We start from the raw sequence: 69,887 nt of genomic DNA on the forward strand, positions 1-69,887 counted from the left end.
AATACTTTGACCACAGATTCAGCAGTACTTTACCAAATAGCCTTGTTTGATACGTGCCTATTCGAGATCGAAGCGCCTTGACCAACTAACACGTAGCGCGCTACGGTTTTTTCAGAAGAATATTGACTCCGCAATCACTTCGGTAATTTCAATATAGTTAATGAGGCGAAAATAGCGTTTTTTTTTTCCAAATCATTCGCTGATCATCTAAATCAATCGGTAGCATAACAACAATGCAACGATTAAAACCGACAATCATCCATGATTTTATTTATATACCTATAGACATTGAAGCCATTACATGAGTAGAGAAATCAACACTTAACTAATTAGCGATTGACAGTGTCCGTAGACATCAAAACGTGAATACTAAAAGTCATGTAAATTAGATCTTAAGCCAAAGTTTTAGATAATAAACTCTTCTATCCAATAATAATAATAAAATATATACGTAAATTATTTTCACCTGATACTGAATTATCTATCAATTCAAACCATTACTCCAGAAATTAGCGAGCTTTGTTTCAATCGTCGGCTGTTGTAATGAGGGGCTTAGTTATACAGCGTTGTAACTTATTTGTTGCACGTTGGACATAACTGTGTATTGAACTAATTCCGCAATATGGATTTTTGCGTATACCTTGCAATGAAAGTGTGTTGAAGGATCTCTCCTCTATATTTAAGTCTTTCTTAATTTGTAAATATCCTTGTAAGATCCGATGAAAGGATGAATTATGTACTATAATTATATATATGTAGCATACTACTACATGTAGCACATAATAATATATGAAGCCTTAACTATCATTTGTCATTACCTTTTTTCGGGTTTTTAAATCAAATATTGTATATTATATAAGCTACTACTATTCTGCTTTTGTTTTTTTTTCAGAGTCGAACTGAGTAAAACCTACTGTCGCTCAACAACCAACGTCCAAACCTCGCATGATGAACTCATGACAAGGCAAAGGGGGGAAAGTGAAGCGTTTATTGCGGAGCACATCTCTCCCATCACCCTCCCCCTCGGGACGCCGGACTGGCGGTCGTCGGCGCCACGACCACCAGCCCTCTCGGCCGGTTAAAGTGGGTTACCCTACGGAATACCCCACTGGGTCAGAACCAGCGTGGGTCGAGGATAGCCGGCCTTCCATCACCCGGATGCTCTTGCGTAAAACGCGTGCAGAGCAGCTTGCACGTCGTCTTCTTAGGCCCCCCTCGCCGGTCCCCAGACTGACATGTGAGGGGGACCCGAAACACTTAGAGGGCCAGGGCTTGGGCGAGATCCGCCTCCCTGGCCCCCGCTCGACGGCGGCGGGATTGTGCGTCTCTCACGCGCCCCGCCGCCTCCTTCTGCGAGATGGTGCACTCGCAGAAGTCGAGCATCGCCTTCCACGACTCGTCGTCGCCGAGCATCGATGCCACAACACTCGGCAACGACAAGTCGGTTCCTATTTTTGCGACGAGGACACGGCGCCACCCCTCCCATGCGGGGCAGGCGACAAGCGTATGCTCTGCCGTGTCCAAGTCGCAACCACAATGGTGGCACTCTGCCGTCGGCTCGGCTGTGATCCGGTGTAGGAACTCACCGAAACAACCATGCCTAGTGAGCACGTGCGTGAGCCGGAAAGTGAGGCGTCCTCTGTCACGATTCACCCAATCCACAAGGACCGGGCGAATCGCCTCGACGGTCCTACGACCAGCCGAAGGATCAGCCAGCCGTCTGGACCATGACTCCAGCACGGACCGCCGAGATTGGGCCCTCCGCGCTCTGACCACACTGGGGCTAGGACGCGCCACGCCCCGGGCACGAAGTTCAGCCCGCCACTTATAGTCAGCGGCCAGCGCCTCCGCTTCCAGAACCCAAGGCGGCGTCCCAGCCAGTACACACGCCGCCTCAAAGGAGATGGTGCGATAACTACGGATGATCCTGACCGCGATGGTGCGTTGCGGCCGTTGCAACAGCTTCGCCACCCCCACGGCCAGGGACTGGCCCCACACGTGCGCCCCGTATAGGGCCATTGATCGCACCACACCCGTATAGAGACGGCGCGTCACCTGGTCAGGCCCCCCGACGTTGGGCAGAAGCCGGCTTAACGCGCCGGCCACCCCCAACAAACGAGGGACCAGGTTCTGAAAGTGAGCACGGAAGGTCCAACGACTGTCCAGAATGAGGTCGAGGTACTTCAACTGCACCCCGACCCCGATACGGACGGCTCCAACCACGATATGAGACTACTATTCTGCTAATGCATATTTTGATAGCTGAGCTGACTGTTTTAATACCCGAAAACAAGGTGTGAAGTTAATAGTTTTGACAGTTCTCTGATGATTTACTCATTTATGCATAAACTAATTTTTAACTAACTAAAAACTAATATAACCTTTAAAATGTGCAAGATAGAAAAGACGAAGAAAAAGAAAAAAAAAGCTAAAATGTGGTGTCGTGGGACGGTGCGGTCGATGGCACTATACGGGGCTCCCGTATGGTGCCACTGACCCGCAAGAACGTCGCGGCGCTGCGACGTCCGCAGCGCGCGATCGCGGTCAGGGCGATCCGAGGATACCGCATCGTCTCCTTCGAGGCGGCGTGCTTGCTCGCCGGGGCGCCACCCTGGGACCTGGAGGCGGAGGCGCTCGCTGCCGATTACCGGTGGCGTAGCGACCTTCGCTCTAGGGGGGAAGGGCGCCCCAGCGAAGGAGTAGTTCGAGCGCGGAGGCTCCAATCTCGGCGGTCCGTGCTGGAGGCGTGGTCTCGCCGCTTGGCGGACCCGTCGGCCGGCCTCCGTACCGTCGAGGCGGTCCGCCCGGTTCTCGCGGACTGGGTGGGCCGCGACCGCGGATGCCTCACCTTCCGGCTGACGCAGATGCTTACCGGCCACGGATGTTTCGGCCGGTACTTGCATAAGATAGCCGGAAGGGAACCGACGGCGCAGTGCCACCACTGCGCTGACCGCGACGAGGAAAACACAGCGGAACACACATTGGCGCGTTGCTCTGGATTTGACGAGCAACGCGCCGCCCTCGTCGCGGTCATTGGAGAGGACCTCTCGCTGCCGCGCGTCGTGGCTACGATGCTCGGCAGCGACGCGTCCTGGAAGGCGATGCTCGACTTCTGCGAGTCCACCATATCGCAGAAGGAGGCGGCGGAGCGAGAGAGGGAGAGCTCTTCCCTTTCCGCACCGATCCGTCGCCGTCGAGCCGGGGGCCGGAGGCGGGAATACGCCCGTACGTCCCGGCCCCTGTAGGTGGCGGCCTCCCCCCGGTGAAGGTCAAGGGGCGACCTGAGGGGGTGAGGTCGCGCGGCGCGCTACCAGCACTCTAGCGCGCTGCCGTGGAGTGATTAGAGCGACCGGTCGACGGTGTATCGCGTCCCGACCCGGCAGGCTGGTTCTGGTCCAGCGGGGTATTCCGGAACACCAGCGGCACCGTCTGGGCGGCCCGACGGGCTGCCGTACCGAGACGGCCGACGTTTCAGAGCCTTCGATTCGCCTCGAAGGCTCCGTCGGCTGGGCGTCCTTGGGGTGAGCCGCGCCGTCTGGTTGTAGTGTTGACCGCGGTAGCCCCCCTACCTCATCCGGGTTCTGACCTCGGAGGGGATCGGACGTCGGGTGTAAGAGTGCAGGGGAGTCGTTTAGTGGGTGGGTCCTAAAATCCTTGGGCCCGCGGTCTGCTCACAACACCATGCAGATCGTTGAGTCTCACATACCCCGCGCGCCCCTTTTGCGCGGGGACCTCGTAGGAGGTTCGGCCCTCTACCAGAAAAAAAAAAAAAAAAAAAAAAATGGTGTCGTGGGACACCAGGTAGGAACGAAGTTCCTTCGGCTAATGTAGAATCGACACAATTTGCAAAAAAAAAATCGTGCTCAATTTTATGTAGGTTTTCTTGATTTTTCTCTTAAATTTTGCTGATTAGTTTTTATTTAAGTATAGGAAAGTATTTAGGAAATTCAGTATCTTAGGAAATAATAAATTACGTAAAATAGAAAGAGAATGGATGAGAGAACGAAAAGAAAGAGGGAGAAAGAGAAAGGTATTATACACTACTCGCTTGTGTATGCGACTGTCGCGCCTGCGCACGTCTCATTTAACGGTTTTATTCCACGCACTTTTTTCCACGGATTTTTTCTTACGGTTTTACTATCACATTTTTTTCAGTTCGGTCGCGTAGCAAAATCCCTATCCCCTCCAAGCCTGCCGTAAGGAACTTCGTTCCAATAAGAAAAAAAGAGGCTAGAATAGAAAAGAGTGTAAAAGATACATGATAAAGGAATGGAAGGGATAGATCTTTAGCGGGTATATAATATTGCACATTTTTTGTTTTTGTTTTATGTAGATTATCTTCAATAGTAGTCATAACCCCGACTGAATTTTTTCTCGATGAGTAGTGGACACTATTGACGGTCAGTGGCCGCAGTGTAGCGCATCAGTAATTTTCGGGTCAAGTTGTTCATGTATTGACTTGGTCTCTCTTTCGTATTCACGGATTTTTTTAATTTGAATTTGAATTTTTTTAATTTTTTAATTAAAATGGGTCGGAATTAAATAATAGTTGATACAATACTCTAGCAAACGAAGCATCGCGTAACGACTGCGCTACTGAAATATCGCTTTCCAACAGCGTGCCCTTCTCAAATGTCCCATAAAACAATAACAATATTTGTTAAGGAATTTTCCGGTGCTCGAGAATACTGTATATTCATTAGAGCCGGATTTTATATATCAATCATACCAAATATTAGCTTAATCCCAAAACACTTGCATTCTTGTCCACGCTATCGTAGACAAGAATGCAAGTATTGGCCTATGCGAAGCCTTCAAAAAATCCTTCAAGATGATTGTTGATTGAAAATTCGATCAAATTTGGGTAACTTAATTATCAATGTCAAAGTCTGGTTTTATATTATGCTGTAGTTATTAATGAAATTGCGTTGTAGATAAAGATTAAATTAACAAAAAAGAGCAGGAAAAGACAAAGTCAATCAAGCCCAATGACTCATACTTGGACCTTGATTTGGTGGTCTTTGGAAGTAATTAGTCTGTATACCTTTCTGTTTCCGTCGAAATATTAGGAAACCTAATAGAGGTTTTATATTGCCGTTAATTACGTAGACATTTAAAATCAAAGCAATAAAATGTTATTGGCTAAAGTTTTACGAATACATTGAACGTAAAATTATGCACTCCATAATCCGATATTATAGATTTTAATCTCATAACATATCAATCATATGACACATTTAAATATATATATTGCAAATTATAATGTTATTGACTGTCTTTGTATACAGAGTATACTTTGTAAACGGGCAGTTATCCGTTTCATACTTTTTTTGCAACATTATGGTTCCTTCCACCTGTACTAAAAATATCATCTAACGCGCAGACCAATAAAATATAACGTGAGAAAATCAGGCTCTAAAATTCCCTCTAATGATTTAATAGACTCATTAAATTTACCTAATGTTTGAGATTCGCAGAAAATTTACCTCAGGTGTGTGAAGTTTTGTTGTTTGACCTTAAACTTGCAAAGCTCTGTACTTGTCTACTTTTAGAACATCATGTTCATAACGACAAATTCATAACAGCGGTTTTCTTATATAACTACTTTGAAGTTTCAAATAATGAAGCAAGTTTAATCTCTATGTGTTTGTTGATATTAAGAATCGTAGGAACAAATCACACACGGTCATATGGTCTCAAACTAGGATTTCCTATGCTATGGGAACCAGAACCTAACATAGGTATTTGATTACTTATATAAACACTTTTATACCTAGATTTTAATTAGGCCTTCGTTGTATTACTCAGTTAAGTAGATTAAAAAGTCAATAGATAAAATATACTAAGTATAAACGATCCTATCCATCGATTACGCTTTGTTACTTCTGTAGAAGTTTGACGCGTGGAATCTAGAAACTTCGCGGTTATCCATTACCTGCCTACCTGCCTGTCTGAGTTGGGGTGATCTAAAATCTAACATTAAACAGTTTACATAATTTCTAAGAATTTCATAACAAACAGGTGTGATGTAGCATTATGCCCTAGTCCTAAACAACTCCGATTAACCGGCTTATTTACGTAACAAACGATAATTACAATGTTAATCATAACAAGAGCCTGGTTCAAACGAGGAAATGTATTTTTATTTTTATTTAGAATCAACAATCCAGAGTGACACAAGTTCGGCCATGATCTTGTCGGCTTGGTCAGTAATAATGGAATTCAAGGCCATTGTCATCGTCTTGGAGAATGTCTTTCTAATTGTGCTTGCTATTTATTTTGCTAAACCTATTTTGCTAATTTGAATATAAGGGTAGAGCTACATATCAAAAGTACATAATTTGGCTGAAATATTTTCATTGAACGAAAAGTCTTGCATAATAAGAAAAGAAAAGAAGAAAAACATCCATTAGCTAAACATTAAAATGGCAATGCTTAATGTAGTTATCAAAAACCTGGTTTATGTCAAAATCAAAGAACAAATCAAATAAGAAGCTAGCATATAACAATTGAAATATAATCTTCATATCACGGGTCAGTGATAAAAAAACAGAAAAATATATGTACATACAGAGCACCTATCGATTCATTAGCAAAAGCCTAATTTACGTCTGAATCAACCTCTAAGCACTAACCGAATTTGTAAATTTTGTTACATTAAATTTATCATGACTTCACATGTCATAGGAGAGTGAACTAAAATATCATTCGCAGCTGGTGGTGCAAGCCTAGTTATAAATACGGAGGTGCACGTCGGCCATGTACCAGTGTCAGTTCTGCTCCTGTCGGTTTAGCTGAAGAGGACGAAAGTGACCAACCAATTCTTGAAAAATGCGTGCCTTCCAAGTAAGTGCTGTTAGCGTTCGTGTTAATTTTCGTGATTACGTCTACGCTTAAAATAATTAGGATCTTCACGTAACTTCGTACAAATGCAATTCTTATACAATATTAACTGATCGAGTTTATTTTATTTCTTAAAAAAAATATTGTGTTATTGTTGTTTTATTCAAACATTGAAATTATTTAGAAGATAGTTTCAATTACAAGTTATTCTTTTTACCAGAATTTTAATTTTTTATTTCAATACTATCAGTTACAATTCATTTCGATCGCTAATTTAAAATTTCGTCAGATTGAAAAGAAATCAAATATTTACTTACCATTTGCTGTTTATGTTGGATAGTGATGAAATTTCGAATTAGATTTTTTAAAATATTCTTGTTTAATTGAATATATTGTTGCTTAATTGAAACATTGAAATTATTAGAAAAAATTGAAATTATTAAAATTAGAAGATAGCTTCAATTAAAAATTATTCTTTTTACCAGAATTTTAATTTTTTATTTCATTACTATCAGTTACAATTAATTTCGATCGTTAATTTAAAATTTCGTCAGATTGAAAAGAAACCAAACATGCACCATTTGCTCTTTATGTTAGATAATGGCGAAATTTCGAATTAGTGAATATCGGTCAAACTTAGCTGTATCAATATGTACTAGTGGTCCCAAAGTAATCGAAATTCGACTATAATTAATGGAAACTAAAAGTTTGAACATTATTATGGTTTTATTGTCAAAGGCTTGTTAAACTTCTATAATCACAGATTACGCCAAGACAAATTACGACAAATAATATTAAAGGCAAACAATATTAATCTATTCTCAATATGATCACAGAAATTAAATGATAAACAAAAAAGTATATAAATTCGTGTGTATGTCAAATACATGATATTGTATGTAATGTTTTTATTGATTTAATGTATTTTTTATGCATAATTTAAGAAAATATTAGCATTCTGCATTTCTCTATATTCTCTGTAAGCTTGGGAAATACTCCTCCGTCTGCGCAATTTCCGAAAAAGGGGTACAAAGTTTTTGCTTCACGTATTAATATATAGATGATATGACTAGTGACGCGCCCTCGCTACACTTCGGGAACATTTAACTTTATAATTTATATATATATATATGAGATTATTAGGTATGTTGTTTTATTTATATGTATTATATGTTTATTAAAATAAAACTTCAATGTGTTGCTTGTTATTTCGGACAAAGAAACGACATTTAAAGTTTATTTATAATCTAGTTAGAAATTATTTTTCATAAAATTTTATACAATGACATAATATTTATCTGTCAAGGCTTCTCCACTTTACAGCACATGCGCGGACGTTCCGGCACATGTCGACAGCGCATGCGTGACATAATTAAAATTAAAGAAAGGAATAACTTTCTTTACATATATTTACTATGAAAATAAGACGGCATATTTTTTCATACTTACTTGACACTTATCGTTATATTTTGAGTAATTAACAATATATCTTAATAAATTATAGCCTATGTGTTATTCTGATGTCTAAGCTATATTATTGTAAAGTTTCACCCAAATCCATTTAGTAGTTTTTGCGTGAAAGAGTAACAAACATACATCCATACATTCTTACAAACTTTCGCATTTATAATATTAGTAAGATGTTTACTGGTAGTAGGACCTCTTGTGAATCCGCACTGGTAGGTACCACCACACCGCCTATTTCTGCTGTGAAGCAGTAATGCGTTTCGGTTTGAAGGGTGGGGTAGCCGTTGTAACTATACTTAAGACCTTAGAACTTATATCTCAAGGTGGGTGGCGCATTTACATTGTGGATGTCTATGGGCTCCAGTAACCACTTAACACCAGGTGGGCTGTGAGCTCGTCCACCCAAATAAGCAATAAAAAAAAAAGATGTAATCCGTCCATTTATTTTAAAAAAAATTGAGAGCTACTTATTTATTGTACGCTGGTGGTTCTTTGTCAAGAATCTACCGTAAAGGTCGAACAATACCTGTACAAATAAAAACTGACAAACGAAAAGAAATAAAGTTTATTCCCAACAAAATTTTATCACTAATCGTTAACAAATAATATAAATTAAGACAGAGTAAATCAGGTTGAATAAAATACGTTACACAAATATTGATACATACACGCATAGTATTACGTGAAATATAATAGTCATTAGACAATCAACTACCATGAATGGAAGTCATTATGTGCCGCAGTAAGAAGCGTTGCGTTACAAAACGAGTCATTATAAAAATGTTTTGCGTACTTTCCGGCTTGCTCCATCAATATTGTCGCAAAACAAAATGCATCGTAATCACGGAAAACGTTTGTTGGGCTCGTGTGTGTATGTTGCCGGGAAAACGTGTACGGTTCAAAGTAAAAGATACAGCGGGTTTTACGGAATGTTATTTTATATTAGCTTAGAAAAAATCTTAGTTTTATTAATTAATATGTGGTATGACAAAGATTCATATATGTTTGCATTAGAAGAATACTCTTTAAAAACTAAATTCGATAGGCAGCGGCTTGGCTCTGTCTCTGGCTTGCTGAAGTCCATGGGCGATGTCTACCACTCACCACCAGGTGAGCCGTAAGCTCGTCTACCTACAAGGGCAATAAAATAAAAAAAATACCATTACAAATATTATTATATAAACTAAGCTTATAGGACTACTATTACTAATTTTCGGTACAGAAAAAGTTTGCTTACTTATTGCATGGATGGGTGATGAGCAAACTCAAATTGGGAACTATACTATTTTATTCGTGATAAGTTTGAAAACGCTTTGAACTTACTTTATAATTATTATTCAGAATTCAGATTACATCTTAAATCCATTGATTTATTCTAATGTCAATAAACTTAACTAAACGTGGCAGAAAATATTGTATTCGCACACAATATTGAAATATGATTAAAATAGTGGAAGAAAAACAATATGCCTATTCCAGTCTGAAGCAATCATGTGCTCCGTTTTGAAGGGTAAAATAGTCGTTAATACAATACAAATTGAGAAATGTCTCAAGGTGAAATTTATGTATTTACATTGCTGATATCTATGGGTTCGTTCGCTCAGCAGTCTAAGCAATATATAAATAAAGCTTCCATCTCGCGTTTTTAGGTGGAGGGCGATGTTTACGTTTTTGTATCTATTTTTTATTATTGCTTAGATGTGTGCACGAGCTCACGGCCCACCTGGTGTTAAATGGTTACCAGAGCCCATAGACATCGACAACGTATATGCGCCACCCACCTCGAGACATGAGTTTGAAGGTCTCAGTTTTTACAGTATGAATTTCAGTAACAACTTTATTTCAGTTAAGAAGTGAGTGCCCGTTTGCAGGATCAAAAGTAAAAAAGCAGCCGATTTTCATTGAGGGTACGGATGAGCGGCAATCGCTTCGGCGAGGAATCGAAAACGCTATGTCATCTTAAACTGAAACTAAACAATTTGCAAACAGTAATTAACTAATTTTACGGTACACGAATCGACTCCGCTATCGTTCTAGATTGTCGTTGTAAATGAGCTGAGCTATGAATGAAGTGACTCATAATACTGACCTTACGTATACGATAAATGAGTTAGACTTTCGTTTGCAAGTTGTGATGTACATATAATAAGAATATTAAGTCTTTTATAAATGTAGCACCAGATAAATTTGAAGGGAACAAGATGCCATGAGCAACTATAGAACTTAGTTATTAAGTTAGGAAAAATATTTTATTGGAGGCGTAGCTGGATAATGAATAAAATTCGATAAATTCTAAATAATGAAGGCTGAAGACTGTTTTGTTTTTATTAATTATTTTTGATTATGTTAGATTGGTAGATGACTTCACAGCCTGGTGTTAAAAGGTTTCGGAATCCCATAGACATTGTAGCATCAAAGCTACTACCCACCTTGAGGGAGACATGAAGTACCTACAAGTCCTATTTTACTGTGCAGCGGCTGCTCGCAAAACTTCACTCTCGTAATAGATAGACTGGCGCTGCGTGTTAGAGAACTTAGTCACAACGAAAATATGTAAATATCAAGGATTTCATTTTATTACTAGTGTCTTGTGAGTCCATACGGGGAGGTATCAAAGCTCCGCCTATTTCTGCCGCAATGCGTTTCGGTTAGAAGGGTGGGGCAAGCGTTGTAGTATAGAACTGAGATTACAACTCATGGTCGGTAGCGGCATTACCTTGTTGATGTCTATAGGCTCCCGCAACCACTTAACATCGGCTAGGTCGGGACATCGTTCACTTGTTTAAGAAAAGAAAATACAGTGAAAATGCTGGCGCCACTTTTAGACCTCTTTACTTTAGTCGTAATTGATAAATCGGGTAAAACAAATATTAAACTAGCATTGATACTTCGGTGTATCAGGTCGTGATCTTCGTCGCGGTGTGCGGTGCAGCCAGCGCCGGGTATATCGCTCCCGGGTACAGTGGCTATTCCGGGTACAGCGGAGGACTGGGTGGCTATAACGCTGGCTACAGCGGTGGCTACGGAGGATACGATGGCGGAAATCACGGAGACTATTACGTAAGTATTCTGTTTATGTTTTTGAGTGAACACTACAGTTGCATAAAAAACATTGCAGTTACTGTATATTTTATATATATAAAGCGTGATTTAGGGCATCTGGTATAAGGCTGTCATAATAATCATCTATCTACTCTAAGCATGTTGTTACAAAATTTATGTATTCAACTGTATTTTAATAACCCTAAGATCATTATAAACGAAAAAAAAATATTCACAACTATGTCATCTGCACTACGTATTCTAACGTTGAAACTAGAATATCGTTAAGAGTAAAATAAATAGTTAAATTAAATTATAAAAATGAAACATAAAACATTGTCACGTGACTTTTAGAATTAAACCCATATAGAAGACATCAACGCGCTATTATCAATTCTAGCTTGCTTGTATTTGATGTATTTTTGCTCTTACAGGCCTACCCCAAGTATGCCTTTGATTACTCAGTGAATGACCCTCATACTGGCGATCACAAAACACAATGGGAGAGCCGGGATGGTGACGTTGTAAAAGGTAGAGACTATTTTTTATTTTACTGTACTTAATAGGTCAACTATGTAGTATATAAGACTAAATAAAGGGATTTAACACAATAGTTGCCTCATGATATCAATAATAACTTAGAGATAATTAGCAATTCGCTTTATGTAAATAAGTGGATTTTAAATAACTGTTAAATGATATGATAAAAGCTAGCGTCATTGTAACAGCGCCATCTATTGTAAAATGATTGTACTATGAACTAGCTGCTTTTGTTGTAGTCCTAATCGATCACTGTAAGAGGTTATCGAACGTTAAAGTTCATTAATTCTAATGTATTAAAGATTGGAACAATGTTAATGAACAGTGCTTAATAAAAGAAATTGTCTGGAGGTCTAGATCGAGTCAAACAGTCAATTAGATGATACATAGTATAACATGATATTTAAAATAAAAACAGAGCTCACTTTCAGCAGTACGATCAATAATTCTTATTTATATAACACGTAAGACTTGTTTATTAATACGTACAAACAAAATTATTTATTTTTTCAGGTGCTTATTCTCTTGCTGAGCCTGATGGCACTACTCGCATTGTTGAATATACTGCTGATAAACACAATGGCTTCAATGCAGTCGTAAAACGCATTGGTCAAGCTCACCATCCCCAGGTCTACGGAGGACACTACGACGGAGCTGGTTACTACGGTTATCACTAGATGGCGCTGTAATAAAAAAATCATAAAATAGTTACAGCTCTGAACGATAGATGACACTGCATTCAGTAATTATTAATTTGAAAGGACGGTGTCAAACTGTGATATTTATGTTTCGATAATAGAATGTTAAAATATAATTTATGTGTATTGTATCTTGACCCTTATTTAACTAATCGTAATTAGTTATTGTTGTTTTGATACAAAAAAAAACACACACACAGAAATAAAGTTTTATACTGGACGAGTGATTTTAATTTCTAAAACTGAGAAAGTGTTAAATGGGAATTCCTCACTTTTCCTAGTGAAATACATCATCGTTATGAAAGGATTTCATGCATGAAGCACTGTTGATCGGTCATTAATAAATAAAGAAACTAATAAACGGATATTCTTCGAATAACTATGAAGACCGCGTATTTAAATTTACATAATCGAGAATTCAATTACACCGTAGCTCTATTTAAGTAAATAAATCAGATTGAATGCTTCAGACGAATTAGTCTCGTATTTTTTTGATCACGTTATAGAGGATATAAATAATCTGATTGTTGTAAATTACTTTGTATGTGACATTGTACATTGTGTTGCAACGATGGATACGGATAATAAGCATTCGTTCATTTCACTTTTTTTTGTAGTGGTCTTCATTTCCAGGAAAACCTTTGTTAATTATACCTGGAAATAACAATAAAAAAAAGTTAAGTAATAGCTTTTTTTTTATGATTGGAGGATTACTGGTGGCCCGGAGGCCTTTCCAGTTTCACCAGGACAGGTGGGCGAGCAAAGGCTCAGCCAGGAGGGGTGGGATTTGCTAACAGCTACCCGAGCGCCTCCGAAGGAGACCTAACAGCTCAAGACTAGCTGCTTCGCGAATGAATCTAATAGCGGATCGGAATCGCGACCCGCTGAGAAGATCCGGCGAGAAACTCAGCGAGCTGATTCATGGGTTAGGTTGCACGGCGAACTCTTTGTCGAGTTCGACGAGTACGGTTACCGAGGTCCCTAAGCCTGCTCCTAGTGTTAGAGCTGAAGGCGTCTAATGCAAAAGTTATTGGATCTGATGGATCCGTAAGGACGTGAAAGTAATAGTATTATCTTGCGAATGTTTGTACATACATATTATTATGTTTCTTATTGGCGATAAATTTATTGTTTATATATAATTGTTTATTTGAAAAGTAATTGAAAAACAAAATTGACGATGTGAAGAGCTAAAACAGATTTATTTGACAAACTATGAATTTAACTGGTTAGATAAGGACAGGAGTTGACAAGAAGAGGCTTTGACTGATGTAAATTCATAATTCGGTACAATTAAAGTGGCTTACAATTGCATCGGGTTTTAATCAAAGTGAGGGATTTATTAGCGACTGGAGCCCATTATAATGTGAATGTCGTAGCCTTCTATGAGACGTGAGGATCAAGATTATTTAATTCTATAAAGTCTATCCCACCCTCAAACGTAAAACTTTATGCTACTTTGACGAAGAAATAGGCAGACGTTGGGCAATAAATTATACCGAATTTTTTTAGACTACTTTTTCCTTTATATTAAGTAATAGGTTAGACTGGTATATTAGCATCGCATAAAAATACGGTACTGATCATTCATTATTTAAACTTCAATGACCTCATAAAGCTGCTTCCTTGTGCTCTGTGACAAAGATAAGGTTTTTATCAATAAATTTTTTAATTTTCATAACACCTTTGTGGTTTACAGTGACCAATTTGAATGGTAAAACTGCTAAACGATACACCAGAATTATAAAAAATAGTCGATCAGAAACGCTAGGAAATGGTATCCGTACGAGACTGTCTAAATATCTTTATGATATATTATTATTGTGTCCATTACTCGATGGCAAACTTCCGCGATTGATTTTATGAATATTTATACCTGTCAAGAGTCCATTACCTGGAACAATAATGGTAGTTCGTGCATTTTTAATACGTTGCTCATTTTCGTTACGACTATTAGATTAAAATAATACGTACTAAAAATTTCTAAGTCTCTTTAACCTCATAAGAATTAGAGTTGAAAAGAAGAGAGATAAATTGTAATGAAACTTGAGGAGTTGATGTCTTGAGTGCGATAGCACCAAGTGTACTCGAGGTCAATGCCATCTAATAAGTCGATCCCGACGACGTCACGACACCGTCAGTGGTGCAGTCTAACCCATGCATCAGCTCGCTGAGTTTCTCGCCGGATCTTCTGAGCGGGTCACGATTCTGATCCGGCGGTAGATTCATCCGTGAAGCAGCTGCTCTTGAGTTGTTAGGCCTCCTTCAGAGACGCTCGGGCAGGTGTTACCAAATCCCACCCCTCCCGGCTGAGGCTTTGCTCTCCCACCTGTCCTGATCAAACTCAAAAGGCCTCTGAACCAAAAAAGAGTAAACCTTCAGTCACAAAAAAACGTATTTTAAAAATAAACCTAAAAATTGTATGAATGATATTGATGGTAACTATAGAATCCACACACTGTAGGCTGTTGTTTCGTAGTATAGATAATCTTTCAACATTTCGATCCTGAAAGAGCTCAACATCAAGGAGAGACTATCGTCAACAGTCCAAATACCAATCCTCAAGTTCTTCGGGCACATCACTCGTAATGATGACTCCATTGAGCGATTGGTGGTGCAAGGGAAAGTCGAGGGCAAAATATCTCGCAGACGATCTCTAACACGATGGACGGACCTCATAAAATCTGTGACTCACTCCAACATAAATGTATGCTCTCACTCTGCGAAACATCGTGCCACATGGCGTCGCATCGCGAGAGCATCGGTATCGCAGGATCTGACAGATGCATGACCACGACCACTCTGTCAAGAGTGTACGAATAGGAAGAAGAATACATAAGCTTAGGTTGTCGATTGTTTACAGTAATCGATCTACAACGATGCCTTTTATTACGAGTCTGGATGTAATTTTTTGGGAACACAAGAGATAATTTTATCTTTGTACCGTTGAATGAAAATCTTTTCATATTCCAATATTTTAAATCATTCATGATATTTGTTGAAACGGAAGTAGTCTTTCGTTCTAATTAAGCTATGAATTGTTTAGGAAGAGCTTACGTAATATAATTGTGAGATTATCCAGTGATGTTCACGCGTGCGCATCCTAGTGAAGCGATCGTCGTGAATGATGCACAGGTGAGCGCCCCTCATATAGCAACTGGGGGTACAACTGTTTATATATAGACAACTGTCAGCTATGTATTCCCGTCTTTACGCAATCCCGACCTTGGATATGTACAAGTTTACTTCTATTTAAGAATTGTATGAAGATTTTCGAGTTTTGATTGTAATTAGTGGCCGTACAATTGCATGGTGCCGACTCTGGGTTTGTTTGATCATGGCCCGGGATATGATCTTGCTGGTATGTTCTTTAGAGAGAATTAAATATGCACAGATCACAATTTACTAGTTACTTTATAGTTTACTTTGCAGTAACCATCTATTTTTAACCTTTAAACGTAAAAAGATCAATAATTTGATTAATTCTTAAAAAAATTATTAATATTTAACAAACTATACAAAAGTATTTGGACTGTTTAATTTTCAGATCCTGTTTGCAAACCTCTTAACGATATTTTGTCAAGAAGAAACCGCTCAAGGATCAACAGAAGATCAACAAAAAGATGACGTGAGTAATACATTAATTTAAAAAACTTGTTCAATTGAAAAACATAATTAAATATATACCTACAGTACTAATTATCGATGAAATTGTAAAAAATATATTTTTATCATTTGTAATTTGTCACCATGTGTATGTATGTTTGTATTTTTTGGCGAATACTTCAGAAAAACGGTTTCATATGTTGTTTTGTAATACATGTCATTTTAATATATTTTTTTGGTTAGTTAAATTTAATTTTATGTATCCATATACGTCGGATTGAAACCAGTCAGTGTGTATTTACATAAATCTACAACACGCGAGTTTCACTATCAACGGTGGCATTGCACGCGAAATGACGCGTTCAATAATTGTCCGCGTTGAAATTATAATTGAAACCTTCATTACCGACTTGTTCAATTTTTTAATTCGAATTTTAAATACAGTAAGTACTGTAAGTGCTACATTCAATTACTAAAGGAAAGCTAAAGTATGTAGTTTGATAATAATAGTTGAATGATATGAGGATAATTGAAGTTTTACATTATTAACATATATACGGTCAGATAAGCTCACGACTTATCTGAGCGTCCCCAAATCCCATAGACACCATTATAGCCGATATTCGCCTTGACTTCAACATTCAAATGCTAATTACAACTTATTGAATATTTATACTCGAAGCGAAAATTACAAGTCCTTTTGCAAAGGGACGTATAACTCCATAAATGTTTTTTAAAAAAGAAATCTCTGATTTACTCGCAACTCCTAAGACAATCTAAGGCACAGATGATCTTCCAAACAATGTTTTGGGTTTATATATTGCTCAGTATTTTCTAGCTTCAAGCAAGTTTAGAAAGTAAATTACTATTCAACTGAAAACACGAGTCATACTGCGCTAGATGACAGCGTAGATAGAGAAATCGATACGAATTAAAGTAATTTTAAAACGTACAGTGCTGATACGAATCAGTTATTAAGCTCTCGGGATTGCGACTTTTTGTTGTTTCGTGATCACTATTACTGGCTCCATAACAACTAGTCTCGCTTCGAAGTTAATATAGTAACCAGACAATCTTTTAACGTAAATAATAAAAATAAAAAAAATCGAACCGATTTTTTTTAGTCTAACTTAGTCAATATTGATTCGTACTTGAGATTTTTTGACTTTTCTATAAAAAAAGATGTGTGGTGTCGTGGAACAGGAACGAAGTTCCTCATTATAAAAATACTAATTTTAAGTTCTATTCGTGGTATAAAGAAGATAATTATTTGGGTATACATATTTAACTATGATTTTTTTATTGTTAAAAAAAAAAACCACTTTACAAAGTTTATTTTGAATTTAAATTCATTTAATAGAACTGCTTAAATGAAAATTTCACATTCACTTTTATCATATACATTTTGATATGTGCATACAGCAACGGGAACATAACGAAAGTGAATCTGTCATTGACATTAAGCAGAGTGCGATGCTCCTTCGTGCATTATTACTCATCTTGAACTTGAAAGAACAAGTTACGTTATAGCAATGCTTGTAGATATGTTGATTTTTCCTGTTTATGTGCAGTCGTGATTGTAATTAACATTACTAATATCTGCTAAATAGAGTACGATTTTTCGAGTCGTTTTATTATTTTAGGATTAACAATCTTCCTCTCTTGATAATCAGCTAATTGGCATATAATATAATAGTTAGTTGTTTTTATCCTTTAAATTGTTAGAGTGAAATTACTTTAAATAGCTCGGCTCGAATAAGACGTTTGCTTGAACAAAGATAACAGAGTAAGCACATGTTTGTATTCAATTCGGTTTCACTCATTTGTATGGTCTTGTTTACAGACAGTAAGTTATTAGATACAACATTGAGCAACTAGTCGTGATAGAGATTGGTGAATTCAGCACGCGTTACATTTGACGGGCAGGCTGACATTTATACACTCACTTTAACCAACCGCAATTACTTTCATACCAACGTTATGGAAACTATTAAAACCTTCGTTACTAATACAGAATAGTAAAATATAATGCACAAGCATGCAACGAACTGTCACAATGTATAAAATACCAAATTACTGCACGCAAGCTATCGCTTCATACATTACACGTTGTCTCATTATTTTACAAAACGTTAAGCTGTAATAAGTGGTTGAATAAAAATTGGATTGATGGATTAATTTTTATCGATAATAACGTTTTCTTGTCCTAGGGAAAACTGAGTTATTCGTTCAGCTACGGCGTGGCAGATGCTCGAACTGGAGACGTGAAAGCAGTGTGGGAGGCCAAAGAAGGTGACACTGTCAAAGGTTCGATTCGAAAAGATTATCGATTTGTATATACATAGGAAATATATCGTCTTTTCACATTAAAACTGTATAATCTCAATACTTCGGATTCCGAACTCAAAACTTACAAATTTTACAGGAGAGTGTTTTAAAGGTTCAACATGTGATATTTTTAATAGTAATCATTTTGCAACGCGTTTTATTTTACCAGTTACATTATCTGTCTTTTAAAGTAAGATAAAATTATGTATTAATTTTGTTAATAGTAGTCAAAACATACGTAAACAAAAAAAAAAATTTAAAACTAAACTACGCTATTTTGACAGTATTTATTAGAAAAATACTGGTGATGCCAAATGATTCCGCATATTAACAAAATTTCGAATACTTTTGGAAATTGTACACTTTTAATGCGAAAAGACGATATAGTGCGTATTGGTTTTCTCGAGATTACAATTAAATATTTTTACCTATCATTGCAGGTCAATACAGCGTCTTAGAAGCAGACGGTTCAACAAGAACAGTCGAGTATTCAGCCGGTCCAAATTCTGGTTTTAATGCAATAGTGAGCAATGATAATGATTTCCTTCCCACAAACGAAATTGAAAGTAAGAAAACCGGGAGAAGCCTTATCGAAGACAAGACTATGAGAGACTATGGCAACTATTATGATTTTCCTGAAGACCCCGATGATGAATATTACGAAAAGAAAAAAACGAAACGTCCTTTGGATTCCCATAGAGAACATTCCAAAAACAAAAAACCTAGGTATCCTTTTGATTTGGAACCCAGTGAATATACACACAGTATTAGCATTAAGCATCCTCGCGATGAAGGTTCAGAAAGCGAAGCCCACAGTCATTTCGGTTACAGTTTCGACCCGAACTGCAAAACCAAACCAAAAAAAGGAAGCCATGATACCAATTCATATTCCAATGTGGTAGATCTAGAGACGAATCCGAAATATCCTTTATATTCTCAAGATTATTTTCGTGATAAACATCCTGACTCTTCAAGTAATTATGACTTTGAAAAATTAAGGCCATTTAGTAGTTACAGGCCCCACAAATACGAGGAAATAACATTGAAACCTCCTTTTTCGACAAGATATACGAGCCCTGTTATTCCTGATTTAGCGTATTCAAGTGAAAAAATGTATCCTGATGATATTCCATTGCGGCCGAAGAAGAAACATAGGCCTCACAAAGTACCAGAATCCCATTTTGGTGATGATTTAGATGACTACGTTTTAGTACCAAAAAAGAAGTACAAGCCCCCAAGGCTGGTAGAGCCACACGAGTTTAGACCAGAGCCTGAAGATGACTACGAACGGCCCCACCGTGGAAGCAGTTTCGATGATATACATGACGATCGACATCGGCATCCACCGAGGGGACCTCAAACGGAAATCGTTCGGAAAATCGTGAAGAAACGACGTCCGGTTATTAATTTATTAGATGTTTTTGACATTTAAATAGCTTGCTAAATTATTAAATTAGAAGAAAAAAAATCAGCTATTTGCCTAAGCGAAAAAATAGTGTTTGCCAGTAATCCTTCAACAATGATTTTTAATGACCGCCAAAGCCCAATTCTAAATTCTCATTTTTTTTAACGTGTATACAGTTATTAATTATGTTTTAGAAAATAGAATAAATAATTTATAATTCCAAATGCATCTTATGTTATGATGAACTGTCCATATACTTATTAGTTTTATATAATATGATAAATTCATTAATTTTCATCTAACATGGAAAGTGATCTGATGTTGCTTGATGTAACCCCTTCATATTTTTTTAATTATAAAATCTGAGATCGTAGTAGGATTCCCCCACAGTGCTAGAAGCACTGCGTTATTCATAGTAATTTTACCTCCCCGAATCCTGATCACGCAGGAGCAAGTCACCGTCGTCGCCCTAGACACGTCCTTACGGATCCATCAGATCCAATAACTCTTGCATTAGATACCTTCAGCTCTAACACTAGGAGCAGGCTGAGGAACCCCGGTAACCGTACTCGTCGAACTCGACAAAGAGGTCGACGTGCAACCTAACCCATGCATCAGCCCGCTGAGTTTCTCGCCGGATCTTCTTAGTGGGTCGCGATTCCGATCCGGTAGTAGATTCATTCGCGAAGCAATTGCTCTTGAGTTGTTAGGTCTCCTTCGGAGGTACTCGGGCAGTTGTTAGCAAATCCCACCCCTCCTGGCTGAGCCTTTGCTCGCCCACCTATCCTGGTGAAGCTGGAAAGGCCTCCGGGCCACCAGTAATCTTTCAATCACAAAAAAAAAAAAAAGTAATTTTAGCCTCAAAGAGTCATTGTACCGTACGTGGCAAAGACGTATTTAAATCTATCCGTCTCTGGAACAATCTTCCTTCATTAGTGTATCCGAGTATGTCGTGAGGTTCGAAAAGTTTTCTTAGCTAAATGCGGCCTCTGTCATGAGACATGAACTATAGAAATTATTTACCATTAAGTGCAAAAATTACAGCCAACGTTTCCAAGGTTCCTTAAGACAAGCTAATAGATATTTAAAATGGCGTACTATTTATTAATGATTCGTCATTAGCTTCACTTCGATTGTTAGCAAATAATGATTTTGCCACATCCCTTGCGAAATATATAGCTCCAGATATTTAACCATTACATTTTTGCGTTTAAAAATTAAACAGCCGTCATTATGTATGCAGTGCGGGTTGCGCAAAACGATCTCACAATGATAGTGAAAGTCTAAAGCGAAACTGGAGCGAGTGGGAGTGTCCAAGTGTATTACGCCGCAAGGACGTTTTGTTATATTTGTGAACACGCAACCGGTACCGATAGTTCATTAATTAATTGGGTTATCGATGTGTAGATAAACATGGGTAAATTTACTGAGGGCCCGATGAAGGTTACATTGGCAAGGTTGTACTTTTTCATTTTTAACGAAAGGTGGTTTTCAATATAATATTTATTAAGTTCTATGTTACTTTCTGTAGTGTTACATTCTTATGGTACAGTTTTTACCTTGACAAGTTAATTGCCGTAAAATCAGCTCCAAGCATCCGCATAATATTTCGTTTTGATAAAATTTTTGAATATTTTATTTAAAGTTATCCATTCGGAAAAACTAAATAGTGGCTTTTAACACTTAAAATTATATAATAGTATGTAACAAACTTGGAATTCTTATTAATGGTAATAGCGAGCCCACTACGTGTTCTTGGCATACTGTTTTCCGCTCCAGTTTGTATGATACTTTTTTATTAAGATGCCAGCCGATATTCAACGGCTCCTTGTTGTTGAAGACTTTATGATCTGGCAACGAGATATTTAAGCCAAGTCTATTTGTTTTCTCATTTTGTGACATAAAAAATGATATAAAGCAAAATGAGATGAAGTTGATTAATTTGAGACTTTAATCGATTGGGATGAAGTTAAAGTAAACGAAATGAGATGGGATAAAATATAAAATGTGTAAAATGATTGTTATCTACCGGGACTTTTTGGAAGAGCCCGGAAAGCTACGTCCATCGACTTGTCTCCACCAACCACCAACACCATTTTTCCACATAAAATATATCTCACGACTTTTTGCTATCCGTTTCTCCGAAAAAGTCCATTTTAAGCTACAAAACTTGAATTTCGGTGCCAATTTTGAAACATAAATTTGTTATTGGATTATTTTGTTTACCTACTTAACCGTTAGCAGACTCGAAAAGCTATTCTGACTACACCCTTACTAGTTAACAAGCTTATGAAGTAATTCTGAAAGAATTTGCTAGCATCTGTAAAAGCACGCCTTCGCCGAATGTACCACTGGATCGGAATCATGAACCACCCAGAAGATCCAGCGAAAAACTCAATGAGTTGTGTTTATGGATTAGGTTGCACATTTTATTGGAATAATGCCTTTCCCACTAAATTATAGCCTTAGACAGTTAGTAATAGAAAATTTGTAACGGGGTTCATAATTTCGTCGTCCCACTTGCAATCAAGATAAGAGTTACTAGAACTAGCGGAAGTAAGATTGGAAAATAGAACTGATTACAGATGAATCATGATGAAGCAATTGAACCTAATAGTTAGAGGAGGCTAGCATCACATACATCGCTGATTTGCTATACACACGTAACTCACATTCACACGTATTACTATACTTACACGTCTCCTATATATGTACTACTTAATATATACCAGAATAAACCTAATAATTTAATCATATTTCTATTTTGTAGATATTTATTTATTTAGACTTCAAGATAGTGCACCGAAACTTTCGAGAAGAATAAAGTCATCGGTTATCATTATATTTTGTTCAATTGAACACGCATTCCACGGACATTCACCGGTGGGCGCGGCCATGACACGGCCTGCATTGTCGCAATGTCTCGCATGCAGATCTACAATACAATCGAATACAGAATGTTTAATTATGGAAATACATTTAAAAGCGATTCTAAATTATACGAAAGCTCGCGATTATATCTGATAACAGTTAAAGAGGAGAGAAAACGTTTACTGATGAGGCTCGTTCAATAATAGAAAAAAAATCTGGACAAAGAATCTTCCTAGAATCTGTTATCGGTTCTATTTCAAAAGGATAGATGAATGGTTCCAATTGAAATTCAGACTCGATCTCATGTCTCAGGGTGGACTGCTGGACAAGCTGTGGTGTTAATGTGTTTTTGGGTATAAGTTCATGGAATTTAACATCGAGTGGGATACGAAATCGTATGACAGTTACAAGAAATTAGTACATACAAAAAAAAGTATATAATTTTATAATAAAAGCTCTGGATACGGCATCTCATTATAATTTTGAACATAATTATGTCACGCATAATTAATTATGGAATAGTACGCAGTGTGAGCACTACCGGGTATTCTAATTCGAGGTACTCTAATTACTCAAGCTTAGATTTTAAGGGTCGAAAAAAACCTTTGAATATAATAATAATAAAATCATTTCATCATCAATATCGACTTTTACTTAAATATATAACTATACTACTTGGAATCTGCCGATTACTTTTATTACCTGTATTTATGGGGTTTACTAGTTTTGGGCAGCTTAGCTGTGATCTTAAGCATTACTAATGTCAATGAGTGAAGATTTGATGTTGCAAAAAACCTCGCTCAATATCGCAAAAGTCATTCTTTAAGCCTTTTCTCTTTCGTAAACGAATAGTTGATAATTTGCGTGACCATGCCGTGATGTGTGTGGTTCTCTTTTGAGAGAAGTGTAAAATTTTAATTAACCATGAATATATCTAATATTATTGAATTCATGACAACTAAAGATAATTTAAGTACAAGTATGAATGTTAAAATGCCTGCTCGGATCGTGTCCGTCATTGTGCCTATTATCACAGCGAAGTAATCCAAATGCATTGCGAAAAAGCAACCATTGACGGATGACCGCATTTCTTGAAGCAAACTACTGCTGATATTGAGTTGATTGATAGCTCCCTTTAGGCGAATTCTGGATAGTCGATCGATTACTGACTTGGTTTTCCGTGGGATTAAGGTAAAATGTACTTCGTGCGAAATGCATCTTCAAATATCCAACTTTAATTCAACCATAATTCAACCATCTAGCCGTAGTTGAATGCTGTCTATTATGAGGCTCGAACGCAGGCTGTTGAGCGACGTAGGGTTTTAGTGGATTCACCTCCGACATGCATCATCTACAAGTGAGCGGAAGTTTGCGATTTTCACCTAACCGAAAAAAATGACATAATATTTCAACCAATTTAGACCAACTTTGTTTTTCAGTTGCAATACAACATTAAATCTAAATTTATTTCATACCTTTTGTTCTTTGTTATGCTATGTATCCTATTCAAGTCCGTTCGAACTACCTCAAGAACTAATTCTATCAGAAAAGTAACATTTGAAAACTGAAAAGTTCAGTGAAAGATAAACGTAAAGTAAGATAAAAAGTATTAAAATCACTTTTACGACTTATTCACGCTTACATCCATGATCGCGAACACGAAATCTGTAAGATATTGGAAGCGTCAAAAATAATAAATTGAAAATATAATAATTGAAAGATTAAACCGTAAATGTATTTTTATTATAGGTCTATAACTCGTGGAAACCGAAGAAGATACTACTACAAAAAGTATTTTGTTTAAAGCGGACATTTTTGTTTAGTCATTTTTCATTACAGGAATTATTTTCCACTACGTCTGTCTTAATTGTAGGGCTCTATGTTTCTTCAATAACTTGAAAACCGTAAGAAACCTTCGAAGAACCATTTGAAGAACTTAAGAACCTAAGAACCATTTGCTTTGGGAGTTTTGGGATTTCAGAAGCTCCGAAACATAATCCACTGACCATCTTGATATATAAAATCTAAATTAAATTACTTTGGAATGGCAGGAGTTAATAAACTTTTATCTAAGCGTTTCCTGTATATTATTAGGTTCCCTGTTCGCGCCCACGTTTCCCTAATCCTTTTAAGTTAATTTTTGTAATTGAAAAACTCGATTCTCTTTCTCAAACTTATTCATTCAAACATAATTAAAGTAGACTACTATAGGCTTGATTTATGTACCACAAAAAAAATTGCCGTGTGACTCGTCTGGCTTTAAAAGTCATAAAAAAGAAAATCCGTCATTTTGATTTATTTTTATATCTTGTTAATTTTCATGTTAATATCCATCAATCAGCTTTATTAATGACATTTTCGTTCTTTAGATAGTGGCTTTTACTGCTGTCATAAATCAATTCAGCACCTCACTTAAATTAATCAGTTATAAAAAATATTAGTCATTTTTAATTATTACCACTATGTAAATTTAACTAGAACCACGTGCTTGAAGCAATTCTGTGTATCAATCACATTTTATTGGTAATTTGATTTATCAAATACACTAGAGTGTTAATAATTAGAGTAGGCTTTAACTTAAGCCGTAGGCTTTTATTTCACAAAATTGTCAGTTGTTTCCCTAAATAGAACTATTCTGAAAAAAATATTTAATTTTTTGTACTAATAATGACCACAGCAAAGCCTAACTAGACTTCACGAACTCAAAATTTATAAAAATATTTCTTTGAATAGCTAGCCTTACTATTATAGGTAGATAAGATCACGCCATATTTGATGTTAGGCTGTTAGCGAAGCCAGCAGATTTGACTACTACTGATAACTACTTAGACAGAAAAGAAATTCTATACCGCATGATCACTTCGTGCCTACGAGAGCCTTCTTTCTGTATGTGTCTGAATATGTACTTCAATTAGGTAATAGGGATTTAATAATTATAGTTAGAAAGTAAAATATGAAGAAATACTGCTACTACGGACGGCTGAGAGGGTTGTGTGAGCAAACAGTTCGAGGAAGCCATGCTCGCACTTTCAAATTTCGATCAAGAATTCAATATTTCAAACATTTATTGTAAAACTTTACAAATTTTACCAATACATTTATTTTGAAAAAAAAAAAACAAAATCATAAAAAACATATTTATGGCAAAATTGACATAAAACAAATTCTAGATTCGTGTTTGTTTTAAAACTAGACACATTGAATGATTAAGTAGAACTAATTAGAATGTCATGTTTAAATAGATAAAGCCAGTGTCGGCCGTAGCTATATCATTTTGTTTTGACGTTTAATAAGTTAATTATATACTCAGATTAATTACTTATTTTTGAATGCCGCCCCTAGACAAGGCAATGCCAAGGTTTTCTGCATAATTTTATACTATAATGCAAACCTCGTTAGAAGAAACATATTGTAATAGTATTCAGGAAATATCTTAGAGGAGTTCATTCAAAGTTTCAATAAATTACATATATGTTAAGTACATATTTGTTTAAATATTATTGAACAAAAAAAAGTTTTGGTGCGTAGAATATACCCTTACGAAATATTATAATGTTAAGGATTTAACAAACAGTAACAAAGTAATAGGTACTCTATTGATGTACGAGTTCAAAGCACAACTCAATGTTATCCTTTCGAGTAATCTTGTTACAACATTACGTAGGTGGAATCCTGCGCCCACATATGAAATAATAGCATTTCGTAAGGAAGCATGAGCGGTACTAGAATTTAGTTTATTTAGTTTTCAATAACAACAACAATATTTAAATACAACCTTATTAACGGTAAATGACGTAATAGAAAAATTGTTATGCGGTCTACTAACTAGATGATTAGCTGTTTGAATATTGTATTCAATGTCAACGCGAAAGAAGAGATTTATCTTTTATTTCATAGTCATTTCGTGAACGTACAGTAGCAATTAAATTTACATAACGATAAAATATTATTATCTAATTTACAAAGCCATTCAGCCACATCACAAAATATACATATATAATATGGCAAAATACTATGTCCGATGTTCGACTGCGGCATGCTCGGAGACTTCAGAGGTTAATGACACGAGATGAGTCACGCAGGCAATTGACATCTGCGATCTGAGACAACGTGGTAGACGTTCACGCCTTAATTAGTGATCATTTGCGCTGCGGCGATTCGAATCGTTGAATGAAAATGTGCTTGGATGTCGCTTATTTTGTTTGTGATATAGTCAAAGATCATAGTGAAGTCGCACCTTAAGTGAATTCACACTGGTTTCGGTCAAATATAATTATATTCCATGGCCAACTGAATTCTATTAATGCTATATTTAGATTACTGTTATTATTTTTGGTAATATGGAGACTGAATGATGATACGTACAAAAATGACAGTATTTATAATAACAAAGTGTGTCCTTTGGGACATGGATCGTATGGATTGAATTCATTAAATCATCTGATCTAGGCTGTCTATTCTGATCACCGAAACGAGAGATTACATTACCAGAAAATGTCTCTTGCAGAAATTGTATGGAATGTGACACCGTCTTGTTGAAGTTACAAATTGGTGACATCAATAGTGTCGAGTTTCGGCAGAAAGAACTGTGTTATCACGTAGCGGTATTTACTACCACAGTTACTGCTTAACCAGTGTCATCTAATCTAATAATGCCTCCAGCCAAGCACCAAACAGTAACACGTTCTGAGTGCATTTGTTTTTCGAAATATATTTACTGGTGGTAGGACCTCTTGTGAGTCCGCGCGGTTGGGTACCACCACCCTGCCTATTTCTGCCGTGAAGCAGTAACGCGTTTCGGTTTAAAGAGTGGGGCAGCCGTTGTAATTATACGTGAGACCTTAGAGCTTATATCTCAAGGTGAGTGGCGCATTTACGCTGTGGATGTCTATGGGCTCCGGTAACCACTTGACACCAGGTGGGCTGTGAGCTCGTCCACCTATCTAAGCAATAAAAAAAAAGTTATTGTCCGAGCCCCAAATACCGCAGTTTTCGCGATTAACAACGCCATCAAAGTGCAAATGTGCTTCATCGCTTAAGATGATTTTGCTACAAAAATGAACATTCCTCGGACTCGGTGTTTATGGTCATTAGGTTTCATTTGTTGTGTTAATTGAATTTTATAAGCATGGAGACACTGATCTTTTGAAAGTAGCCTAACTTCAAATTTGCAAGCCTTGTCCACGATGCCGAATTGATGTGCCGCTTCCGATGGACCGCTTCCTAATGACGTTAGAATATCTTGTTTTTGGACCACTCTTTGTGGACTCCACACATCGTCTTTTTTTAATAACTTAGTTGTTAAAGTAGATATAAATTTGTAATTAGTCTACACACATTTCATAGATACTGATATACAAATAGTTTACAAACGGCTGTCATAATCATATTTGATTATTTCTTTATAGTTACTATGTCTGTCTAATTTTTAACAGAAGCTTCAGTCCTCAAGTTGCCCATACAAATCGTAATATTTTTTCTGAGTTTATTGACGTTCCAGATTATTCCAGGATCTGTGATCGATCCTTCAGGTTGACTGACCCCGACCCTGGGACTTTGTTACCATAGGAGAATTCTATAAATGGTTACTTTTTTATAAATTTCCATTTTTGTGTAATTAAGAACAAATCGGTACTAGATTGATCGGAATTCGTTAATTTCAAGTTTTAATTACGAAAGATTAATGTTAAGTGCACATTATTCCAAAAATCAAGAGACCCAGTTCAACAAATCTATATTTTGTCCAAATCAAGACAGCTATTACAATAAAAAGGTAATAATTACACATATCTGAGTTATTGAAAGTTGCTTTATCCACTAAATTAACCGGTAAGAAACCCTACAGTCCTTGACACAATTTTATTTCAAACCGCCAGTTCGAAATACAATACGGTAATAAAATTTGCTGTTGTTTTAACTTTAGCCGGTAACATAAAATTGAATGTAAATAATTTATGTTGTCAAGAGCATATAAAATTATATGGCGGTTAATATCTACATGTTCACCTGATGCAGTTTCTCGATTGAACTAAATATCAGACTAATGTGGATATCCTTGTTTTTTTTTATTGTTGTGTTTTCTTTAATTTTTTATGTTATTTCTAATAAACATATTATTACTTCAATTCATTATTTACTAAATATAAACGGAACTTTCATCGTATAATCCTAAAAACATTAGGGCAAAAACGATTGATATTAAAATTTGGTAATATCAAGTTATAGCGTACACTAAATTATTAACTTTATAGATTAATTATTTTCTTAGGATTTAACGATACACGCAATGAAAACTACTTATATGGCTTAATCGTATTTTTACTGAATTCTGTCCAAATTTTTGCATGATTTGCGGTTTTAGATGGTAATTAAAAAAATCATTTAAATGTCTACGATTAACCCCATATTTATCTAAGACCACGAATATCTTATGACAGTTAAGGTTTATGATGTAAATATTAATTAGCATTTATAATTGTTTGGTTCAAAAAAAAAAAACAAGATTATCTACAATATTCCGGCTGTCTATGTTACTTGCGGTAACGCCCACTAGATATATGTGACATAGTATTTTAGTTCGCATACGGCACACTAGGGACTAGCTGGCTATCTATAGGACATAGCAACCTGTATAAAAGGCTCAGGTATCTCACATTTAGGCACAGAACAAGCCCTAGTTCTAAGAGAGACGTACTGTTCTATAACTTTACACAAACACTGAGAAAATGTTCGGAAAGGTAATTTACTAAGATTTGTGTTAAAAATGCTCTACGCAGAGTTGTACTTCTTTTAAATGGAATAATTGCCAGGGCCCTTTGAGTGCTGAGATGTCTTAATAATCTTCATACAACAGCAACGTATCCAGTGCTAGTTTTATCATAATTATGTGGTATTTATTGAGTGTGCTATAAGTTATGGGACAGTTAAAGCGTAAAAAAATCACTAGTTGTTTAAGGAATTAATTTGTAACGTTGTGTGCCTTTTATTCTACTATTAAATTTGCAATTCAACGCGTCATAAATTTATGGTAAGTGATCACCATCGCCCACGGACATCAGCAATTCCAGGGTCATAGCCTAAGTCACTATGTGGTGTATAAACTATCTCTTTGAAAAACGAATTAAACCAGTTGTTCGTTTTTTTGTATATAAGAACGATAAAGTGACAAATACATTTGTTGAATACATATTATTATGATAAGAATAACAATGTTAATACTATTTTCATCACCGAAAGCTACTTAATGTTTATAACCCCGTTTTTACTTTTTTTTTATTCACTCATTCTATCAAGTATTATGTATATTCATAAAATTATTATCAAGAAGGCTAATATTTTTAATATAATCAACTATTTTCTTATTATAGTAATTTGGTTTTCTCGAGCCTCAGACGATAGTTTAACAATCTCTTCTGTACATTGAAAATTGTAAGAAAAAGGTGTATGCGTAGACTATCCGAATCGTTAGATTTGAAAATGAACAAAATAATAACGATACTCAAATTTCTTTTTTCTTTCTTTCTTTTAATATGATTATTAAAGGATGACAAAAACAAAAAAAATTAGAACGAATTAAAGGTATTTTAATTTCAGGTGGTGGTTTTGTGCGTCCTAGTCGCAGTTGCTCGTGCTGGATTGATAGCTCCACACGGGGCTGTCTCATCGCAGAGTATCGTGCTGGGAACGCCCGCTATTGCGCACGGATATGCCGCCCCAGCCATTGCCGCCCCGGCTTACGGTTACGGCTTAGGTATGAAAAGGGTAACTGTTCGTTATTAGTCGTTGTTTGCTATGCGAAATAAGACATCCGGTTTGAAAGTCGTTGGAGACTATGCTCCGAGTTTCTCTACAGGATCGAGTTAGGAATTATTTTTGTAAGAGAACCATGATAACCGACATAGCCTGAAAGATTGTGTGGTGGGAACGATAGTGGGCAGGGAAATTGCTCGCAGAACAGACGGACGCTGGGATTAAAAAGTTCTAGAGTTGCGACCAATTGGACATGATCACAAACCTTTGGTGTAGCTGAGTCCATCAGCAGACAACTATAGTAATGGCAGTAGATGGGAGTCTGGACCCGCTTGACATTGAGCACTTTTCAAATATATCATAATGTCTACCTTGAGTAAAAATATCGAAGTCTCATTTCTATGCCTATTTCGGCCGTGAAGCAATAATGAGTTTCGGTTTGAAGGATGGGGCAGCCGTTGTAACTATACTGAGATCTTAGAACTTATATCTGGTGGGTATTTGTGGTAACAAGGTGGGTGACGCATTTACGTTCTAGATGTCTATGGGCTCCAGTAACTACTTAACAACCAGGTGGGCTGTGAGCTTGTCCACCAATCTAAGTAATAAAAAAAACTAATCTTATAAGAGTAAATTTATTATTAATCTTCTTCTTCTCTTATATATAAAAATGGACTGCTGTTCGTTAGTCTCGTTAAAACTCGAGAACGGCTGGACCGATTTGGCTAACTTTGGTCTTGAATTATTTGTGGAAGTCCAGAGAAGGCTTAAAAGGTAGACAAATATGAAAATGCTCGAAATTAAATAAAAATAACAATTTTGTTTTTCCTTTGATGTGTTCCCCGTCGGACGGATTCCTTTTGTTTGTTTGAAGTTTATTTTTTACAAAAGTTTAGGTCTTTTATTTGTAGATTGAGTCACTACGAAGTCTGCCGGATCAGCTAGTAGTGTATAAAATTTATAATTTACAGGACACAGCGCGGTCGTTGCACACGCAGCGCCGGTGCTGCGAGCGCCCTTGGCGTCGCTGGCGCACGCAGCCGCCCCTGTTGAAATTTATGTAAGAATTTTATTTTTTTGTTATGTCCTTCTTTAAACCAGGATTGTGGAGAGTACTTAACGATAAGTTTGGCTTTGCCTCTGGCGTTGCTGATGTCCATAGGCGACGGTAACCAGTCACCATCAGATGAGCCGTTAGCTCGTCTGTCTATAAGGGCAACAAAACAAAAAAGTAATCGGTATTTAATGAATTATACTTTTTTTTGTGTTATGAATATCGAAAACACATGTACGAAAAAAGTACATGTTGACCTTAATACCAAATTTCTTTCACAAAGATTCTATTTATAATATTTCAAAAAATATTTTTAAATAGTTCATCTTCAGCATAAACAACATTCACTTTGTGGTGATTACTTCAAATGGAATTAATTTAACTTATCAAAAAATACTAAAGCATAATACATTCAAATTGTTACATGCGTCACGCCGGTAAGAGTAACGATATTCTGCTACATTCTTAAAATATTTTACTTGACCTACTTAGGTGGGCTAAATGAAAGAAAGAATAGAAAGCAAGTATTAAACATTCCTTTCTATTAAACATTTAACCTCTTAATGGTTTTGCAAATAGCCAGATGGTGTTATAAGAGGTGTTATAAAATATAAGAACTGACTCGCATAACAAAAGCCTCCTTGCATAATGCTACCTCAGCTGAGGATTGTGACCTTTACGGAGCACTTTTATTCGGATTGTCTTCCTCAATTCATTCCTGTTCTCTGCGCAGGAGATAGTGACACTAATTTGACCGGACCAGCATGGTCTTGCGCTCCCTTGGCCTCTTTCCTTCCATTCTGTCGGTAATGAGTAATGAGTAGTAGTAGAGAATCTGGTGGAGTTCAGTGATGGAAAGTCTTTTGGAGACGCATAGTTCTTCCTCCAGCACCACATCTCAAACAAGTGGACCCGACTTCGTCGATAACAAAAACAAAGGGGCCTATATTCATAATATGAACTTGCAATACATTTCAGTCCCACCCCCGCTACCAATTTAACTATGGAGTCACCGACGGTCACACAGGCGATCAGAAGAGCCAGTGGGAAGCGCGTGATGGCGACGTCGTGAAGGGACAGTACTCTCTGGTCGAGCCTGATGGCACCGTCCGTACTGTCGACTATTCTGCTGATGACCACAACGGGTAAGTACCAGACGATTTCCACATATATATGTAGTATATGTTGTAAACTAAATCTTATATATAAAATTCTCGTGTCATAATGTTAGTTACCAATTCCGGGTCAGTTAGTATTATATAGATCTCAAATTTTAAATAGCACAATATTAGATTTGAAATTTGTTTTTTTTCTGACGGTGAAATTAGGCGAAAAAACATGACAGTTCACATTAATGAGTTTCAGAGTAAAAATGGCTTTCGATCGATCATACTCGAACCGAATAAGCGCGGCACGCGTGACCGAATTAAACATAATAATTCAATGAATCTTACTGGAAATGGCTACATGTAACAGCAGCTATTTTTCCTTCATTAAGCTAATTGTTTTTCGCCAAAGAAAATAAACCTGTAATGCAATTTTAGTTAGTCTGTAATAGTTAACGAGTTGCCGAAATGATGTTAATGCATTTATTATAATTTGAATAAGCTATCCTTAAACACCTTAATATATATACCCTAAACAACAAGAAATGCACAGTTCTATATTTAATTGCTTGCTTAACATAACTACAAGAACACTGAAATTTCATTAAATAACTTATAACACACTCATGCTCAGACTCATTACACACAGAGGGTACATTAATTCACTCATTTCAATAACTTTTGTTAATTGTAATATTTTAAGCTCACATATTGTCACTTTTATGCAATTGATAAATTTCAGTTCAATTTTTGTCAAGTAATTTTGTATTTTTGTGTATCTGAAGTAAAGCTGTTGTATTCTTTGTACGAGGAGCATTTACAGATTTTATCACCTAGTTCAAGTACAGATTGGTAGGCAGCGGCTTGGCTCTGCCCCTGGCATTGCTGAAGTCCATGGGCGACGGTAACCACTCACCATCAGGTGGGCCGTATGCTCGTTTGCCTACAAGGGCAATAAAAAAAAAAGATGCAGTTTTTTTTCTTTAATTATTTCCTGGGTGGACGAGCTCACTTGATGGTAAGTGATTACTGGAGCCCATAGACATCTATAACGTAAATACGCCGCCCACCTTGAGATATAAGTTCTTAGGTCTCGTATAGTTACAACGGCTGCCCCACCCTTCAAACCGAAACGCATTACTGCTTCACGGCAGAAATAGGCGGGGTGGTAGTACCTACCCGCGCAAACGCACAAGAGGTCCTACCACGAGTATTACGATTGTGTTTCTACTCCTATGTTCACAATAATTAAATAACATAAATAAATCCTATCCCTAGCTTCAATGCGGTTGTAAGCAGACACGGGCACGCCAGCCATCCTGCAGCCCACGTGGTGGCTGCCCCAGCTCACGGACACTACCTCGGCTAGACCAAGACTACAACATACTACGATGACTATTTATTTGCAACTTAGCTTAAGCGATGGAAGGCATGACGCGCTGGAAAGGACTGACCATTCGATTTTCATTCATTAAAAGCTTAACCGAAACTTTTGTTTATATAAAGCGTTTGATAACTATTGTATTATATTTTGTACGTAGATTTTAAGGTTGTTATCAGTAAAATTATGACTTGTCGAGTATATATAATGTCAGCGGGGCTTGTGGAAGGTGTTTGAAAGGAAATATAATATTCTCATAAAAAAAAATATTTTATGTTTTCTTAAAAATGAACATCAATGTCGATTTGATATTTTTTATTTTTTTAGAAACAAACAAAAACCAGATAATGCAAGCGGTGTGCCATTACGTAGTGTATATTTGAAAATGGATAATATACTAGATTTTGCCCGCGTCTCCGTCCGCGTGGCATACAGTTACTTTGGCATAACGCTAAATTTTTCCATTCACTTCATTTACGTAGAAAGTGAAAATATTTTTGAATTATAAAATGTTACGGAGCTATTTAAATCCCTATTTTGAAACATTATTTATTGGTGCTCCACTTGTATTGGTCTTACCATGATATTATATAACCTATAGCCTTTCTCAATAAATGGGCTAGATAGCCCATTGATGATAGATAGCCCACTGAAATAATTTTTCAAATCGGACCAGTGGTTCCTGAGGGCGTTCAAACAAACAAACAAACTCTTCAGCTTTATAATGTATACTTAAAAATGAATTGCTGTTCGTTAGTCTCGCTAAAACTCGAGAAAGGCCAGACCGATTTGGCTAATTTTGGTCTTGAATTATTTGTGGAAGTCCAGAGAAGGTTCAAAAGGTAGACAAATATGAAAATTCCTTTTGTTTGTTTTATGTTTATTTTATACAAAAGTTTAGGTCTTTTATTTATCGATCGAGTCACTACGAATCTGTCTCATTTTTATATTATTATTTATTCCTTTTTTTTTTTTTTTTTTTTTTTTTTTTTTTTTTTTTTTTTTTTTTTTTTTTTTTTTTTTTTTTTTTTTTTTTTTTTTTTTTTTTTTTTTTTTTTTTTTTTTTTACAATTTTATCTTATCCTAGCTTAACCTAAAGTACACCTAACTTAATCTAACTTACATCTAAGCGACGACAGCGCGCCGTTCCTGCACTCCGTGGAGTGCCGTTACAGCGCGCGCCGTCACACCTAAACCTAATCCTAATCTAACTTAACCTAATATGGGGGAGAGAGCAAATCCGCACTCCGCGCTGCAGTCCTCTCCCCTTCTCCCCATCGTTATACAATATTGATGGGGGGAGGACTGCAGCGGGTAAGAACACCCCATCCCAAAAGGGGGTGGGGGGTGGGGTCAAAGCCCCTCATGGAAATGAGGCTGCACCTATGGGGTGCAGCCGCGGTCCCCATACGGGGGACCCGCCAAACGGGCAAGAGGCGTGGGGCTAGAGGCTGATGAAACTCAGCTCCGAGAGGGGCGCTCATAGGTCCTCCCCGGCCTCACAGCCGGCGAGGAGCTTTATCTCCGAACGATCGTCGGGGGTACCAATAGCTCCCGCGGCAACGCCGTACCATCCGGTGGTCTGGCGTGCAGCGGGGCTATGCTGTGGAGATGCTCATGGGGCCCGTTTTCGGCTCGCTCGTACATATTACGGGCGAGCCTAGTCACAAACTCCACGAGCGACTCCACACCTAGGTCCCGGGCAATAACTCATTTCTGACGTACTGCCCGGCCCCGACGATAATGCGGAGGGAAAGACTCTGCTGGGCCTGCAACCTAGATCGCTGGGACGGCGACAACAGGTGATACCAGGCCGCAGCAGCGTATGTGAGGCGGGAACGGACGTATGTCTTGTAAATGGCGAGTTTGGTCCTGGTCGGAAGCCCGGACGCAAATACCGGCCGCAACAAGAACATGGCCGCGCGAGCCTGACCGATGACTCGGTTGACGTGCGCGACCATGCTCAAAGAGCGGTCGATGTCGCATCCGAGATACCGGACCGTGGTCCTGAACTCGACATTCACACCTCGGAGGCTGAGTTTCTTTGGGACGACTCTGATACGGACCGGACCGTAGAGTAAGGCCGCGGTCTTTCCCACATTGACCGCGACTCTTCAACGGTCCAGCCACTGGGGCAGTAAATCCAAAAGCCTCTGCATCCTCATGATGGCTGCAGAGGGGAACGGAGAGGACGAGAAGTAGGCCGAGTCGTCAGCGAACAAGGCCAACTTCACGTCCTCCTCCCACGCCCGAAGGTGACCCTCCAGGGTGGGGATGTCATTGGTGTAGAGGGCGTATAGGATAGGAGATAGGACACTACCCTGGGGAACCCCGGCCGTAATGGGACGCACGGAAGACCGTGCGCCCTCGACCGCGACAAAGAAGGTTCTGCCCTCCAGATACGACCCGAGCAGTCGCACGTGAGCGTGCGGTAGGCCCGCGTCCCGCAGCTTGTGGACCAGCCCCTCGTGCCACACACGGTCGAAGGCCTTCTCGATATCGAGAAGGACCGCGACCGTGTATTGGCCCGAGTTTCGCCGGTCCGCCAAGTGATGCAGGACACGGGTCAGTTGCAGAGTCGTCGAGTGGCCGCTTCTAAAGCCGAATTGCTCCGGCCTGAGGAGAATATACGGCGATATTCTCCTCAGGAGCAGCCGCTCGAACAACTTGCCCACGTGCGAGAGCAAGGTAATCGGTCGGTAACTGGAGGGCTTTCTCCTATCTTTGCCGGGTTTGGGCAAGACGATGATCTTGCCCAGTTTCCAAGTTCCAGGGAAGTGTCCTACCCGGAGAATGGAATTAAACAATCGTGTCATTGCTGACACGATTGAGGGAGGGAGGTTTTGTAGGGCGAGGGGAGGAATACCGTCCTCGCCGGGGGCTTTGCGCCTCTTCATCAACTTGATGAGGAGGCGCACCTCGCTGGGAGTGACTAAGTCGTCATCTCCCAGCTCGACTCCCGGCGATTCCGGTTTGAGGAGTTGGATTACGCTCTCTGACACCTCGCGATGGAATGCAGCCATCGAGGGTGCAGAGACATTCGGAGTGAACTGCCGCTCCAGCGAGTTGGCCAGGACTTCAGCACGAGCCAACGGTGTAAAACACCGTCTTCCCCCCTCGTCCTCTAAGGGGCAAGTGGGGGAAGGCTTGTTGGTGAGCCGGCGACAGATGCGGTGAAGGGGGGCCATCGTACGGTCGTCGGACGCGTCCAACAGTCCCCCCTCCCAGGAATCACCCCGGTAAGTCCGCATCTTAGTCGCCAGCTCCCCCTCAAGTCGGTTGAGCTCGCGCTTAATCCTGGGACACCTAGATGTCGCCCAGAGCCTCCTCAGTGCCCTCTTCCGACGAATTAACGTCTTGAGGTGCACCGGGAGTTCCGCTCTGGGCCCCCCGCTGGGTACCAGAGTCGTCACTTGGTCCAGGGCTCCCCTGATGGTGTCGACGAGACGGGAAGCCGCCGTGTCGACCTCATCAGGGGTAGACGGGTCTTGAAACAAGGATTGGTCGGCCAGCAGTCCCGTAAAGGACTGCCAGTCGACCCTAGGCCTGAGAGGGGATGTCGCGACCCGAGTGAGCCCCAAACCCACCGTGACCAAGATCGGTAGGTGAGGGGTACTCAGGTCGTACAGTGCCTCTATCGCTAGAGGGCACTGTAGCCCCTTGTGAACACACACGTCCAATACGTCCGGTTGGTACCGGGCCAACGTTGGAACGTGTGTGGGTTCGTTGGGGCCGACCACGCAGTAGTCCCCCCTTTCGGCATCCTCGTACAATCGCCTTCCGGGCGGCGTGATGATTCGGGAGCCCCAAGCGACATGTTTCGCATTGAGGTCCCCGACCACCAAGGCCGGATGGCGATCATGGTTCAAGGCCCGTCTAATATCGTCCTCGACAAAATCAGGACCCGGGGGTCGATACGCGGCATAAATCCGCAATTCGGCCCCCGGTACGTGGACCCTCACCCCGACCGTTCTGGTAGAGGCGAAGGTCAGTAGCTCAAGCTCCTCGTGCACCACGTCCCTCCTGACGAGCGCCGCAGTGCCCCTGAACGGGCGCCCGTTGGAGGTCAGTTCGTCCCGTCGGTACACGAAGTAGTTGGGCATCCTAAAATCTTGTCGAGGTTTGAGCTTGGTCTCGCCCAGGAGGATAACCTGCGGGTCATACTCCTGGGCGAGTCGGATGAGCTCCGACCTCCGGGACCCTATCCCGTCGGGGTTCCAGTAGATGATGCGCAGCTCCTGGCTAAAAATCGGGACGCATTGCTTATTTTTGCTGCGAAGAAACCATTCGCTCCAGTCTGAAGTTAGCTTTTGTATTTGCAACGCCCCGGTTAATCGCTTACTTACAAATGGACGAGCCCTTGAAAAGCAGAGCAATAAGTAAATTAAGTTTTTATTTTTATTGCTTAGGTGGATGGACGAGCTCACAGCCCACCTGGTGTTAAGTGGTTACTGGAGCCCATCGACATCTACAACGTAAATGTGCCACCCATCTTGAGATATAAGGTCTCAGTATAGTTACAACAGCTGCCCCACCCATCAAACCGAAACGCATCACTGCTTCTCGGCAAAAATTGACAGGGCGGTGGTACCTACCCGCGCGGACTCACAAGAGGTCCTACCAACAGTAAAATATGTTTCATAGCTAATTAGACACAAGTTTTATCAATTTTTTTTTCAACAGATCGTTGTCCTAACTCTCTCGCTAACACTTGTAGTGACAGTCGTGAGTACCCAAGAGCATCACGGCTACTATCATGGCCATAAACACAATCACGCTGTTTCATCCCAGTCTATTATTAGACACGATGTGACTCATGGTCATGGGAATGAAGGTCAATCCTACCATGTTGTACCAGTAGCAGCGCATCATGGAGCTCCGACTATACACGCTGCACCCGTGCTCGTGCATCACCATGAACACGCGCCAGTACATCATGGAGACCAGCCTCACCATGAAGATTATGATGTAAGTACGTTTTGCTGGTCGAGCACATTGTGACGTCACCCCCTTTTAAAAGGTCTCGTAGTGGCCTAAAGGATATGACGTCCGGTGCATTAGTATCTTGCGATGCGCCAATGTTCAAATGCCGCAGGCAAGTACCAATTTTTCTAACGAAATACGTACTTAACAAAATGTTAAGGAATAAAATCGTGTAATAAAATCAATCACACAAAATTATAATTTGCGTAATTACTGAGACCGCACGGGTACGTACCATCACCCTGCCTATTTATGCCGTGAAGCTGTAATGCGTTTGGTTTTAAAAACTGAGAGCTTAGAACTGAGATCTCAATGTAGGTGGCGGCATTTACGTTGTAGATGTCTATGGCCTCCAGTAATCACTTAACGCTAGGTAAGCCGTGAGCTCGTCCACCCACCTAAGCAATAAGAATAAGAACTTAATTTACTTATTGCTCTGCTTTTCAAGGCTCATCCCAAATATGCGTTTGAATACAAAATCGAAGACCCTCACACTGGGGACCTGAAGAGCCAACACGAGACTCGTGACGGTGATGTCGTGAAAGGCTACTACTCTCTGCATGAAGCTGATGGATCTATCCGTGTTGTGGAATACTCCGCCGACAAACACAATGGGTAACTCTATTATACTGACAAAACAAAATTGAAACATCGAATACGACCAAAGTCTCTAGACACAGCTCCGCATGATACTTTTTTAAGTACAAGATAATGAAAATTTTAATACACAATATCTAGTATAATTTTAAAGAAATGGAAGAATCCTTATAAAAACTCTATTGAATAGTTAGTAATTTCATTGCTATTCAATTTTATAGGCGGAGCACGTTCATTTTGGTTTTGTAAGTCTGCTTAAATTTTAAATTAGTCTGTGATAATAAAAAAAAGACAAAATGCGTAAAAACTGTAAACGTTGGTCAATTATGAAAAAGAGGACTTAAAAATATCTGAATACTAAAGTTTAAAACCCAGTCAATTTAGCGGATTTTTTTTTATTTCCCGCTTGTCACAAACATGTTACCAAAACGTGTTTTAACATTAATTTATTAATAATGAGAATGAATATAGAAATTACTTATTAAAGAAAACAAACTCGATCTATATGTATTTTTATCAAATTCGATAGGCAGGAAAATGCATGATATGTCAATATAATTGCTACCATTCATCATTGATATATAAAGTTCGGTGTCTCAACAACATTTCCTACAGATCGGATTTACATATCGACATATAAGGTATCAACCCTCGTAGGGTGACAATAAACTCTGCCTTTATACTTTTTTTTTTTTTACTGGAGCCCATAGACATCCACAACGTAAATGCGCCACCCACCTTGAGATACAAGTTCTAAGGTCTCAAGTATAGTTACAACGGCTGCCCCACCCTCCAAACCGAAACGCATTACTGCTTCACGGCGGAAAAAGGCAGGGTAATGGTACCCACCCGCGCGGACTCATAAGAGGTCCTACCACCAGTAATTACGCAAATTATAATTTTGCGGGTTTAATTTTAATTGCACGATGTTATTCCTTCACCGTGGAAGTCAATCGTGAACATTTGTTGAGCACGTATTTCATTAGAAAAATTGGTACCCGCCTGAGATTCGAACACCGGTGCATCGCTTCAACACGAATGCACTGGACGTCTTATCCGTTAGGCCACGACGACTACTAACTACTACTATTAATATTGTTGCATTTTCAGTTATTATTGCTCATAGTTCGATAGAGATAGGCAACATATAAAAAAGAAACAAACACTACTTTGTAAATTTATTACATCACCTTTGTAGATTTTAAAACATGTAAATTTACTATTTGTAAATTCATTTACAAAGCTGTTACACTACAACTGCTGTTGGTTCTCAAATAGAATTTGTTTTGTTTCAGTTTCAACGCAGTGGTCAAGCACACTGCTCCGACAAAGCACGCTGAACCTGTTCAACAGTACTATAAAACCTTTTTATCTTAGCTGTGACTTAAAACAAAGATTAACAAAACTTAGTTCAATTTGATTCATAAATTAAAGTTCGATCGTAGTATCAATACGAAAACAAAACACAGATTAGCTGAGCTAACTACGACTAAGATTTTTCGCTCCATCCATTCTTTTATTTAAATGGTGAATCGTTTATGAAAAAAAAAATTTTTTTTTTTTAAATTAGAAACGATATTGCTAGCAAGCTCAGGGAGCCTATATGACAATTTAATCCATAATAAATAACAAACTGTTATTGAAAATAATCCGATGAAGAAGCAAATTTGGTTCAAGCTTACCAAAGAATTCAATAGTTTGTTTTTATTTACTTAAGCCAAGCACAATGCAATTTTGGACATGAGTTTACAGATTTGCTTATTTACTAAATTGGACACAAAAAACAGCTGTTTAGTGGCCGTCGAGTGGCCATTTTGAAAAGAACAATTCCCCAATCTTAAGTTTAATCGCTCCCTCATGACCGCTTAACCTTTGAGATAGTTCAAACTCCAAAGGAGAGTTTAACTATGATTGAAATTTCGAGTTAATCGTCAGTGACCGCTTGAAATTTCGATTTTAGCTTAAACTGCGATTGGTATTACGGGCCTAAGGGATGCCGCAAAACATCGTACATTCCGGTTTGACGGATGGAATACCCGCAGCTGTTATAAAATACAATTGGTAATTCGACCTCATTGCATTGGCGTTGGCGTTGTTAAGTTTATACGATCCGGTAACCACTTAAAGTTAGGTGGACCATGAGCTCGTTCACTTACCTACGCAATAAAATAAAAATATCTCTCAAACACACACTCTTATGGTTTTGTTATGTTATTATCATAGTTAATAAACTGTCTAGTCTAATTAATCGAATATTTGTGTTTATTTTATTTGAGCGAATTATGCGAATCAATGCCATTGTTTGTATCGATTTCATAAATTCAATCTGTTTGCAAAACAGATCTGTCTTTAGTAATTATTAACACAAAACAATGTATCTGAAAAACTAGATTTATCAAAAGTGGTTATGATGATATTTAAAATAAAGTTGCAAAAAATGATCTAGTCAATTTTTCTTTTGTATTTGTAGCTTACCAATTCACAAAGTTACACAGGAAAGGAAAAATACATGTCTTCATAACTCGCCGTGGATGATATACATAATTTTTTTAATTACCTGAAAGTAGTCAAATTTTTCTTTAAAATCGCAGTTGAGGGCAAACTTCATGGGTATCATATTGACGATGAAAAAGTTATGTGTCATAAGTAACTAGAACATGAGCTAAGCTCGTATTCTATTTAATCAATCTGGAACATGCCTACGGGATTTAAGCACCAGTGTCGCATTGCTCGATGTGAGTGTCCCAGGCGTATGAAGGACGAATTTGTAGGCAGCAGCTTGGTTCTGCCCTGGCATTGCGGAAGTCCATGGGCAACGGTAACCACTTACAGTCAGGTAGGCCATATACTAGTCAGCATACAGAGGAATTAAAAAAAATCAGCTCTAACGCTTGACGATAATAATGAAAATTTTATTACATTTATATTTGAAATTATAATAGTTTGCAACACTTAATTATTAATGGTCTCTTTTAATAACAATTACTTGTAAGAACTAGGGCGAGAATGTCAAAAAATGATTGAATTGAGACTGGTAACAGTATTTCAAAACTTCACTATCACTTCCCGCATGCGTTTAAATGATTTGTTGAGCTGTCAATTATCGTTTATTTTGTTTCACGACAAATCTATTATATAATGATTAAATGGTGCTGCTCAAAATAAAATTAGCTTTAGCAGGAAAAATAATATAATTTTAGAATACGAAAAGCCTAATATTAACCTTTACCGTGGCTTCACCCGCGCGTTAATGGGTTGAAAAACGATCTCTCTGGAATTGTTTTTTTTTATGAGTTATTACATACCCTGTATTATGTTCTGTATCCCTGACAATACATGTACATTGAAAACTTCCTGATGGTCGGTTGAATTAAGATGTAAAATCGTAACAGAAGATGAAGCGAACGTAACGAAAGCTGGTCTGATATGAAGTTTGATAATTAAACTTTTAAATGTTGTTTAACTTGTAAAGCTTTCTTCAATAGACGGCAATATTTAAATACACTGATTCCGTACATTCATTTTTATACCAGATGAGGAGGTAGGTATATTAATATATAGATATGAAATAAATATTTTACTAAATCCCAAATTTAAAGTGTAGACTGACGTCTCACGCAACCGATCTTAGTAGGACTAAGCCCGTCTCCACGGTAGCCCTCTTCCTCGATATTGGGAAGGCGTTCGACAAAGTGTGGCACAATAGTTTAATTTACAACATCAACCTCAGGAATATGACAAGCGTGCTCTTCAAAAGGGGTCGCCCTCCCGAAACTACTACTTGTATCTTGTCTCGAATTAGGTGCGTTAACTCCATTTCCGCCATCAAAATCTTTGGCAAACCCGCATCGTAGGCTTTGAAGGCCAAGTCCATGCGCCACACTCTACAAAACTTGCTTACGTCCCGTTATGATCTATGTAAGTGTAGTGTTTGCTCCGCGACTCGCATACACATGAACTCTCTCCAGGTCATCCAATACTGTTTTTTAGGATACCCGTTGGAGCACGTGAGTTGGTACGTGAGAAATGTCGATCTTCACGATGATCTAAATTTATAACTAATAGTAAGTATATTAAGGTAGTGACCGGGCCACGATAAGAGGCCCCTCTTATCGTGGCCGCCGCTAATTACATATATGACCCAGGCGACGGAGCAACACAAAGCCGCCGTCACCAGAAGCATGACTTGTTGGATCCCCCAGATTTTCTCGTCAGTCGATCATTCTCGCTACTTTTAGACTCTTTACCGTTCACCCTCCTTGTATACGATAACTACGAAAAGTTCGATGTGCGAACTAGCCCACAGACTGAGTTACTGGCCGAATCTTCTCAGTGGGTCGTGATTCCGATCCGGTGGTAGATCTTGCAAAGCACTGCTGTTGCTAGGGTTAGGTTTAGCAACTTCCTCAGGTTAGAGCTCCGTGAGCTCACCTACTCGCCCGGTTACGCTGGCATAACCTCTAGGCTACCGTTTTGTTAGGAAAAAAATACGCAAAGCCTAACTGCCCTAAGTAATACTTTACGTGGATCTAAATACTAACGATCTTATTCAGAATGTCTTATCGTAAGCGTACGGTCCAACTGATTGTAATCCATCTAATCATTTCTAATGAAGCTAGTCAATTTTTAAAAGCAGCAATACTTTAGATAATTAATATGTGTTTAAAACGATTTAGCAAAATCTATATTTATAAAAAGTTGATCTCATGCAAATGTTTTTGTATTTATAACTTAGAACAATTTGGGATTTTTATTAAAAACCAGAACGAATTATTAATAAATAAGCTTTATTATGTTTCTAACTTGATATACACATGTAGTAACAACAAAACGGCAACAAATTTTAAGTAATTTTAGTACAAGAATACACAATATCAGTCTTCGACTAATAATTTAGTTTTCATGATGACTCTCAATGTGAACATGTTGACCAGGAGCTGAATGCTTGACAATGGCGCTGAATCTGCAAATGAAATAAAATTTAAAGAAAAATTCATGATAATTTTCATGAAAATCGGACCTGGTTGGCTTAGTTAATTTAAAAATGTGTTTTGTTACGTACATGAACACGCACGGATACCAAACCATACAGCTTACGTTCCAATTCCTCTTGCATTCCGATGAACGGTAAAGAGTCGGCTAGACATTCACACTGTAATGCTTATTGGCACCAGTAGCCAATTAATCAGTTGGATTTTAAATTCAACTAATCATTTAAATAACAATTGGAATGACAGTTGTTATAATTTGGTATCAAAATTGAAGAACTCACCCTTTGTGCTTGTCTGAACTGTATTCAACAGTCCGAACTGAGCCATCAGCCTCGTGAAGACCGTACACGCCCTTCACGACGTCGCCATCACGGATCTCGTGTTGGAACTTGTTGTCTCCGGTGTGAGGGTCCTCAACTTTGTACTCATATTGATATTTAGGGTAGGCCTAAACAGTAAAAGTGAATTTACATAAAACGCCTTATTATGCGCCGACAATAGAATTTATCGTATCGTTTGAAACGGATGAGTTCGTGCTACGATTAAATGAGTGGAAAGTTGCCATGAAATTGGAATTCGGAAATTAAGTCGTTTAAATTCTATTATAGAATACTTACGTAATAGTCAATGGGTTCATCGTGTGATTCGTGAGCATGTCCTTCGGTCTGCTGATAGACAGGGGCTTGTTCAAGATGAACTCCACGGTGGAAGCTAAAGCCTTCTTGCGGCCGAGTGTAATGAACTTGGGGCTTGTATACTGGTTTTGCCGCAGGAGCCTCGTGTTGTACTGGAGCAGGATAATGCACCGGGTAATGTACTCCTTGGTATTTGTGAGTGGTTGGTTGGCGTACTTTCACATCTTCGTTTTGCTCCTGCACGTATTGATAAATCCCACGTTCACCGCTGTTCTCTTGGGAATCTTGCTGACCGCTTGCAGCATGATGGATGATGCTCTGAGAAGAGTAGGCAGGGGAGTAGCTCTCTTGCGGCTTTTCGTAAGCTTGTTCAGCGGGACTAGCTTGAGCTTCTTGGTACTGCTCTTCACTGATGGGTGCAGGTTCTTGGAAGGACTTTAAAGGAAACGATGGATGAATGTGCTCGTAAGGGCGATGCTTGTATTCCTTGGCTTGTTCTTGTTGAAAAAGCTTCTTCAGATTATACGGCTTCTCTTGACAGGAAACCACTGCCACGGCGACGGCAATCACTAAGATCTGCAACCAAAAAAAAAATTGTTAGGGAAGTTCTAACTGAATCAAAAGTACGATTTATATTTCCAGAGACTAACTTTAGCTAGCATGTTGTTCTTTCTTCCTCGACTTCCGCGGTGGAACTGATGAATTAACATAGTCATTAGCTCAATATATACTGGAGACGTTACGAGAGAGTATTGAATAGATTTGCTACCGCTTGGGGCGTTATGTTTGTAACCCAACACGCGCGCCGGCTTCATGACGTAATTTATATAACCAATGTGAAGGTTGTCAGTCCATTAACTGGTGCAGAGCTCTTTTTTGCGGATGCTCTGATTAATAATGTAGTTAGATCTATAAAACCAGCCTAGACTCTAAATTAGATATCCAAAAATGGCATAAATCTGTAGAGAGAAATCCACTGTAATTTGTATTCTAAGTCGGTTTGATTGTTTCCTCGACATACACTTTTAAATCTAAACCGATTTCACTTTTAAATTATGACGAAAATTGCAAAATAATTGTTAATTTTTTAGCATCTTTGCATATTTTATGTTTAGGAGATGAAGAGTTAGAAAGTTACAGTCACCGTTTAGTCTATTTTTATAAAATAAATTAAATTTAAAATAGTTTGCAAAGACTATTATTAGTTTAGAATTTTATTTTTATAGAAAAAAATGTTTTAGTAATACGTAACTTAAGGCAACAATTGAATAAATGGTTTGAGTAATATGTTAATTGAGTGAAAGCACTAACTTAGGTTAGCACCACACTTGATACATCCTCATCATATAGTTTAGTTCAAGTGAAAAATTGTTGCAATTACCATTGTATTCTGCCTATACTGTTCCTCATTTTATCTGATGGTCTATTACTATAATTCATTGATATTCCTAACTTTAAGCCATATCTGAATTAATTAATTTTATCAAACATTTGAAAGATTAGTCTGTACATATATACAAGAAAACGTTTTTTTTTTCGTTGGAGAATTCAATACACGGAGAAACTAGGAAATAATCTAAGATCACGTTTTTGCCTCTTTATCTGCTGATAGCGTCAAGGGGCTATTTTCGCTGAATCAACTGAATCGGAATCGTAACCCACGGAGAAGTTCCGGCGAGAAGCTTAGTGGGTTGTGTGGGTGTTTATGTGATATCGTGTAATTAATCGAATTAACCGAAGATCGGGTTCAGTGGCGAGCTTTGGGGGAGGCCTATGTCCAGTAGTGGACTGCCGTAGGCTGATGATGATGTGTAATTAATCATTATCACAAAAAAAGTTAAATATGCCAGCATACGCTGCACACGTATTTTACCACAGAAATATTTTCTTTTTAAAGACCACTGTCATGAAATGTTGAATTTTGCGTGATTACTGGTGGTACGGTGGATGGATAGCCGCACGAGTAAGTACATCAGTTCCATACTTTTTTATTCCAGTTTAGCCTAGCGCTTTGGTCTAGGTGCAATAGAATTGAGACTTCAATCTCATATTTATAACTTTATGGTGGCATCCACGCTATGATGTCTAGTGGTTCCACTTAGCAACAAGTGGGCCTTAAAATTTCGTCTTCTCATTTAACAAAAAACACAGGTCACGATTCTGTAGCAATTAAGTAGGATTCATTTAAAATTGTTTGACGTTTATCTGACATTTTGGATTCATTATTTAGTAACATATTTTTCTCTTTAACGCAACACATTTTAATGGAATTTACTCCTATACATATGTTAGATGAGTATTTTTTTATGCCTATAATCGGCGTTTACCATTATACTAATTGGCACACACCCCCGATCACCCTTTTCGGCCAACTCATACCCTGGGCCAGGAAAGTTAATTACCCGGGTGTCACCCTGGATGCATCCATTACATTCCGCTCACATATAAAATCAGTCTGCGTGCCCCGCGTTTATTCTCGGTAGACTCTACCCCATGATATTTAAGCGGAGTAAAATATCCCTTCGGAACAAGGTGACACTTTACAAAACTTGCAACGTTACTTCGATAAGGCTATGCGTCATGATAATCGCCTTACCGTTGCCGCCGCTGCTTACTCCCCAAATTCTGATCACACAAGAGCCAGTCCCCGTCGACGCCGTAGACACGGCCTTACAGATCCATCAGATCCAATAACCCTTGCATTAGATGCCTTCAGGTCTAACGCTAGGAGCAGGCTTACGGACCCCGGTAACCCTACTCATTGAACTCGGCAAAGAGTTTGAAGTGCAACCTAACCCATGCATCAGCCCGTTGAGTTTGTTTTTCAAGGAACTTCATTTTTGGTTATGACAGTAAAAGAAAATATGCCATGCTGTTCCTTCATATTGGGAGACGTGAGTACCGCATAATATGAAATGCTAATCCTATTGATATCCTACATATCGTCCGTCAATAATAGTGTACTAAATTGTGTGATGATGGATTAGAAACGTGGGCCTTCATGCGTCAATGGCCCCACGGCTGAATGACAAGCCATTTTTTTTTATTGCTTAGATGGGTGGACGAGCCCACAGCCCACCTGTTGTTAAGTGGTTACTGGAGCCCATAGACATCTATGACGTAAATTGAGATATAAGTTCTAAGGTATCAGTATAGTTACAACGGCTGCCCCACCCTTCAAACCGAAACGCATTACTGCTTCGCGGCGGAAATAGGCGGGGCGGTGGTACCTACCCGTGAGGACTCACAAGAGGTCCTACCACCAGTAATTATGCAAATTATAATTTTGCGTGTTTGATTTTTATTACACGATGTTATTCCTTCACCGTGGAAGTCAATCGTGAACATTTTTTGAGTACGTATTTCATTAGAAAAATTGGTACACGCCTGCGGGATTCGAACACCGTCGCATCGCTAGATACGAATGCACCGGACATCTTATCTTTTAGGCCACGACGACTTTGGAAAGTTAATATATAAAGATAAGTTCAGGCACCCTTTAATAACTTGTTAATGAATTAGTGACTTAAATGACTTGATGATCTTTGTTACAAATAGTTAAACCTTTTTTTTTGTTTATATTACTAACCAACAATGTGTCAAATACTACATTATTCCTTCCAAAGATAAATTTAGCATAATATTTAATTAAATTTACTTTCGAAAGCTATTGAAAGAAATCAGCTATTTGCTCAATTTTAAATTTAACGTAGCGATTGTTATTTAACAAGTGAATCAACAGTATCGTGATAGAGTAAAACGACTGTAACAATGTCAATGCCACAGGTTTTTGCCGAAAAATGAGGTGAATTAACTCGGCGTTCTTCAAACCATGAACTAAATTTAAATATTTTTTCGTGATTTCTCGCGTTAGGAATTTTCACTAACAACTACTATTATAGACTTGATCGTTATTCCCATTTTTAATTGCACAATTCACCATAACTTTTCAATTCTTTTCAAATAATTCATTTAAAACTCATTCGAAAATACTAAATAATTCTTACTATTTTCGGTTTAGGCTCATGCACTTTAGAATTTAATATATGTATTTGATTTGATTATTATCTCTTTATGTCAAATCTATATATCAAGAAGATATAAGAAGCATAGTATTATTGGTGATAATGGTGATAGGGAAGTGAATAAGTCAGGCTGCCGATGAAATCGTAGTCATGTGTTCATACCATTCTTACAACCTAGAGCATGTGTTAATTTAATGTATTATAAAAAAAAATCGATGGTGAGATAAATCTAATTTATATAAAGAGTTATGTTTGTGCTTGTTTCCTCATGAAATATGTGATATCGCGTTTTTATTTCATTATGTAGAAACTTTGCACATGTAGTTACAGGAAAAATACAAACCACCCTGTATCTATAAACTAAACTCCACAATCCAGCAAAAAATAACTCTGCCCAGCAAGACATTGAGATTACAGTCGACTGCACCTTCGTGGCCGAAATTATAAGACATCTGATGTATTCGTATCAATGCAACGGTGTTCGACTCCTGCAGGCAAGTACCAATTTTCCTAATGAAATACGTACTTAATAAATGTTCACGATTGACTTCCACGGTGAACGAATAACATCTTGTAAAATATTTTTTTACCACAAAGTCTATTTAAAATTTAGTACACATTTTCTTCTACAGATTATTCTTCTTTTGTTTTCAACACATTTTGAAGGCTTTAAGTGATATAAATCGTTTTTTTTTGTATTTTATGACGAGATTTATTAACACAAACAATACAGAAACAATGTTTGACTAGCTATAGTTTAATGGTGGTGACTGTGCTGGTGAATTGGCTCCTCGTGCTTTGAGAGTCCGGAGTTGATAACTTCAGCGTTGAATCTAAAAATGTAAATAAGATTTAAAAAATTGGAAAGCTATCTCCGATGAACAAGCTTAGAAACTGGAACAACTTTGGATGATGGTGTAAATATTTTCTAATGAACTTTAGCAGTAGTATGAAATATAAATAAGTTTGACTTTAATTTAATAGATACTTCTGTCAAATGGACCAATGTAAACACAATATTTTTCTGCTGATATCCTAACCAGAAAGACACGATGTAAATGCCGCCACCCGCCTTGAAATTTGTGGTCTATGTCTATTTTGCGGGTTTTAATTTTATCAAACGATATTATTTCCTCATCGTGAAAGTATTTCGCGTAGTTATTAGAAAAATTGGTATCTGCCTACGGGATTCGGACACCGGTACAGTCGTATTCATTGATACGCGTAAACCAGGCGTCTTATCCTTTAGGCCAGACACAACGACTTCTAGGTCTTTTAATTTACCTTATTATTTAGTTCTGTTTGCTACAAAAGGATTTTTTTTTAGTTTTTAAATAATATTTTATAAACATAACTTTCTTTCTACTAGACAAATTATAATGATAACTGTGCGTTGAGTTTTAGTATAACTCCTAATTTAGGATTAGAAATATATAGATTATGAAGACACACCAGCGAAATATTTAAATCAAATTAACAACATAATAATCGTGATAGCGATCGTGTTGTGTTTATGGAGCACATTTAGCTGATTGTTCCAATAAATTTAGTTATCTCTACTTAATAGTTCAAAAAGGGAAATTTTCCTGTTTACGTACCCTGATTTTTTGTCGGCTGTGTATTTAACGGTACGAATGGAGCCGTCAGCCTCGTGAAGACTATACTCTCCTTTCACTACATCACCATCGCGGATCTCGTGCTGGTACTTATTGTCACCGGTGTGGGGATCTTCAATTTTGTATTCGAAAGCATATTTGGGGTATGCCTGTTGATAGGTAGTTAAATTTTGAAATTACACTACACGCAATATTGATTCTTATGTAAATTATTTAATGGACAATTAGACTGTAATATTTGACCCTGTTTTCAATTATTTTATTACAAAAATAAATGGAATAATAAAAAGAACTTGACTGTCTATTGTTGACTGATTAATAAAAAAATCGTTAGGAACTCGTGAATTGCTGCTTAAGGCATGACCAAAAGAGATATCATTCTTCGAATATCAGAAGTTTGAAGAGAATACTTAACCACATATAAGTTGCTAAATAACTGTACTACTTGATGGTAATCTACCTAAGACAAAAGGACCGTAGGTTTATTGACATTCCTTGCCAAAGAAAGCTTTTTTAAGCTGCGCTGTCATAAAACTTTATGAATGAAAGTCCTGTTTAATAGGTAGCTGCTTCTATGGGCCAATTACATATTGTGTGAATAGATCATGCATGTTACTCACATAATGATCTTCATGGTGAGATTCGTCGTGGTGAGATTCATCATGGTGGGCGATTTGTTGAATATGGTGTACCGGTACGTGATGAACTGGGGCGTGGTGTACTGGAGCAGCAATCACAGCTTCATGGACTATAGGTGCGTGATGGTGTACCGGTACAAAGTAGTGAGGCTGTTCTTGTGGTTGCTCATGGTGAGTTTGCTCATGATGGGTATCGTGACGGACGATACTTTGGGAAGACACAGCGTGCCCTTGGGAATGCCCTGAGTGGTTCTCGTGAGCGGATGCGGCGTGGGCTTCATTTGTTTCATAGACAGGCGCAACATGGGCGGTTTTGACGGGGATTGCGTGGTTGGTTTTGATCTTTTGCGGGACGTCGTGTTTTACCAAGGTCTGTAGAGTGTAGCCGTGGTGATTGTGTTCCTGACAGTAGCCTACTGTCAGAAAGATGACGATTCCTAAAGCCTGTCGTGAAAAAAAATATGTAAAACTCCTTAAATGGGTTTTCTAAGGATTCAAAGTTTTTCGTCTTAAACTATATTTTTTTTATTGCATAGATGGGTGGACGAGCTCACAGCCCACCTGGTGTTAAGTGGTTATCGGAGCCCATAGACATTTACAACATAAATGCCGCCACCCACCTTGAGATATGAGTTCTAAGAACTCAGTATAGTCACAACGGCTGCCCCGCCCTTCAAACCGAGACACATTACTGCTTCACGGCAGAAATAGGCAGGGTGGTGGTACCTACCCGTGCGGACTCACAAGAGGTCGTACCACCAATAATTACGCAAATTATAATTTTGCGGGTTTTGATTTTTATTACACGATGTTATTCCTTCACCGTGGAAGAAAATCGCGAATATTTGTTGAGTACGTATTTTATTAGAAAAATTGGTACCCACCTGGGATTCAAGCACCAGCGCATCGTTCAACACGAATGCACCGGACATCTTACCCTTTAGGCCACGGCGACTATCATATTACTTTTAATATTTTAATTTGATTACTTTAGGCTTTTTGGATGATTTACAACTGTCGTAGGCACGGACAACTAAGGTGTTGTTCAACAACATTTGAATATTGCGCTAAAGTTGGTCGATCTAAGAAAATGATATCTACGCGTCGTACTACATATAGAATTAACTTGAAATTTTAGCGAATATTTGAATAATAAACTCCAAAATGAAAAATATACGTAATTTGAATTATGTCTACGACGCAAGTAAATTAGTGTATATAGGTTATTAAAATGAATTAAAATTATCTGTACCTTTCCAAACATTTTGCTTGTTTCTACACAAAAGCAGCTGCTACTCTGATGCTGAATACGCCAGATGCATCGGATTTTATACATTCAAAATAATCAACCCAACAACAGGTTTGATACTTTTCTGACCAAAAAAATGTGAACGTGTTAAGTTCATGCGTGCAAACATTTTGAAACTGATGTAAATAATACTGAGGTCAGACTTTTACATAACTGGTTTTGCACGAATCAGCCACTGGGAAAGTTCAGGATTCGCACGTAATTTAAGGATATAAATCAATACAACAATGTAGGAGAGCACATCTTCCAATCTAAATAGTATTATTTTATTATACAGCCTTACAGTTACTTACTTTTCTTCAATGAGCTGTACAATATTGAGATGTCACGAAACATTCATTCCCGATACTGCGGACCCAATGGTAAACAGTCGACATAGCTCAAAACACGTCATTTAGGATTCTCCCGAACCACTCACGGTGCTTTTAGGTACCTCAAGCACCGATCATCGTTCTCGTCGAACCTGTCGCTGGCGACGAAGAGCTCGACGAGTAAATTAACCTACAGACTCGGTCCACTAAGTTTCTCGCCGGATCTTCTCACTGGGTCGCGTTTCCGACCCGGTGGTAGATTCTGCAACAGACGGCTCTTGCTAGGGTTAGTGTTAACAACGTTGTCAGGTTTGAGCCCCGTGAGCGCACCTACTAATTTGGTGTATCTAGAATAACCCCTCAAGGTTACTAAAATAGGTAGGAAAAAAAACCAATCATTGTCATACTTTCATGTTTTCCATATTACGTTTTAACTGCACCTTGAAAGATGAGGTCTAAATCTCAACTGTATTTTACAACGACTCTTCCACCTTTTAAACTAGAATGCTTGGCTTTACGGAAAAAATAAGCAGTATGGTGGTCTCCAACTTAAATTACGTCTAAAAAGAATTTGAGCGTCCGAATAACTAAGCGATGGTGCAATATCAAACAGATAGAGTGTTTCCTGATACTCTCAATAGAAACTAATCATTATCTATTACAGTCAATTTATGCTCGGAAACCAAATAATGCAATTAGCATCAGCTCGTTACTAAATTTTAAAGTTATTATGTTCTATCCTAATTTTGAATGAATTAAATAGTGTTGCAACTGTTTTATCACTTGATAGTTTATTTTTTGCTCATTTAGATTTGTGTCAGTAATGCTTATACAGTTAAACTTGCATAATTGCAATGTCATACAACTGAGTATACGTAGTTACGTAGGCATACCGAACAAACGCCTTTACGAAATAATTGCATTACTTATACTGAAGTACTTGAATAATTTAAAGTGTCAACAAATTTATAGTGAAATCAATATCACCTTGGTTCTTTCAGATAACAATATAAAAGAGTTTGGATTACTTCGAAGTGTATCAGTTAACAGCCGTAGTTGGTTTCATTAGTACAGAGAAGCTAATAATTTAAAATGTTCTCAAAGGTATTTTTAGTTTTAAATATTTTAAAACGTAACAGTGAAATTCAAATGTAAATTTTGAAGGATACGTGGGTGAATCAGTGATAACGACTTACTCGTAAATTTTCCCAAATATGAGTTTTCACGAAAAATTTTTATTATCTACAAATCTGGAATTACGCTGAAGAAACACCAGTCCTGTTTTGTTTTTAGCTTCCGACCTCTTAAAAATAAGGAGATCATTGAATGATCATTAATACACTCGTTTCAATAATTTTTGTTAATTTTAAGCTCACGCATTGTCACTTTTATGCAATCCATTTTTTCAGTTTCAGAATTTCAGAATTTCAGTTTAATTTTTGCCTAGTAATTTTCTATTTTTGTGTATCTGAATCTAAAGCTGTTGTATTCTTTGTACGAAGAGCACTGCTGCTTGAGATACAAGTTTTATCACCTAGTCCAAGCACAGAAGCAAATTATGATTGCGTTTCTACTTGTATATTAACAATAAATAAAATAAATAGTAAATAATAAAATCAAATTCAATATTTATTCAAAACTGTTATTCCTCTTTATAGATTGTATGTCTACTTGGTGTTGTTGCTGTTGCAACTGCGCAGTATGGTCATGACCAAAGTCACGGCCACGCCTTCTCGTCGCAACACATCTCGCGGCACGATGGCCCCGCACAAGTTGTGCATGTCAAGGGTCACGGGCACGATGGTCATGGTCACGAAGACCACATCGACTACTATGTAAGATTCATATTTTTTTATCTCAATTCTATCTTCTATCTATTAAGACATTTCGAGCTGGTCATAAAATATGATTTAAATAATAAAAAAAATCAGAAAAGGGTATTTTTTAAAAACATCAATTATATTGTCAAATATTTTATCTTAATGGATAACATAGGAAAGAAGAACTGGCCATCGTGTTCCCTTGGGAGGGCACAAATAGGGCCGCGGGGCGAACCCCACCTTGCTTAAAGATCCAAATCGAAGTTATTAAAAACGCTCTCTATATGTTCAGGCCCACCCTAAATACGAGTTCGAGTACAAAGTGAGCGACCCTCACACCGGCGACCACAAGAGTCAGCACGAGTCCCGCGACGGTGACGTCGTCAAGGGATATTACTCGCTGCATCAACCTGACGGTTCCATCAGGCATGTCGACTATCACGGCGACAAGCACTCAGGGTAAGATCCTTTATTTCAGCTTTTGAACGATTAAATTGTCAGTAATCACAAAATCGCCCAAAATTGCTGTCGCATCAAAAATGATGTTTATTTCATCCATTATTTTTTCTTTTTTTATTGTTATTGAAAATTGAAAAAAAAGGCTGACTTTTTAAAAAATACTTCATTTATAACAGCGAAAAACCAGGCAAACAGCATACATACAAAAGGCTACTCAAAGTTACTCAACCTCAAGATCAAAAACCTTTTGTACTTAAACCTTAGCCTACTATTCTCAGAAAATTGTTGCTGCAATTTTTAGGAATTCGGTTTATACCTAGTAACGAAAGTTGTTCGTAGGACATTAAATCATATTTTCCTGTCACAGATTCCATGCCACCGTGAAGCACAGCACCCACCACATTGCCCCTGAAAAGCACCATCAGTAAAGTGTCCATATTCTAACGACAAACAATCTGTGATCTTGTTTTATAATTGTTTTTATGTTTTTATACAATAAACAATATTTTTAATGAATTATTTTATTATTAATATTTAGAACATTTTAAATTTAATCATGCGCCCCATAAAATAAGTTGATTGTATTTTGTGCATAATAAATTATTTATGTAAATTTCGTAAAACCAAACAACACCATATTACACATAAGACTGGTTCATTGATTAACTTAAATGCATGCTTACTGAGTATAGAAATAAAATGTAATATCGTTATATAACACACGCAAATACGAGATACTGCTTAATAATCGTACTTATGAATCGGTTGATTGAATGAACTTATGAATTGGTAAATTACGATTTCCTCACTCCTATATTATTATCTAGTAATATATAGAGTAACAAGATATAGTAATTTATTAATCAATCAATCAATCAGAAAACTGATAAAATCAGAATATTTAGAAGAAACAATTAGATTTTAAATAAAATATACTATTGGTTGGGTAATGACATATGGAAACATAGAGTTATTATTAAGAGACAAATTCGACAGTTCCAGGTATATTTTTGAGGTCAATTTGCAATTTCGCTAAAAAACACAACAGTCCTAAACAAAATATTTTTTAGATTCCGACCTCCTAAAAACAAGGAGATCATTGAAAAATCATTAATACACTCATTTCAATAATTTTTGTTATTTGTAATATTTTAAGCTCACATACTGTCACTTGCAATCCATGAATTTCAGTTTAATTTTTGCCTAGTAATTTTCTATTTTTCTGTATCTGAAGTAAAGCTGTTGTATTTTTTGTACGAAGAGCACTGCTGCTTCAGATAAAGGTTTAAGTGCATCAAAGGTTTAAGTGCATCTCTAAAGAACTGCGTCGTAAGCCTTATCTACCGATTATCTACTTACCAACCTACCTGCTTACATCGGATCGACCGAGCGCACGGGGCTGGCCATGAAGTATCGCCCTCTGCCCGAACTTGAGCTCCTTGCCTAACAGGGCAATAGATTAGTTGATAACACATAGAATAATAAGTTATAGTATAAGAAATAAACACTGCCATGAAGTCGTGGCCTAAATGATAAGACGTCCGGTGCATTCGTATCTAACGATGCAACGGTGTTCCAATCCCGCAGGCAGGTACCAATTTTTCTAATGAAATACGTATTTGACAAATGCTCACGATTGACTTCCACGGTAAAGGAATAACATCGTGTAATAAAAATCAAACCCGCAAAATTATAATTTGCATAATTACTGGTGGTAAGAAGTCTTGTGACTCAGCGCGGGTACCGTACCACCGCCCTGCCTATTTCTGCCGTGAAGCAGTAATGCGTTACGGTTTGAAGGGTGGGGCAGCCGCTGTAACTATACTTGAGACCTTAGAGCTTATATCTCAAGGTGAGTGGCGCATTTACGTTGTAGATGTCTATGGGCTCCAGTAACCACTTAACACCAGGTGGGCTGTGAGCCCGTCTACACGTCAAAGCAATTAAAAAAATCATTCCAAACCCAGATGGTACGTGTAAAAAAACACAGAGAGAACCAAGGTCCTTACGTAGATGTAGGTTCCAAACAAACAGCTATAATAATTTTTATTATTCATATTATGTAAATAATTTATGCTAATCTCCAACGACCGAAGGCGGGGTCATTTTAACGACTACTTTAGCTGGGCCATTTTCTTTATATACTATTTCATTTTTCCTATTTTCTAATATATATATTTTTTTACGTAACAGATTGCTTAAAGGATTATTTTATAATGAAGTTGTTATTATAAAAACCGAACCTACTTTCTTTATTTAAACAAGTTCCTCATCGAAGTTCGCATTGACATGTCAACTTCTATACATGTTATAAACTGGTCCGGCACATAATATTATGTACATTCTTACGAAAAATTGTCTGACCCAGTATGATTGTATGTTTATTTAACAATTAACAAGTATAAAATCAAACTTTTATATCAATTATAAATCAGTTCATACACCACATTCGTATCTTTAAGGCAACGATATAAAGATGAAGGTATAGGAAAGTTAATAAGTTATAGGAAATTATCCATTTTAATATTCTACTAAAATTTAATTTAAAATTCATATTATAGGTTCTTCTAATTACCGCTATCCTCGCCCTAGCTAGTGCTAAACCCCAAGATGGACACGGTCATGGTCACGCAGTCTCCTCGCAGAGTATAGTGCTACACACAAGCCATGGACACGAACATCAGGGAGAAACTCCTGCTCACCACCAAATACTCACGACGCAGCATTTTGAACACGGCGGCCACTATGACCTAGGACACCACAAGGTGCAACACCACGGATACACTCAAGTACATCACCATGAACACCAACCAATACACCACGGACTTCAACAGGTACAATACCACAGGCATCAGGAAGATCATCACCATGGACATGAAGAGCACCACGTCGACTACCATGTAAGAGAGTTCTATTAATTAAACCAATTCAATTGGAGAGCTGTTTTCCTGATTAATTAGCATATTAATAATTACAGGCTCATCCTCAATACGCCTTTGAGTACAAAGTAGAGGATCCTCACACCGGCGACAACAAGTACCAGCACGAGACCCGTGACGGTGACGTCGTGAAGGGCGTGTACAGTCTGCACGAAGCCGATGGTACCATCAGGACTGTTGAGTACAGCGCCGATAAACATTCAGGGTTGGTTTTTAATTAATGTTATTTAGATAATGTTCCATGGGGAGTGCTCTGAGCAATTGTTAGAGATGATACCGGCATCTCGTTTTTACCATCGCACCGCTCGCCACCGGAGTATAGTTCATCCATACTACCTGGAGCCACTGCGGTCATCCACAGTGCGTTTCAAGAGATCTTTTTTGCCACGTACCATCCGGATATGGAATGAGCTCCCCTCCACGGTGTTTCCCTAGCGCTATGACATGTGTCCTTCTTCAAACGTGGCTTGTGGAGAGTATTAAGCGGTAGGCAACGGCTTGGCTCTGCTCCTGGCATTGCTGAAGTCCATGGGCGACGGTAACCACTCACCATCAGGTGGTCCGTATGCTCGTCTGCCTACAATGGCAATAAAAAATATATATATTTCATGCTTCAGTACAGCTTATGCGCAGGTTTTGCTTAATGTTAATAAGTTATAAGTTCAATTTGATCACCCTAAAGAAACCATACATTTTTGTCTGTGAGTCGAACTCAAGAAGAGTGAACGGTGCTCGGAGTGCCTATAAGCACCGATAGTTGATTAGGCGGATCCGATAGGACGTCCAAAGTAAGCTCCAGCACTTTTGAACATTCATATAACAATAATATTCGTAAGCTGTCGTCCATTTATTTACAGCAGTATAATAAAAATTATAAACAATACATCAAACTATTACACAATGCGTATTATACATACATAATGGCGATTTTGATTTTCAGATTTCATGCTGATGTAAGTCATAAGGGCCACGCTCAGCACTTTTTACCTAAACATCGCAAATACCATTGAAATGGTGAAATACACGCAACCAGGAGTAGTTTTACTTGCGTTAAATACGTGGTTTTTTTATGTGTGTTGAGATTTAGACAATAAATTCATTGCTAAATTTAATACTGGTTTTGTTTATCTCTTTCGGAAAACTTCGTAGATAATATTGTTGTTTCCACAAAAACATTAAAGATATTAATAATAATAATAAATAATAAATAAATAAATATTTACTAACAATCACGCCACGTTAACTGGTCCCGTGATAAGTTCGTAAAGAACTTGTGTTACAGGTACCAGATAACGGAAATAAATGTAAGATTTTTATTATACACATACATAATAATATATTTAATATACATCCATAACCTGGAAAAGACATTTATATTTATCATACAAATATCCTCCCTTGGCGGGATTCGAACCCGCGACCCCCTTGTGTAGTGACCATGTCACTTACCACTACACCAGACGGCCGTTGGTATATGGCCGGCATATTATGTATTTGATAAACGATTTTGTATTCAATATTGATTATTTAAAAAAATCTATCATGAGTTCCTCGGGAAAAGATTTTGCATGAGATTGAAGTATTAAATAGTTTAGAATAAGGATATTTTACCTTTTAAAGATGAATACTTCTAGATTATTACTTCGGCAAATGTGTACAGGGACACGTTGTTTTTCAAATTTTAAAATCAGCCTGATCAATTTTGTTTTGTTTGAAATCTGAAGAGTAAAAGACCTAATGATCAATTTCAGACATGTAGGCAGTAATGTAAATAAAAATTGATCGGTAACACTTGTTGGAAATAAAACGACCAGTGGCAATTGTGTTGTTACAAATAATTTCTTTGCGAAATTGACATGTGCTAACGAAAGACTCAATAACTTTCAAAGTTGAGTGAAAACATTCGCCTTGATTACTAAATTAACCATATAAAAGAGTTGAATTTCATGTGAAATTTATCAATTCATAATCTTGCACGTATTAGCGCACACGTTCCTTCAAAATGGTTTCTAAGGTATACAATGAAAATGGTTTATCAAATGAAAGTGATAATAGTTAAGTGAAAGGCTATACAAAGTTTTAGCAAAACTACGGTCTTCATTCACTACAGTGTTAAAATATTAGTAGTGGTAAACCGTGTTGTGAAAATCAATGTTCTTACAAGATGGATCTCGTAAAGAAGTCATAACAGATATATAGTGCTATAAAGATTATAGGAATCTTACTACATTAACTACAACTTTCTTTGGATCATCTCTGAGGTTTCAGTGAATAGTGAAAAGCAAATCGTTGTCATTTAACTAGATTATATTTCATCTAATATAATCGTTTTAATTTTTAACAAGAAAACTCAGCTCAAGAAAACACGACAACTTAAAATTGGTATCATTTGAATTAATTCAGAACAACACGAGAAATTTCAAGTTCAACGTTCTTTAAATCGTTTCGGGGCATGCGATTCTGTGAAACAGCGAATGAAACACGTGACTTACGATCTTATCTCTCTCTGACATAACAGAAGTGTAACATTTTCTTCACTTTTATCGATTTATTTCTATTTAATGGGTACCGACGTTTCAATGACTTAGATTCATGTAGAAATTAATTACAAATTGTTGTTTTTGTTGTCGGTGTTACAGTGCTAGGGTACCCCACTGGTACATAGGGCTCTCACAAGTTGACTCCACCTGAAATAACACGATCCAAATTCAACATTTTAAGGTATTTTTATTATTCTAGGTCCTCATGTTTGTAATGCTTGTCGGAGCTGTATCTGCAAAGCATGCGTTCTCGTCTCAGCACATTCACAAGCACGACGGTCACCATGAGCTCGTACACCACCACGGTCACGGTCACGGACACGACCACCATCATCACCACCACGACTATTATGTAAGTGTACTCTATTACAATTGCTAAGTCCCTTTTGACACTTCTTAGAACGTAACTCTTCACGTTTCGCATACTTTGAAATAATAATCATTTTTGTTCATGGTCGTAAGCATCATTTAGTCATTATACAATTAATTCACACACACAATAACATAATAATAACATCTGTTTCATGGGACTTCGTAATTGGAATAGAATAAATATAATTAGAGAACCAATCGAGTGATATAAGTAAATGTAATTATTATTATTATATAGCTGTTAGAACTTTGCTCTCTCAACACATATTATATGTCGTCATTAAGACGTAAGTTAGCGGCCAAAATATAAGCCCGTTTATCTAAAGTTCACAAAACGTACTCAATATGATTTTCAGATAAGCATAGTAAGCATATGCATTACCGTAAGCCATGAGAGTGGAATTTATAAAATGTATTCAAGCTATAGTGTATTATGTTGTTAATATTGAAACTCCAATTACTTAGACACACCCAAAATACGAGTTCGAGTACAAAATAGAAGATCACCACACCGGCGACAAGAAAAGTCAGCATGAGACTCGCGACGGCGACGTCGTGAAAGGCTACTACATGCTCCACGAACCAGACGGATCAATCAGACACGTCGAATATCACGCTGACAAGCATTCTGGGTAATTATTATAAGCTAGCTGACCCGGCAGACTTCGTAGGGCCTCAATCTATAAATAAAAGACCTAAACTTTTGTATAAAATAAACTTAAAACAAACAAAATGAATCCGTCCGACGGGGGACACATCAAAGGAATAACAAAATTGTTATTTTTATTTAATTCTGAGTGTTTTCATATTTATCTACCTTTTAAACCTTCTCTGGACTTCCACAAATAATTCAAGACCAAAATTAGCCAAATCGGCCCAGCCGCTCTCGCGTTTTAGCGAGACTAACGAACAGCAATTCATTTTTTATATAAATAGATAGATTCATTTTTTTTATAGCTTAGATGGGTGGACGAGCTCACAGCCCACCTGGTGTTAAGTGGTTACTGGAGCCCATAGACATCTACAACGTAAATGCGCCACCCACCTTGAGATATAAGTTCTAAGATCTCAGTATAGTTACAACGGCTGCCTCACCCTTCAAACCGAAACGCATTACTGCTTCACGGCGGAAATAGGCAAGGCGGTGGTACCTACCCATGCGGACTCACAAGAGGTTCTACCACCAGTAATTATATGTTATTTATTTGACACAAGCTTATCCCGAACCCTGAAATTGATGGAAGTTAATATTAATTATGCTCATCAATAAGCTATCTGAAATCCTATTACGAAGAAATTTTGCCATACACAAGACATGCCCCACAATCAACTGGAAAAGGGTTTTAAAAAAATCAATATTTCGCTTATAGGTATTATTTAAATGTAGATAACATATAGTACAAGAAAAAAGTACTTTTAATTTATTATTTTATATTGAAAAAAATAATAATTATATGCTACTTGTAATTTAATGAAATAAATAAATTTGATATCGCGAGGGTAGTCTTAAATCTAATGAGCTTAATAGCTATGATCAAGGCGTTCGTGACTGTCTCAATTTTTTTATTCAGATTCCTTCTATGTTTTTTTTTTTATTTTTTTTTTATGTTTCTATGTTTGTAAAATATTATAACCTTTAAGCTAATAAACAACGTTCTTATCTTTCAGATTCCATGCAACCGTAAAACATCAAACCCACCATATCGTGCCGAAGCACCACCACCATCATTAATTATTGTATTTCTAATTACTGTATGGTTTATTCTTGTTATTGCCTTTCTTACTGAAGAGTTGTTGTTTGTTTGTTGCTAAAATTGTAAGAGAACTAAATATATTATTTACGAAATAAATCCACGATACGATTTTTATTTATTTCTTAAACAAGGCACTTAACCTGTTACTTGTCATTTGGCCCGCGAATATACTTAATTTTTTATTCAGTCTCGGAATTCAGCCGCTAGGAACTTAAATCTGATACACCATACTAAGCTATGAACATTTCCTATAATTCGACATTTCACTTATAACTTTATGTTTGTTTTAAAATAAACATATTTATTTACTTATTTTTGTTATAAAATTGTATACTGAATATACATACATGAAAACTTTTTGATTGTGGTACTCAAGGAGTATTTGGAGTTTATCAAGTAAATATTTTATAATATGTTCTCTTGAAGAGAACGAGAAAATGTGGTATATTCTCGTTGGTCTCTGGTGGTAAGTAAGCGCTGTCGCTCATGGACATTAACGATGCTGGGGGCATGCCAAGCAGCTGCCTACTGTGAACAAAGCAAAGTTAGTACCTTGTACTAAGGTACAAAATAATATGTGCAGGACTCAGAACCACTAGAGAGACGTTGGTAATCATTTTTGTTCTTCCTCAGCGTGACATACTCTATCCTCCTATTCTCTCTCTATTTAAATAGCGTCTCGCTGTCTTTCATCAGCAATGCAACTATTGAATTAGTTTTTCAGCGTAGTCAACCACAAATCTGAGGATTCGGATGAAATGCTTCAAAGGAACCTTAATTTTCAAAATAATAATTTCAGTAGTACCATGCGGAGACTTGGAGATGATGATTTCGCCATTTTCTCGCGTATCATTAATGGTTTAAGTTCGTTTTTCAAAACACTATTTTAAATCAAGCTAATTATATTAACTAATATCAATTGTATTTTTTTTTCCTTACATAATAGAGCATTTCAAATTCTTGTTGTCTTGCTGTTCTATTGATGTGATATCATCAATGACTGCAATGGCTTTATCGTGTTATTTCTATCCGTCGGGTTGGAACATATGGAGTTTTGCCATAAACATACAAGTTGGTGATACTCTTCTTCAACTCGTGTCCACCCAATGCGAGTGTAGGTCTCTTCGAATGCAGAGATTGGTGACAGTAGATTGGGGGATTAGAGGTAGAATAGGGACAAATCTGGGATGTCACAATACTTTTGTTGGATTGTTAGAGATTTATATTTGTTGAACTGAAAATGACTTTTACTTAGTGCTTAAGAATATTAAATAGTTTAATTTAATCATAAAATTTTTGTAACTCATTACAGATATTAAAAAGTTAATTACCTAAAGTTAGGTACCTACCTAACAACTAAATAGTGCCAGCCTTATCGAAAAACTCCCCATTTGTCCCCATACGTAATCTAATTAACCCCAAAGCCAAGGTGAATCGGGTCAAGATAATTTTTTTTCAGTTTATGTGTATATACAAATTTAAACCTCCGAAACCATTTTAATCTCAATTTTATTGGTATTACTCTAAGAAAAACCATTGAAAATTTGTGTTGAAAGGTTCCTGATTCCACCCAATCTACGGTACTGTGAACCAGTAATTACGCAAGTTTGTAATTGCAAAAGACATTTTAATATACGCACTTAATCAACCTGTAGTGATAAAAACAAATACTCGACTCTTGACTTTCTTTCGTAAAACGTAATATTTAAAAACCAGTTTAAATAAAATATTTGGATTGAGGTGTCAAGATTTTGCACTGACTGAAAGTATTTAGTATTTTGATATTCACACATTTAGTATTTTATATTATTGTAGTGAAATATAATGTTAGGTCTTTATCTACGAAATAGCCCTTTAGTATACAGAAAGCTATAGTATTTTTTATTCATATTTTTATTTCTATTAATCAAAATATAGACCCATGGAATAGATGCAACTCTACTAACACAGTGGTCATTTCTCAAAGCCCTTCTTATATAAATCAAGTGTACAGAAGCCATTAAACATTAAATTTTGTATTGCCTGTCGGATATTGAATATTCCGTGCCAAGACGTTGTCCAAAATTTGGAAAAAGCAGAAATCTGTAAGCGCGTAATTTGGTCAGTACGGTTGATGATGCAAAACTTCCAGCCCTAATAGCAAATAGACCATCATTGTTTTGATGCTAACGGTCCAATCTACAGCTAACACAGCGGTAAATTGAATCGTCAGCTTCCACTATCGTCTTTAATACCTCGTCGTTGACTTTAGTTTCCGGAAGACCACGGGGCTCATTTTTAGACCAAAATTTTTATGTCGGAAGCGGTCATAACAATAATAAGTCTCGTTCATTCGTTTGTAATGTTCACCCCATATATAAATAACAAATAACTTAATTTAAAATAGAATTCTATATTTTTTTAATATTTATTTTCCCATAAATTATATTTCAAATTACATATGTGGTAACCTTATTATAACACAGGCTTTTATAGGACCCATAATTATTTCTTACATAAATATATCTCAGAACAATTGTAGATATGCGGAACCCTAACAATTTTATGGTAGGCAGCGGTTTGGCTGTGTCCCTGGCTTTGCTGACGTCCATGATCGACGGTAAATACTTGCCATCAGGTGAGCAGTATGCTTGTCTGCCTACAAAGGCAATAAAAAAACAGATTTTTCATTCTTTCAGATCCATTACACCTGTGCCGAAGAACTACAAAAAAATATGTTAGATTAGCTCTACTATTTTTATCAGTAAGTTTTTAAGCTATTGCATAGCTTTTATCGCGGGCCTTGAGCGCGGCGACCGAATCGTGAAATTCCGTAACAAAAAAAACCTAACATCACTCACTCCGCCTACCATGTAGCTCGCGTTCAACACATTCACACGTTGCGCTTGTGTAGTGTTTGTGAATAAGCGCGTGGCGTGACGTCACACTGCATGAGCATCATGAAAAGTCTGCCCATCTCTCTCTCGCGCGGTCTAGCTTAAGAGTGTGAAGGGGACAGTTAAGGTTTTGCTTTTATGAATGTTTAATACAGCGTGGTCTTGTTATATGATTGTTTTAATATTCAATTATCATTGTCTAATTATAATTGTATAAGTTGTTAAAAATTGCTATGCAATAGTTTTACCGCAGTGGTTCCCGAGTGCCCAACCTTTTTTTTTTATTAGCCTATGTAGGCAGAAGAGCATGCGTCCCACCTGATGGTGAGTGATTACTGTCGCCCATGGACTTCAGCAATGCCAGGGACAGAGCTAAGCCGCTGTCTACCGCTTAATACTCTCCACAAGCCTCGTTTATTTACTTTAGTAATAAAAATCGGATATAAAAAAAACAGTAAAATCTAATGCGTCTGTCTATACATTGAAAAAAGTAATAGAAACATAAAAGTGAAAAAATAAGCATTAGAACTTAAACCATCATATTTCAGATACATTTTAAGTTTTTCTATTGTAGGACTGTTTGTTTGCTTGTTAACGCACACCTCAGAAACTACTGGTCGCCTTGTAGTCTTCACAGGTAGACAAAATTGAGAATTTGTTTCTTTAAATGGAATATTGATTGCTGCTGTATGGAGCTCCGATACGATTACGTAATAAGAGTTGATGTATCTGTAGATATATAAGAAACATACGTTTTTTCTACAAATGAACAGCTTCAATTGTGGTTACTCGATAATAAATCTTGTTTTATTCATTGTGCTATTTTATATAATAGCATTGTGGCTAGCGACTTGACCCTCGAAAGTAGTGACGTCCACGTGCGACGATAACCTCTTACATTCAGTTGAGCCGAACGCTTGTCAGTCCATAATGGAAATAAAATAGTGGACTTAATTTCGTAAAGTTTTTTAATTATTAAAATTCGCTTCAATTGAAGATGATTTTTACAGTTGCATGGCATGCATGTATTTTAAAATACTGTGTGGTTGAGCTACAAGCTTAAGGAATTATTATAACAGTCGTAATTGGATAAGCGTGTTTCTTACGCGTATAGTATTTTTAAGCAGAATCTACCGATATTTATTAAATTATAAAGAGGAGAGTTAACCATTAATAATGAAAATCAGAATTAGTGAAATGGCTACCACAGCTACGTTTGCAGAAAAATATTCCTTTCATGAAATTTGTTATCACCAATTCGCATCTTTGCGACTCTATGTCCTCGATAGCTTCACGAATTCTATTTTTATGACCTTGAATCGATTGTGGGCCATTGGCATAGACCTTATCTTTCAGATAGTTTTAAAGAAAGGTATCAAATTACAGAATCAAAGTGACATCTAAGGATGTGAGAGAAAGATATTCGGGGTGGAGGAAAAAGCACAGCCCCGCGAGTGGTACCCATTATGTGCGCTTCCGCAATATTCTGGTTGGACGATAATACTGCACCATAGTAAGGGATCTAGGTGCTCCTTTGGCAATGTCTTGCCATCATCCGGTCTGGCGTGCAATGGAACTTATGTTATTTAGGTGCTTTTGGGGACCACTCTCAGTTCGTTCGTATATACATTTTTATTGATGACGTAGTTTTTAGTTATCACCCGTCAAGTAGGGACAATTTGGGTCAAGAAAAGTAGAAAATGGCGGACTATTCAAAATAGTACATCTTAATGGAAAACCCTACATTGGAAACTCATTTAACAATGTTGAAAAAATCAAATAGTTCTTGGATTTTACACAATGCTAATTATTTATAAACTAATTAGTATCGTTTAACTCCAAACATTATGTAGACGGTAGTCAAATTTACTAAAACAAAACTTTTACCCATTTATGTATAATAAATTTAAAGCCATATTTAAGCTTGTTATCGTTAAAGTCTGTTTTTCGCCATTCGATTATATTTTATGTACCGACTTCCAATCTTTATTATTCTTTTTCGTGGTTTTGATTCACTTTGTACTGGTGGTAGGACCTCTTGTGAGTCCGCACGGGTGGGTACCACCACCCCGCCTATTTCTGCCGTGAAAAAGTAATGCGTTTCGGTTTGAAGGGTGGGGCACCCGTTGTAACTATACTGAGATCTTAGAACTTACCAAGTGGGCGTAAGCTAATCCACCCATCTAAGCAATAAAAAAACTTCAGTATAACATTTCAGAAGTATCATTTGCTACGTATAACTACCCAATTTTGAACTGAATGATACCAATAGTCTTTGACTAATTTATTTTCTAGCCGGTCTATATTCGTTAAATTGTGATTGTTTGGTTTATTGTGATTTCATTAAGGTTAAAGCAAATCAGAAAGATAGTTGATTGATTGGAGTTTTTTAATTATTTCATTGTTTTTATAAATCACAAAATGAAAGATCATTCATAAACAACGAAACAGAAATACTCGAAAGTAAGTAGCTCTTTTTTATAATTTAAGTCGATAACATTAGCAATGTTATCACAATCAATCTTATGATATAAACCGTCTAATAGTGATGATGATGAGGTACAATGTGATGAGTACTATATTTCACATCAGCATGGAACCTGTAAAAAGACAAATGTCAATATGAATATGATGGGTTGCTATATTATTATTTCCATTATATTTATTTGTGCTCTATGAAACAAATATGGTAAACAAAATTATTATTTTTTAAAAGCCCACATATTATAATAATGAATTATCGCTGGTGGCGGTATTAAGACCAGTTGTTAAGGTTTCCTAGTGAGAAATCTCCTGACGATACCCGCCGTATTTAAAGCTGCTTTCCGTACGAGGCTTCCAAGCCACCTGAATTATGAAAGTTTCTTAAAATGTCGGTCGAAACTTTTCGCTATTTTTATAGTTGAATCCATATGGCCAGGTCTATTATTTTCGTTATTATAATTTCTGTACGATAAAGAAATTTTAAAGATACGAAAAATATATTTTTTACTAACCCAGAATGGTGATCGCCGTGATAGTCGACGTGTCTAATAGAGCCATCAGGTTGGTGCAGCGAGTAATATCCCTTGACGACGTCACCGTCGCGGGACTCGTGCTGACTCTTGTGGTCGCCGGTATGAGGGTCGCTCACTTTGTACTCGAAGTCGAACTTAGGGTGGGTCTGCAATATAAAAAATCAGTTCAGTGGAGCTCTCGAACATATGCAATCTTTGGGTGCGTGATAATGTTACACTCACGTAGTAATCATGATGGTGTCCATGGTGCACGGGCTCATGGTGACCGTCATACTTGTGGATGTGTTGGGAGGAGAACGCATGCTCACCATACACCGCACCCACCAACGCGACCAAAACCACTACCTGGATAGAATAAAAGAGATTCATTATCCGCTAAATTATTAGTTGTCACTAATCATATTTGACTATTTCAAAGTACGAGGCTCAAATTTAATCGACAACTAAAAATCACCTTTGAGAACATTGTTTTACTACTGACTGCAAACGACCAAGTGATAATTTTTGTCAAGCAATTCTAACTTTTATATAGTTATCAAAACCGCGCGAAGGTCCAAGACAGCAATTCAAATTGTTTCTTGCAATGTGTTTTGTAACAATAAAACAGTCAGATGTATGTTATAAAGTAATTACATGAAATGGATATAATTTTATATCTATGGAATACCATTTAAAGTCACATAAATATTTTAGAGCGCATAAAATTTATCTCATACAGCAGTGTAGTGTTTTAATGTGGGATCAACTTAAACTAATACAAAAACACGCGTATGGCCCTAATTTTTTTTTCTTTCCTAATTAAACGGGTACCCATCTGCCCATCCACGTTTAATTACATATTACAAACCAAATATGTTGGTAATTTGAAGAAGAAACACCATCACAGCTTGCTTACAATGTACATGTTGAATGAAA

The 69,887-nt window shown here is 37.5% G+C and overlaps 10 protein-coding genes across 12 annotated transcripts; 7 read left to right on the forward strand and 3 right to left on the reverse strand.

The window, feature by feature from the left end:
• The first annotated feature begins 6,763 nt into the window (after positions 1–6,763).
• On the forward strand, positions 6,764–12,726 carry CPR126 (cuticular protein RR-2 motif 126). The gene is made up of 4 exons (NM_001173173.1): positions 6,764–6,846; positions 11,212–11,370; positions 11,787–11,883; positions 12,406–12,726. The coding sequence occupies exons 1-4, from the start codon at positions 6,832–6,834 to the stop codon at positions 12,567–12,569; spliced, it is 435 nt and encodes a 144-aa protein (NP_001166644.1). The 5' UTR covers positions 6,764–6,831; the 3' UTR covers positions 12,570–12,726.
• A 3,201-nt stretch (positions 12,727–15,927) lies between these two features.
• CPR125 (cuticular protein RR-2 motif 125) lies at positions 15,928–19,956 on the forward strand. The gene is made up of 4 exons (NM_001173174.1): positions 15,928–15,951; positions 16,138–16,218; positions 18,407–18,503; positions 18,965–19,956. Exons 1-4 carry the CDS (start codon positions 15,928–15,930, stop codon positions 19,954–19,956), a joined length of 1,194 nt encoding a protein of 397 aa, NP_001166645.1.
• A 9,429-nt stretch (positions 19,957–29,385) lies between these two features.
• Positions 29,386–35,163, forward strand: LOC101742416 (cuticle protein 8). Its single transcript, XM_004931904.3, has 5 exons — positions 29,386–29,537; positions 30,394–30,550; positions 31,521–31,609; positions 32,582–32,748; positions 33,988–35,163. The coding sequence occupies exons 1-5, from the start codon at positions 29,526–29,528 to the stop codon at positions 34,076–34,078; spliced, it is 516 nt and encodes a 171-aa protein (XP_004931961.1). The 5' UTR covers positions 29,386–29,525; the 3' UTR covers positions 34,079–35,163.
• Positions 35,164–38,773: 3,610 nt separating this feature from the next.
• Positions 38,774–41,134, forward strand: CPR124 (cuticular protein RR-2 motif 124; the record flags this gene model as incomplete). Its single annotated transcript, NM_001173155.1, is given in 4 exon segments — positions 38,774–39,058; positions 39,522–39,688; positions 40,966–41,028; positions 41,030–41,134. Coding segments are annotated over 4 exon segments (516 nt in total), but the record flags the coding sequence as incomplete, so codon positions are not given.
• A 3,306-nt stretch (positions 41,135–44,440) lies between these two features.
• On the reverse strand, positions 44,441–45,996 carry CPR123 (cuticular protein RR-2 motif 123). The gene is made up of 4 exons (NM_001173175.1): positions 45,947–45,996; positions 45,279–45,872; positions 44,943–45,109; positions 44,441–44,633 (listed from the first exon to the last, which is right to left on the reverse strand). Exons 1-4 carry the CDS (start codon positions 45,956–45,958, stop codon positions 44,564–44,566), a joined length of 843 nt encoding a protein of 280 aa, NP_001166646.1. The 5' UTR covers positions 45,959–45,996; the 3' UTR covers positions 44,441–44,563.
• Positions 45,997–50,039: 4,043 nt separating this feature from the next.
• Positions 50,040–52,865, reverse strand: LOC101742275 (histidine-rich glycoprotein-like). Its single transcript, NM_001309614.1, has 4 exons — positions 52,828–52,865; positions 51,558–52,019; positions 50,920–51,086; positions 50,040–50,154 (listed from the first exon to the last, which is right to left on the reverse strand). The coding sequence occupies exons 1-4, from the start codon at positions 52,837–52,839 to the stop codon at positions 50,079–50,081; spliced, it is 717 nt and encodes a 238-aa protein (NP_001296543.1). The 5' UTR covers positions 52,840–52,865; the 3' UTR covers positions 50,040–50,078.
• Positions 52,866–54,231: 1,366 nt separating this feature from the next.
• Positions 54,232–55,990, forward strand: CPR121 (cuticular protein RR-2 motif 121). 2 transcript variants are annotated; one of them, XM_062674808.1, is made up of 4 exons: positions 54,232–54,299; positions 54,854–55,030; positions 55,308–55,474; positions 55,842–55,990. In XM_062674808.1, exons 1-4 carry the CDS (start codon positions 54,288–54,290, stop codon positions 55,900–55,902), a joined length of 417 nt encoding a protein of 138 aa, XP_062530792.1. In that variant the 5' UTR covers positions 54,232–54,287; the 3' UTR covers positions 55,903–55,990. The 2 variants fall into 2 exon arrangements, with proteins under 2 accessions (XP_062530792.1, NP_001166647.1); NM_001173176.1 differs by lacking the exon at positions 55,842–55,990 and having other exon boundaries at positions 54,288–54,299; positions 55,308–55,478.
• A 2,045-nt stretch (positions 55,991–58,035) lies between these two features.
• On the forward strand, positions 58,036–58,634 carry CPR120 (cuticular protein RR-2 motif 120; the record flags this gene model as incomplete). The annotated part of the gene is given in 2 exon segments (NM_001173177.1): positions 58,036–58,374; positions 58,452–58,634. Coding segments are annotated over 2 exon segments (522 nt in total), but the record flags the coding sequence as incomplete, so codon positions are not given.
• A 2,290-nt stretch (positions 58,635–60,924) lies between these two features.
• Positions 60,925–63,180, forward strand: CPR119 (cuticular protein RR-2 motif 119). Of its 2 annotated transcripts, XM_062674809.1 has the most exons (4): positions 60,925–60,978; positions 61,153–61,305; positions 61,791–61,957; positions 62,994–63,180. In XM_062674809.1, exons 2-4 carry the CDS (start codon positions 61,159–61,161, stop codon positions 63,055–63,057), a joined length of 378 nt encoding a protein of 125 aa, XP_062530793.1. In that variant the 5' UTR covers positions 60,925–60,978; positions 61,153–61,158; the 3' UTR covers positions 63,058–63,180. The 2 variants fall into 2 exon arrangements, with proteins under 2 accessions (XP_062530793.1, NP_001166649.1); NM_001173178.1 differs by lacking the exon at positions 62,994–63,180 and having other exon boundaries at positions 60,975–60,986; positions 61,791–61,961.
• A 5,314-nt stretch (positions 63,181–68,494) lies between these two features.
• On the reverse strand, positions 68,495–69,341 carry CPR118 (cuticular protein RR-2 motif 118). Its single transcript, NM_001173179.1, has 3 exons — positions 69,195–69,341; positions 68,952–69,118; positions 68,495–68,555 (listed from the first exon to the last, which is right to left on the reverse strand). The coding sequence occupies exons 1-3, from the start codon at positions 69,339–69,341 to the stop codon at positions 68,495–68,497; spliced, it is 375 nt and encodes a 124-aa protein (NP_001166650.1).
• Positions 69,342–69,887: the final 546 nt, after the last annotated feature.

Source organism: Bombyx mori, chromosome 22 (genome assembly GCF_030269925.1).
Source record: "Bombyx mori chromosome 22, ASM3026992v2".
In the NCBI taxonomy this organism is placed as follows: Eukaryota; Metazoa; Arthropoda; class Insecta; order Lepidoptera; family Bombycidae; genus Bombyx; species Bombyx mori.

What these genes read in the sequence shown, in the direction of transcription:
- CPR126 (NM_001173173.1), top strand. An exon ending in GAAATCACGGAGACTATTAC is followed by an intron (nt 11,371 to 11,786) that starts GTAAGTATTCTG and finishes TTGCTCTTACAG; the next exon opens with GCCTACCCCAAGTATGCCTT. An exon ending in GGATGGTGACGTTGTAAAAG is followed by an intron (nt 11,884 to 12,405) that starts GTAGAGACTATT and finishes TTATTTTTTCAG; the next exon opens with GTGCTTATTCTCTTGCTGAG.
- CPR125 (NM_001173174.1), top strand. Translation starts at nt 15,928, where the DNA reads ATGGCCCGGGATATGATCTTGCTG. An exon ending in AAGATCAACAAAAAGATGAC is followed by an intron (nt 16,219 to 18,406) that starts GTGAGTAATACA and finishes TTCTTGTCCTAG; the next exon opens with GGAAAACTGAGTTATTCGTT. An exon ending in AGAAGGTGACACTGTCAAAG is followed by an intron (nt 18,504 to 18,964) that starts GTTCGATTCGAA and finishes CTATCATTGCAG; the next exon opens with GTCAATACAGCGTCTTAGAA.
- LOC101742416 (XM_004931904.3), top strand. An exon ending in GGCTTACGGTTACGGCTTAG is followed by an intron (nt 30,551 to 31,520) that starts GTATGAAAAGGG and finishes TATAATTTACAG; the next exon opens with GACACAGCGCGGTCGTTGCA. An exon ending in CCGCCCCTGTTGAAATTTAT is followed by an intron (nt 31,610 to 32,581) that starts GTAAGAATTTTA and finishes AATACATTTCAG; the next exon opens with TCCCACCCCCGCTACCAATT.
- CPR123 (NM_001173175.1), bottom strand. An exon ending in ATGAACCCATTGACTATTAC is followed by an intron (nt 45,110 to 45,278) that starts GTAAGTATTCTA and finishes TTTACTGTTTAG; the next exon opens with GCCTACCCTAAATATCAATA. An exon ending in AGTTCAGACAAGCACAAAGG is followed by an intron (nt 44,634 to 44,942) that starts GTGAGTTCTTCA and finishes TTTCATTTGCAG; the next exon opens with ATTCAGCGCCATTGTCAAGC.
- LOC101742275 (NM_001309614.1), bottom strand. An exon ending in CTCACCATGAAGATCATTAT is followed by an intron (nt 51,087 to 51,557) that starts GTGAGTAACATG and finishes ACCTATCAACAG; the next exon opens with GCATACCCCAAATATGCTTT. An exon ending in ACAGCCGACAAAAAATCAGG is followed by an intron (nt 50,155 to 50,919) that starts GTACGTAAACAG and finishes TTACATTTTTAG; the next exon opens with ATTCAACGCTGAAGTTATCA.
- CPR121 (XM_062674808.1), top strand. An exon ending in AAGACCACATCGACTACTAT is followed by an intron (nt 55,031 to 55,307) that starts GTAAGATTCATA and finishes CTATATGTTCAG; the next exon opens with GCCCACCCTAAATACGAGTT. An exon ending in CACGGCGACAAGCACTCAGG is followed by an intron (nt 55,475 to 55,841) that starts GTAAGATCCTTT and finishes TTCCTGTCACAG; the next exon opens with ATTCCATGCCACCGTGAAGC.
- CPR119 (XM_062674809.1), top strand. Translation starts at nt 61,159, where the DNA reads ATGTTTGTAATGCTTGTCGGAGCTGTATCTGCAAAGCATGCGTTCTCG. An exon ending in ATCACCACCACGACTATTAT is followed by an intron (nt 61,306 to 61,790) that starts GTAAGTGTACTC and finishes CCAATTACTTAG; the next exon opens with ACACACCCAAAATACGAGTT. An exon ending in CACGCTGACAAGCATTCTGG is followed by an intron (nt 61,958 to 62,993) that starts GTAATTATTATA and finishes CTTATCTTTCAG; the next exon opens with ATTCCATGCAACCGTAAAAC.
- CPR118 (NM_001173179.1), bottom strand. Translation starts at nt 69,341, where the DNA reads ATGAATCTCTTTTATTCTATCCAGGTAGTGGTTTTGGTCGCGTTGGTG. An exon ending in GACACCATCATGATTACTAC is followed by an intron (nt 69,119 to 69,194) that starts GTGAGTGTAACA and finishes TTTATATTGCAG; the next exon opens with ACCCACCCTAAGTTCGACTT. An exon ending in CACGGCGATCACCATTCTGG is followed by an intron (nt 68,556 to 68,951) that starts GTTAGTAAAAAA and finishes GTCTTTTTACAG; the next exon opens with GTTCCATGCTGATGTGAAAT.